Source organism: Bombina bombina, chromosome 1 (assembly GCF_027579735.1).
Source record: "Bombina bombina isolate aBomBom1 chromosome 1, aBomBom1.pri, whole genome shotgun sequence".
NCBI lineage: Eukaryota > Metazoa > Chordata > Amphibia > Anura > Bombinatoridae > Bombina > Bombina bombina.
The window spans coordinates 294,994,255-295,066,343 of record NC_069499.1 but is presented as its reverse complement, the minus strand read 5'-3'; the positions used below and the strand labels follow the sequence as shown (position 1 = coordinate 295,066,343).

Below are 72,089 nucleotides of genomic sequence, written 5' to 3'. Positions count from 1 at the left end.
ACAATTCCAGTAGAGGTGTGACTGAGAGAAAGAGAGGTGCTAAAATGTTCATTTAAATTGTTTTCACTAGGGACCTGATGTGTAAAGGATCACTATGTCCCCTATACAAATGTTAATTCATGTCTCACAAAGCTCCTGGCAGGTTCTAAAAAAGCGAGTTGTACAGATGATTGGCAATGTGGCTTTCATAGAAAAGTATAGGGTTTGCTACATTTGAACATCCTGAGCACATCGCTAATCAACAGGAATCTCAGCACTGTGGAGAATAAGTAGGTTGCTGTGTGTGAGGGGAAGGGGGCTGAGAGTGTCAGGAGAGGCTCTTTGGGAGGGAGGGTGTGTTTATGAGGGAGCTGAAAGGGTGAGGGTGATGCATGAGGGAGAGAGGGCTGAGAGGGTGAGAAGGGGATGTGTGAGGGATAGGTAGGCTGAGAATGTGAGAAGGGGCTATATGAGGGATAGGTAGGCTGAGAGGTTGAGAAGGGGCTGTGTGAGGGATAGGTAGGCTGAGAGGTTGAGAAAGGGCTGTGTGAGGTATAGGTAGGCTGAGAGGTTGAGAAAGGGCTGTGTGAGGGATAGGTAGGCTGAGAGGTTGAGATGGGGCTGTGTGAGGGATAGGTAGGCTGAGAATGTGAGAAGGGGCTGTGTGAGGGATAGGTAGGCTGAGAGGTTGATAAGGGGCTGTGTGAGGGAGAGGTAGGCTGAGAGAGTTGGGAAGGGGCTGTGTGAGGGATAGGGGGCTGAGAGGGTGAGAAGGGGCTGTGTGAGGGATAGGTAGGCTGAGAGGGTGAGAAGGGGCTGTGTGAGGGAGAGGTAGGCTAAGAGGGTGAGAAGGGGCTGTGTGAGGGATAGGTAGGCTGAGAGGGTGAGAAGGGACTGTGTGAGGGAGAGGTAGGGTGATAATGTGAGAAGGGGCTGTGTGAGGGATAGGTAGGCAGAGACTGTGAGAAGGGGCTGTGTGAGGGATAGGTAGGCTCAGAGGGTGAGGAGGGGCTGTATGAGGGATAGGTAGGCTGAGAGGCTGATAAGGGGCTGTATGTGGGATAACTAGGGTGAGAAGGGGCTGTGTGAGGGAAAGGTAGGCTGAGAGGTTGAGAAGGGGCTGTGTGAGAGATAGGTAGGCTGAGAGGTTGAGAAGGGGCTGTGTGAGGGATAGGTAGGCTGAGAATGTGAGAAGGGGCTGTGTTAGGGATAGGTTGGCTGAGAAGGTGAGAAGGGGCTGTGTGAGGGATAGGTTGGCTGAGAGGGTGAGAAGGGGATGTGTGAGGGATAGGTAGGCTGAGAATGTGAGAAGGGGCTGTGTGAGGGATAGGTTGGCTGAGAGGGTGAGAAGGGGCTATATGAGGGATAGGTTGGCTGAGAGGGTGAGAAGGGGCTGTGTGAGGGATAGGTAGGCTGAGAGGGTGATAAGGGGCTGTATGAGGGATAGGTAGGCTGAGAGGGTGATAAGGGGCTGTATTAGGGATAGCTAGGCTGAGAGGGTGAGAAGGGGCTGTGTGAGGGAGAAGTAGGCTGAGAGAGTTGGGAAGGGGCTGTGTGAGGGATAGGTTGGCTGAGAGGGTGTGAAGGGGCTGTGTGAGGGATAGGTAGGCTAAGAGGGTGAGAAGGGGCTGTGTGAGGGATAGGTAGGCTGAGAGGGTGAGAAGGGGCTGTGTGAGGGAGAGGTAGGCTGAGAGGGTGAGAAGGGGCTGTGTGAGGGATAGGCAGGGTGAGAGAGTGAGAAGGGGCTGTGTAAACGAGAGGTAGGCTGAGAGGGTGAGAAGGGGCTGTGTGAGGGATAGGTAGGGTCAGAGGGTAAGGAGGGACTGTGTGAGGGAGAGGTAGGCTGAGAGGGTGAGAAGGGGCTGTGTGAGGGATAGGTAGGGTGAGAGGGTAAGGAGTGACTGTGTGAGGGAGAGGTAGGCTGAGAATGTGAGAAGGGGCTGTGTGAGGGATAGGTAGGCTGAGAGGGTGAGAAGGGGCTGTGTATGGGATAGGTAGGCTGAGAGGGTGAGAAGGGGCTGTGTGAGGGATAGGTAGGCTAAGAGGGTGAGAAGGGGCTGTGTGAGGGACAGGTAGGCTGAGAAGGTGAGAAGGGGCTGTGTGAGGGATAAGTAGGGTGAGAGGGTGAGAAGGGGCTGTGTGAGCGAGAGGTAGGCTGAGAGGGTGAGAAGGGGCTGTGTGAGAGATAGGTAGGTAGGTAGGGTCAGAGGGTAAGGAGGGACTGTGTGAGGGAGAGGTAGGCTGAGAGGGTGAGAAGGGGCTGTGTGAGGGATAGGTAGGGTGAGAGGGTAAGGAGGGACGGTGTGAGGGAGAGGTAGGCTGAATGTGAGAAGGGGCTGTGTGAGGGATAGGTTGGCTGAGAGGGTGAGAAGGGGCTGTGTATGGGATAGGTAGGCTGAGAGGGTGAGAAGGGGCTGTGTGAGGGATAGGTAGCATGAGAATGTGAGAAGGGGCTGTGTGAGGGATAGGTAGGGTGAGAGGGTAAGGAGGGACTGTGTGAGGGAGAGGTAGGCTGAGAATGTGAGAAGGGGCTGTGTGAGGGATAGGTTGGCTGAGAGGGTGAGAAGGGGCTGTGTATGGGATAGGTAGGCTGAGAGGGTGAGAAGGGGCTGTGTGAGGGATAGGTAGCATGAGAATGTGAGAAGGGGCTGTGTGAGGGATAGGTAGGATGAGAATGTGAGTAGGGTCTGTGTGAGGGATAGGTAGGATGAGAATGTGAGAAGGGGTTGTGCAAGGGAGAGGTAGGCTGAGAGAATAAGTAGGTGGCTGCGTGTGAGGGGAAGGGGGCTGAGAAGTTTAGGAGGGGGCTGAGAAGGTAAGGAAAAGCTCTTTGTGACTGACTGAAGGAGGTGTGAGTATAAGGGAGAGGGGAGCTGATACAGTAAGGAGGAGGCTGTTTAAAGGTATGGGGGCTGAGGAAGGTGCTGTGTGCAGGAGAATTGAGCTCAGTGTGTGAGGTGGAGTCTGTTGTCAGACTCGGCTCCAGAACGAATGAAATGGGGGGGCATTTTTTTTTCATGAGGGGGCACGCATTTTTTACAAAGCATGTATGAGAGTCAAAACAAGATCAGAGGGAGGGGACATCCCTTACAAGAGAAATAAAATAATTATACACTGCAATTACCACTCAGAGTGACATCTGCGTTTCTACTCAAATACACTCGCAACAGAAGCATCTGACAGAAGCACTTTTAATCCATACTGCTTTGAGACTATAGTGAATATATCAAGCAAATGCATATAGAGAGTAAACTACTGGTTAATGTAATCAGCTGGTAATGTTAGTAAACAACATAAAATGTGTGACGTGAAGATATATTAGCATTAGGAAACCACACGCTTTGCCTGTACAAGGTTGTGAGTGACCCGCTATGCCAGTCACAGGCTCAGAGGGAATGCTGCCCGCCTGGTGGGTATATAATGTGGGCACAGAGCAGGGTCAAAGCTCGGTTAACACTGTATAATATGGTAAATAGAAAAGCTTGGGACTTACTGTGATACAGTAACCGGTGTGCGCCTCTGAGGGCCGTCATGTTTATGTAAAGTGGAAGCATTCCCTTAGTTAGTGTGCTGCTGCTGTCAGATGAGAAGGGCTCCTTCCCCTACTGCTTGTTTTGCTGGCCCAGTGCAGGCATTGGACTGTAACTTGAGCACGGCACGCATATGGGCTGGACAAGAGGTTGGCATTCTATAAGGAACCACCCACTGTGTGTGACTGGTAAAGATAGACACGCTATGCTGGGAACACCTACTGCGTGTGACTGCTATATATACACTATAACGGGAACACCCACACCATGATTGATATGTACACAATTTTCTGAGTGGTTGCTGGTATCATTTGTGAACTGTTCCCATTGAGTGACTGGTTTACAAAGATTTTTGAGAACGTTTACAGTTCGGGGCTGTTGTCATAGCTACCCTAGGTGAAGGCGCATTGCGTGTAAGAGATTTATTCTATACAGTCTCCCAATAAGAGTCTGGTTTGCACACATTGTGCAGGGAACAGTTTCTGTGTGTTGCTTGTAAAAGGTCAGCATCATTCCACTGAGAAAGTGATACACTCCCAATATGCTGTGTGAATATCCACTTGGTGTGACTGGTATCATAACTAGGGTTACCACCTTTCCAGAATTAAGACACACTTATTTATACAATAACAGACCCTGGGCTGTCTAGGGGAGGTGAGGGAGTGAGGAAGGAGTTGTGTGTATGGATGGGTGTGTGTGTTTGAGAAAGAGAGAGAGATGGGGCTGAGAGTGTGAGGAGGAAGGCTGAGAGGGTAAGAAGAAGCTGTTTGTGATTGATAAAAAGAGGGTGAGGAAGGGGTATTTATGAGGGGGAGGGGCTTGAGAGGGGGAGGAGGGGGCTGTGTGTGAGGGAGATGGGTGCTGAGAGGGTGAGGAGGGGGCTGTGTGTGAGGGAGATGGGTGCTGAGTGGGTGAGGAGGGCGCTATGTGTGAGGGAGATGGGTGCTGAGTTGGTGAGGAGGGGGCTGTGTGTGAGGGAGATGGGTGCTGAGAGGGTGAGAACAGGATTGTGGGATGTAGCTAATGGGAGCACATGGTTGTGGGGGGTTAATAATGTAAGAAGGGGTCTTTATAAGGTAGAGGGGAGTTGAGAGGGTGGGGAGCGGGTTGTGTGTGAGTGAGCGGAGAGCTGAGAGGGTAAGGAGGGGGCTGAGTGAGGGCATTGAGGCTAAGAGGGTAAGGAGGGGCTGTGTAAAGGATATGGGGCTAAGAGGGTGAGGGGGCTCAGAAGTTGAGGATGAGGTTGTTTTTTTTTGGTGGGGGCCCTTCATGGATTCTTGCACCGGGGCTCTGAGGTTTCTAGTAATGCCTCTGCAAACACCCCCAAACCTATTAACCCCTAAACTGCCACAATCTTCCAACACAAACTAGCCCTACACTACTTATCTACCTAACAGCTAACCCTCACAAGACCCCTAACCTAACACCCCCCTAAGTTACACAAAATAATAAACACTAACATTACACAAAATAAAAAAAAACACATTACAAAAAAAGCACTACCAAAAATACCCCCCCCCCCCCAGTTATGCCTATACTAGAAGTAAAGTCCCCTTTAAAAAAAATCCTACTGGTTTGAGAGGGTGCAGCACATCACATGGACCTGTGAAGAGAAAAACTGAGTAAACCTACTCAGGTTTTTTAGTTAGGGCAGCAGATTCTTGAGAAAAAGTGCTCAAAAGCCACCACTGCCCTACTGAAGAGACTGATGTGGACTAGGCTAGACCCCAGAAAAGAACAGAGTAAGCTTACTCTGCTAAAAAAATTCTTGATTGAAGAAAACTTCTCATCAGACACCTAAACTTCACCTCATCCTTGCACTACAGGCAAAGAGAATGGCTGGGGGATTGTGGGTAGGGGAGTGATATTTAACAACGTTGCTGTGGTGCTCTTTGCCTCCTCCTGCTGGCCAGGAGTGATATTCCCAACAGTAATTGATGATGATCCATGGACTCACCATGTCATTAGAAAGAAAAAACCCTATACTGACACTAAAAGTCACTAAAGCAGTAGCCCTTAGCAGGATAAGTTGGCTGTGAGAGTGAGAAGGGGCTGTGTGAGGGATTGGTAGGCTGAGAGGGTGAGAAGGGGATGTGTGAGGGAGAGGTAGGCTGAGAGGGTGAGAAGGGGCTGTGTAAGGGATAGGTAGGCTGAGAGGGTGAGAAGGGGCTGTGTGAGGGATAGGTAGGCTGAGAGGGTGAGAAGGGGCTATGTGACGGATAGGTAGGCTGAGAATGTGAGAAGGGGCTGTGTGAGGGATAGGTAGGCTGAGAGGGTGAGAAGGGGCTGTGTGAGGGATAGGTAGGCTGAGAACGTGAGTAGGGGCTGTCTGAGGGATAGGTTGGCTGAGAGGGTGAGAAAGGGCTGTGTGAGGAATAGGTAGGCTGAGAATGTGAGAAGGGGCTGTGTGAGGGAGTGGTAGGCTGAGAGGTTGAGAAGGGGCTGTGTGAGGGATAGGTAGGCTGAGAGGGTGAGAAGGGGCTGTGTGAGGGATAGGTAGGCTGAGAGGGTGAGAAGGGGCTGTTTGAGGGAGTGGTAGGCTGAGAGGTTGAGAAGGGGCTGTGTGAGGGATAAGTAGGCTGAGAGGGTGAGAAGGGGCTGTGTGAGGGATAGGTAGGCTGAGAGGGTGAGAAGGGGCTGTGTGAGGGATAGGTAGGCTGAGAACGTGAGTAGGGGCTGTCTGAGGGATAGGTTGGCTGAGAGGGTGAGAAGGGGCTGTGTGAGGAATAGGTAGGCTGAGAGGGTGAGAAGGGGCTGTGTGAGGGATAGGTAGGCTGAGAGGGTGAGAGGGGGCTGTGTGAGGGATAGGTAGGCTGAGAGGGTGAGAAGGGGCTGTGTGAGGGATAGGTAGGCTGAGAGGGTGAGAAGGGGCTGTGTGAGGGATAGGTAGGCTGAGAGGGTGAGAGGGGGCTGTGTGAGGGATAGGTAGGCTGAGAGGTTGAGAAAGGGCTGTGTGAGGGATAGGTAGGCTTAGAGGTTGAGATGGGGCTTTGTGAAGGATAGGTAGGCTGAGAATGTGAGAAGGGGCTGTGTGAGGGATAGGTAGGCTGAGAGGGTGATAAGGGGCTGTGTGAGGGATAGGGGGCTGAGAGGTTGAGAAGGGGCTGTGTGAGGGATAGGTAGGCTGAGAGGATGAGAAGGGGCTGTGTGAGGGAGAGGTAGGCTAAGAGGGTGAGAAGGGGCTGTGTGAGGGATAGGTAGGCTGAGAGGGTGAGAAGGGACTGTGTGAGGGAGAGGTTGGCTGAGAGGGTGAGAAGGGGCTGTGTGAGGGATAGGTAGGCTGAGAGGGTGAGAAGGGACTGTGTGAGGGAGAGGTAGGGTGATAATGGGAGAAGGGGCTGTGTGAGGGATAGATAGGCAGAGAATGTGAGAAGGGGCTGTGTGAGGGATAGGTAGGCTCAGAGGGTGAGGAGAGGCTGTATGGGGGGTAGGTAGGCTGAGAGGCTGATAAGGGGCTGTTTGAGGGATAACTAGGGTGAGAAGGGGCTGTGTGAGGGAGAGATAGGCTGAGAGGTTGAGAAGGGGCTGTGTGAGGGATAGGTAGGCTGAGAGGTTGAGAAGGGGCTGTGTGAGGGATAGGTAGGCTGAGAATGTGAGAAGGGGCTGTGTGAGGGATAGGTTGGCTGAGAGGGTGAGAAGGGGCTGTGTGAGGGAGAGGTAGGCTGAGAGGGTGAGAAGGGGCTGTGTGAGGGATAGGCAGGGTGAGAGAGTGAGAAGGGGCTGTGTAAACGAGAGGTAGGCTGAGAGGGTGAGAAGGGGCTGTGTGAGGGATAGGTAGGGTCAGAGGGTAAGGAGGGACTGTGTGAGGGAGAGGTAGGCTGAGAGGGTGAGAAGGGGCTGTGTGAGGGATAGGTAGGGTGAGAGGGTAAGGAGTGACTGTGTGAGGGAGAGGTAGGCTGAGAATGTGAGAAGGGGCTGTGTGAGGGATAGGTAGGCTGAGAGGGTGAGAAGGGGCTGTGTATGGGATAGGTAGGCTGAGAGGGTGAGAAGGGGCTGTGTGAGGGATAGGTAGGCTAAGAGGGTGAGAAGGGGCTGTGTGAGGGATAGGTTGGCTGAGAGGGTAAGAAGGGGCTGTGTGAGGGATAGGTAGGCTGAGAGGGTGATAAGGGGCTGTATGAGGGATAGGTAGGCTGAGAGGGTGATAAGGGGCTGTATGAGGGATAGCTAGGCTGAGAGGGTGAGAAGGGGCTGTGTGAGGGAGAGGTAGGCTGAGAGAGTTGGGAAGGGGCTGTGTGAGGGATAGGTTGGCTGAGAGGGTGAGAAGGGGCTGTGTGAGGGATAGGTAGGCTAAGAGGGTGAGAAGGGGCTGTGTGAGGGATAGGTAGGCTGAGAGGGTGAGAAGGGGCTGTGTGAGGGATAGGCAGGGTGAGAGAGTGAGAAGGGGCTGTGTAAACGAGAGGTAGGCTGAGAGGGTGAGAAGGGGCTGTGTGAGGGATAGGTAGGGTCAGAGGGTAAGGAGGGACTGTGTGAGGGAGAGGTAGGCTGAGAGGGTGAGAAGGGGCTGTGTGAGGGATAGGTAGGGTGAGAGGGTAAGGAGTGACTGTGTGAGGGAGAGGTAGGCTGAGAATGTGAGAAGGGGCTGTGTGAGGGATAGGTAGGCTGAGAGGGTGAGAAGGGGCTGTGTATGGGATAGGTAGGCTGAGAGGGTGAGAAGGGGCTGTGTGAGGGATAGGTAGGCTAAGAGGGTGAGAAGGGGCTGTGTGAGGGATAGGTTGGCTGAGAGGGTAAGAAGGGGCTGTGTGAGGGATAGGTAGGCTGAGAGGGTGATAAGGGGCTGTATGAGGGATAGGTAGGCTGAGAGGGTGATAAGGGGCTGTATGAGGGATAGCTAGGCTGAGAGGGTGAGAAGGGGCTGTGTGAGGGAGAGGTAGGCTGAGAGAGTTGGGAAGGGGCTGTGTGAGGGATAGGTTGGCTGAGAGGGTGAGAAGGGGCTGTGTGAGGGATAGGTAGGCTAAGAGGGTGAGAAGGGGCTGTGTGAGGGATAGGTAGGCTGAGAGGGTGAGAAGGGGCTGTGTGAGGATAGGTAGGCTGAGAGGGTGAGAAGGGGCTGTGTGAGGGAGAGGTAGGCTGAGAGGGTGAGAAGGGGCTGTGTGAGGGATAGGTAGGGTGAGAGGGTACGGAGGGCCTGTGTGAGGGAGAGGTAGGCTGAGAATGTGAGAAGGGGCTGTGTGAGGGATAGGTAGGCTGAGAGGGTGAGAAGGGGCTGTGTGTAGGATAGGTAGGCTAAGAGGGTGAGAAGGGGCTGTGTGAGGGATAGGTAGGATGAGAATGTGAGAAGGGGCTGTGTGAGGGATAGGTAGGATGAGAATGTGAGAAGGGGTTGTGCAAGGGAGATGTAGGCTGAGAGAATAAGTAGGTGGCTGTGTGTGAGGGAAAGGGGGCTGAGAAGTTTAGGAGGGGGCTGAGAAGGAGTCTCTTTGTGACTGACTGAAAGAGGTGTGAGTACAAGGGAGAGGGGAGCTGATACAGTAAGGAGGAGGCTGTTTAAAGTTATGGGGGCTGAGGAAGGTGCTGTGTGAAGGAGAAGTGAGCTCAGTGTGTGAGGTGGAGTCTGTGTCAGACTCGGCTCCAGAACGAATGAAATGGGGGGCATTTTTTTTCATGAGGGGGCACGCATTTTTTACAAAGCATGTATGAGAGTCAAAACAAGATCAGAGGGAGGGGACATCCCTTACAAGAGAAATAAAATAATGCTACACTGCAATTACCACTCAGAGTGACATCTGCGTTTCTACTCAAATACACTCGCAACAGAAGCATCTGACAGAAGCACTTTTAATCCATACTGCTTTGAGACTATAGTGGATATATCAAGCAAATGCATATAGAGAGTAAACTACTGGTTAATGTAATCAGCTGGTAATGTTAGTAAACAACATAAAATATGCGTGACGTAAAGATATATTAGCATCAGGAAACCACATGCTTTGCCTGTACAAGGTTGTGAGTGACCCGCTATGCCAATCACAGGCTCAGAGCGAATGGTGCGAATGGGTATATAATGTGGGCACAGAGCAGGGTCAAAGCTCGGTTAACACTTTATAATATGGTAAATAGAAAAGCTTGGGACTTACTGTGATACAGCAACCGGTGTGCACCTCTGAGGGTCGCCATGTTTATGTAAAGTGGAAGCATTCCCTTAGTTAGTGTGCTGATGCTGTCAGATGAGAAGGGCTCCTTCCCCCTACTGCTTGTTTTGCTGGCCCAGTGCAGGCATTGGACTGTAACTTGAGCACGGCACGCATATGGGCTGGACAAGAGGTTGGCATTCTATAAGGAACCACCCACTGTGTGTGACTGGTATAGATAGACACGCTATGCTGGGAACACCTACTGCGTGTGACTGCTATATACACACTATAATGGGAACACCCACACCATGATTGATATGTACACAATTTTCTGAGTGATTACTGGTATCATTTGTGAACTGTTCCCATTGAGTGACTGGTTTACAAAGATTTTTGAGAACGTTTACAGTTCGGGGCTCGTGTCATAGCTACCCTAGGTGAAGGCGCATTGCGTGTAAGAGATTTATTCTATACAGTCTCCCAATAAGAGTCTGGTTTGCACACATTGTGCAGGGAACAGTTTCTGTGTGTTGCTTGTAAAAGGTCAGCATCATTCCACTGAGAAAGTGATACACTCCCAATATGCTGTGTGAATATCCACTTGGTGTGACTGGTATCATAACTAGGGTTACCACCTTTCCAAAATTAAGACACACTTATTTATACAATAACAGACCCTGGGCTGTCTAGGGGAGGTGAGGGAGTGAGGAAGGAGTTGTGTGTATGGATGTGTGTGTGTGTTTGAGAAAGAGAGAGAGATGGGGCTGAGAGTGTGAGGAGGAAGGCTGAGAGGGTAAGAAGAAGCTGTTTGTGATTGATAAAAAGAGGGTGAGAAAGGGGTATTTATGAGGGGGAGGAGCTTGAGAGGGGGAGGAGGGGGCTGTGTGTGAGGGAGATGGGTGCTGAGAGGGTGAGGAGGGGGCTGTGTTTGAGGGAGATGGGTGCTGAGTGGGTGAGGAGGGCGCTATGTGTGAGGGAGATGGGTGCTGAGTGAGTGAGGAGGGGGCTGTGTGTGAGGGAGATGGGTGCTGAGAGGGTGAGAACAGGATTGTGGGATGTAGCTAATGGGAGCACATGGTTGTGGGGGGTTAATAATGTAAGAAGGGGGCTTTGTAAGGTAGAGGGGAGTTGAGAGGGTGGGGAGCGGGTTGTGTGTGAGTGAGCGGAGAGCTGAGAGGGTAAGGAGGGGGCTGAGTGAGGGCATTGAGGCTAAGAGGGTAAGGAGGGGCTGTGTAAAGGAGATGGGGCTAAGAGGGTGAGGGGGCTCAGAAGTTGAGGATGAGGTTGTTTTTTTTTGGTGGGGGCCCTTCATGGATTCTTGCACCGGGGCTCTGAGGTTTCTAGTAATGCCTCTGCAAACACCCCCAAACCTATTAACCCCTAAACTGCCACAATCTTCCAACACAAACTAGCCCTACACTACTTATCTACCTAAAAGCTAACCCTCTCAAGACCCCTAACCTAACACCCCCCCTAAGTTACACAAAATAATAAACACTAACATTACACAAAATAAAAAAACACATTACAAAAAAAGCACTACCAAAAATAACCCCCCCCCCCCAGTTATGCCTATACTAGAAGTAAAGTCCCCTTTAAAAAAAATCCTACTGGTTTGAGAGGGTGCAGCACCTCACATGGACCTGTGAAGAGAAAAACTGAGTAGTTAGGGCAGCAGATTCTTGAGAAAACGCAGTGAGAATTGTACCTCAAGTGCTCAAAAGCCACCACTGCCCTACTAAAGAGACTGATTTGGACTAGGCTAGACCCAAGAAAAGAACAGATTAAGCTTACTCTGCTAAAAAAATCTTGATTGAAGAAAACTTCTCATCAGACACCTAAACTTCACCTCATCCTTGCACTACAGGCAAAGAGAATGACTGGGGGATTGTGGGTAGGGTGCTCTTTGCTGTGGTGCTCTTTGCCTCCTCCTGCTGGCCAGGAGTGATATTCCCAACAGTAATTGATGATGATCCATGGACTCACCATGTCATTAGAAAGAAAAAACCCTATACTGACACTAAAAGTTACTAAAGCAGTAGCCCTTAAAATGACTTTTTGTACGGCATTGCCCTAATGTGATTAAGCTCTTTTTCTAAAAAAACAACCCTATTCTACAATAACATTAACCCCCCGAACCCCCTAAAAAAACTAAAAAAAACTTCCCTGAAAATGGCATTTGACAGGGTATTGTCCTAAAGTTATTTCAGCTCTTTTGTCCATTAAAAAAACCCAACCTATTCTTAAAAAAACTATCCTGCAAAAAGCTAAGTTCAAAAAAACCCTAGCCTAAAAAAGATTGCCCTGAAAAAAGCATTTGATAGGGCAGTGCCCTAAAGTGAACATAGCTCTTGTGCCTAATAAAAAAAACCTATAAAAAAAAAATCCTAAAATTAAAAAAAAAAGTTTAAAAAATAACCTTATCCTAATTTTTATTTTTCTTCTGAAAAGGGCCTGTAGTTGGGCCTTGCCCTTAGAAGTGCATTTGGTAGGAGACTGCCCTAAAGTGAACATAGTTATTTTGCCCAATAAAAACCCCTATACTAAAAACAAATCCTAAGTTAAATATACAGCAACCCTATACTAAAACCTGAGAAGGGCATTTTGTTGGGCATTGCGTAGAAAAGAGTAGAAACGTTGGGGTTTAGAGTTAGGATTTCTTTTTAAAGAAGAGGTTTTTTATATCACAAAAAAAGCTAAAATAAATTTAAGACAATGGGGGATATTTATCAAAGCCTCAAATATGCTGCATTGCGCCGGCACCAATACGCTCGCCTAACATCGCGGCCGCAGACCTGAATACTCTCTCCATATTTATTAAAAAAAGTCGTCAAAAAGCCGCGCACCAAGTACGGGGCGATGAGCATCGGACTGTTGTTAACTAACAGTCATCGATTTCGCTGCTATTCGGCTTTTTACCATCTTTATTTATACCGTCACTAAACGCCGCCACTATACTATAATGTTTAACCCCTATCCAGCCGCTCCCAGACCCCGCCACTACTAAATAAACATATTAACCCCTATCCTGCCGCTCCCGGGACCCCACCACCACTAAATAAACATATTTACCCCTATAACGCCGCTCTGGGACCCCACCGCCACTAAATAAACGTATTAACCCCTAAACCTCTGGCCTCCCACATCACTACAATTAACTAAACCTATTAACTCCTAAACCGCCAGCCCCCCACATCACCATAAACTAACTTAAGCTATTAACCCCTAAACCTAACAACCCGCTAACTTTACATTAAAATTACAACATCCCTATCTTATAATAAATTAAAACTTACCTTTAGAATTAAAACTATTATTAACCTAACTATTATACTAAAATTACATTAAACTAGAAATTAAATTAACTATATTACATATTAAAAAGCCCTAACCCTACTCAAATTATTTAAATCTACTATTACAAATTACTAAATTACAAGAAAAATTAAACGCTAAGTTACAAAAACAAACAAAACACAGTATCAAAAACAAAAACGAATTAAACCTAATCTAATAGCCCTATCAAAATAAAAAAGCCCCCCCCAAAATAACCCCCTCTAGCCTACAATAAACTACCATTGGTCCTTAAAAGGGCCTTTTATACGGGGCATTGCCCCAAAGAAATCAGCTCTTTTACCTGTTAAAAAAATACAAACACCCCCCAACAGTAAAACCCACCACCCCACAACAACCCCCCCAAATAAAAATCCTTACCAAAAAAACTAAGCTCCCCATTGCCCTGAAAAGGGCATTGTATGGGCATTGTCCTTAAAAGGGCATTTAGCTCTTTTACCTGCCCAGACCCTACTCTAAAAATAAAACCCACCCAAAAAACCCTAAAAAAACACTAACCCCCGACGATCCACTTACAGTTTTTGAAGTTCCGCTTGAAGGATCCATCCAGCTGGCAAGACGCCTTCATCCGGGTAGCCTCTTCTATCTTCATCCATCCTGCAAAGTCTTCATCCATGCAGCCTCTTCTATCTTCATCCATCTGGCGCGGAGCGGGTCCATCCTGAAGACATCCGGCGCAGAGCTCCTCTTCAATGCGGTCGCCACCGTAAACTGAAACTTGAATGCAAGTGATGTCATCCAAGATGGCGTCCCTTGCATTCCTATTGGCTGAAAGGTTCCAATCAGCCAATAGGATTAGAGCTGCTAAAATCCTATTGGCTGATTGGAACAGTCAATAGGATGAGAGCTCAATCTGATGTCTATGGGGGAAATCGTGCACAAGCACGTCTCAGCAGCACTCTGATTGTGTGCGGTATGGAGCTCAATGCAACCATATCGCACGCAAAAGGAGTATGTTTGAAACTTGTAATGGCAGCGCTATAGGAAAATAAATAACGTAACTTTTGTTGCGTTCGTTAATTTCTCTATAGCCCTTAAAACTCGTAATCTAGGTGAGAGCATATCATTTTAACATTTTAAATAAATGTAGCAACATAGCTCCTTTAGTTTTTTTTGTATATTTTATTAGTAAGGTAGATTGCAGACATGACATAGGTGAAGGCGTTCTGTGGGAGTTAGCTGGGCATTTTAGGGGGCTTATAGGGAAAACATCATGTAGGTATAGGCGAACTGTGGGAGTTAGCTGGGCGTTTCCACTGGAGTGTTGCTAAGACATGACGTAGGTGTAGACGGTATTATGGAGTTAGCTGGGCGTTCCAGGGGAGTAACCTGCACTTTGATTGGGATACATTTCTAGCAGTGTGATATATAGTAGAGGTTATGAGTAGGGTGTCAGTGTGAGGCAGGTAATATAGGTGCAGTTACAGTAAGGTCACACAGGCATTATTTGAAGTGTTCTTATACAGAAACCGTGTTTGGTTTCAGTGAGCACACTATCTGCGCTGTGTAGAACACTTCAAATACAAACCCCTCCCCCACCCGCAGAAAGTGCCAACAAGTGGCGATGTCGGCTGACTTTTGCAGAAACTACGATTCCTATTATTTCCATATGAAGGGGAGGAGAGTCCACGGCTTCATTCATTACTTTTGGGAAATAAGAACCTGGCCACCAGGAGGGGGCAAAGACACCCCAGTCAAAGGCTTAAATACCTCCCCCACTTCCCTCATCCTCCAGTCATTCTTTGCCTTTCGTCACAGAAGGATAGCAAAGAAGTGCAGAAGATTCGGAGAAGTCTCTTATAGAGGGTAGTACTTTTCGCATTGGGACTGGAGTTTTAAATAGTCCTGTCAGCCTCTCAGTGACAGCCTGGGCGAAAGTTAGAGTCCGGAGATGCAGGGAGAGTCTTTGAGGCCGATTTACCAAATGTCTGTTGGACCTGATCCAACAGTGCGGATCAGGTCCAACAGACATCGCTGAATGCGGAGAGCAATAAGCTCTCCGTATTCAGCATTGCACCAGCAGCTCACAAGAGCTGCTGGTGCAACGCCGCCCCCTGCAGACTCGCGGCCAATGGGCCTCCAGCAGGGAGGTGTCAATCAACCCGATCGTACTCGATCGGGTTGAATTGTGGCGATTCCTGTCCGCCTCATCAGAGCAGACGGACAGGGTTATGGAGCAGCAGTCTTTAGACCGCTGCTCCATAACTTTTGTTTCTGGCGAGTCTGAAGACTCGCCAGAAACACGGACCCTCAAGCTCCAGAGCTTGATAAATGGGCCTCTTTCTGTGAAACCATCCCGACTCATATTAAAAGCTTCACAAGAAATCAGCATTGACGAGTTTTACTGCCTGCTTTCTGTACTCAAGTCCATGTCAGGAGCGAGGCTACTAACCTGTCACACTTGAAGGGCCATTTTTCTGTTCCACGGCGTAGATTCTGGTATGATCATTTCATTTTTTATTATATAATGATAACAAAGAAGACAGGGTCACAGTGTGATGCCTTTTATCTTTATAGAATCAAGGGTTAATATTCCTGGAAAGGGTATTATTGAACAGGGGGGTTTATACTTGATATTGTTTATTGTGTCATTGCGTTATGTGCGAGATGAGGCTTTGGCAATGTGTGGAACTTTTTTGGCACGTTTTTCTCCTTAGTGCAGGGGCGATCCTGCCAGGCATTCCATGTGACTGGATGTGGCTGTCTCTCTTCCTCTGTGGATCAGCGGCGCAGGAGACAAAATGGTTTCTGTAGTCCGGGTCATAGGAGGTGGTGAGTGCCCCGGCCATTGGAGGTTATAAAGGTGCCTATTTATTAAGTTAATCTAGTCTGTAATACAGGCACAAGCTATGGAGGACTTTAACAGGTTAGAGGGTTCTCCCTCTTTAACAAGGTCTCATTCCTGTGTTTATTGTGAGGAGGTTCTGGTAGATCAGCCTGCTCAACTATGTTTCACATGCCTTGATAAAGTCACGACATCTAAAAAATCTAAATCTAGAAATCTCAGAGGCGTTATACGATGATGAGGCCCACTCTGACTCTTCGGAGGAGGCCCCTTCTGGGTTGGAGTCCGTGTCATCTAAACTTCTGGCTGCGGAGGAGCCTGACTTTAGGTTTAGGATAGAGAATTTGCGCTTTTTGCTGAAGCAAGTGCTTGCTACTCTGTAGGTTCCAGAACCAAAGCTTCTGAGGAACCTGCGATTCCTAAGCTTGATAAGGTATACGAGGACAGGGTGGTGCCTCAGACCTTCCCGGTTCATGTTAAGATGGCTAATATTATTAAGAATGAATGGGAGCGATTAGGTTCTTCCTTTTCCCCTTCTTCTTCCTTTAAGGAACTGTTCCCCATTCCAGACTCTCAGCTTGAGCTGTGGAGTACTGTCCCTAAGGTGGATGGTGCTATCTCCACACTCGCAATGCGGACAACTATTCCCCTCGAGGATAGTTCATCATTTAAAGAGCCCATAGATAAAAAAAATTGGAAAACATGTTAAGGAAGATGTTTCAGCACACAGGGTTTGTTTTTCAGCCGGCAGCGTCTGTAGCCGCGGTAGCCGGAGCTGCGACATATTGGTGTGAATCCCTGTGTGAAATGGTTAAGGGGAGACTTCCATCAAAGAGATACAGGATAAGATTAAGGTGCTGAAGGTCGCAATTCGCCAATTGTTTCATCTGTGATGCCAATATGCAAATTATTTGCCTGAATGCTAAGGTGTCAGGTTTTTCCGTTTTAGCTCGCAGGGCTCTGTGGCTAAAGTCTTGGTCTGTGGACATGACCTCTAAGTCAAGGCTGTTGTCCCTGCCTTTTCAAGGAAAGATTCTGTTCGGTCCAGGATTGGATTCGATCATATCCATGGTTACGGGAGGCAAGGGAGCTTTCCTACCGCAGGATAAGAAGGCTAAGCCTAAAAGATCTACGCCAGCAGCCCGCTGCGAAAGTGGACCAGTCCAAGGGAACTTGGAAGCTGGCTCAATCTTGGAACAAGTCCAAGCAGAGCAAGAAGCCCGCCGAGACAAAATCAGCATGAAGGGGCGGCCCCCGATGGGCAGATTAACTCTCTTCTCAGAAGCCTGGTTCCAGGATGTTCAGGACCCTTGGGTTCTGGAAGTTGTCGCCCAGGATTACAGGATAGGGTTCAGTTCTCATCAGCCCAGGGGCAGATTCCTCCTGTCAAACCTGTCTTCAAGACCAGAAAAGAGAAAGGCCTTTCTAGAGTGTGTGAGGGATCTCTCCTCTATCCAGTACCCCAAGCAGAAAGGGGTCTAGGGTACTATTCAAGTCTTTTTGTGGTTCCAAAGAAGGAGGGCATGTTCCGCCTGATTCTGGACCTAAAGTGTTTAAACAGGTTTCTGGCTGTTCCATCATTCAAAATGGAAACGATCAGATCTATTCTGCCCCTAGTTCAAGAGGGACAGTTCATGACGACTATAGACTTGAAGGACGCTTACCTTCATGTACCAATTCACAGGGAGCACTTCAAGTTCCTAAGATTTACGTTACTGGACCAACACTTCCAGTTTGTGGCATTTCCCTTTGGTCTGGCGACGGCCCGAGAGCCTTCACAAAGGTTCTGGGGGCTCTACTTACAGTGGCCAGATCTGGACAACATCCTAGTCCAGTCACCATCGCTCAGTCTCGCAGAGGATCATTTGAGGGCCCTTCTTCTTTTGCTCCAATCTCACTGTTGGAAGATCAACTCAGGAAAGAGTTCCCTAGTTCCCAGCAACAGGGAAGAGTTCCTGAGCACGATAATAGACTCTATGTCCGTGAAAATATTTTTCACAGATCATCGACGCAGGCAGATTGTGTCTGCCTGTCTTGCCCTTCAGTCCTCCTCAAGCCCCTCGGTGGCTCAGTGTATGGAGGTGATCAGGCTCATGGTTTCCAGCATAGACGTCATCCCATTCGCCAGGTTCCATCTCAGACCTCTTCAATTGTGCATATTGAGACAGTGGAACAGCGATCATTCAGATCTATCACAGCAGATATCCATGGATGCTCGGACTCGGAACTCCTTCTCTTGGTGGATACATCTGGAGCAACTGTCCATGGGGACATCCTTCTTGAGACTGTCCTGGGAAATTGTGACGCGAGTCTGGCAGGATGGGGAGCTGTTTGGGGTGCCAGGATGGCACAAGGAAAATGGTCTCAGGAGGAGTCTCTCCTCCCGATTATCTGATGAAGCATGGCCCCCTCTGGGGTCGTTCAGCTTCATCAGATAACGAGGAGCTCCCTAGCAATGAGGGAGGTGTCTCGGATTTTGGAGTGGGCGGAGTCCCACAACTGCTCGCTCTCAGCGATTCACATTCCAGGTGTGGACAACTGGGAAGTGGACTTTCTCAGCAGGCAATCCTTCTATCCTGGGGAATAGTCTCTTCACCCCTGAAATGTTTGCAGAGATTTGTCTCAGATGGGGAACGCCGGAGATAGATCTCATGGCATCCAGACTCAATTGCAAGCTACCCCGATACGGGTTGAGGTCCATGGATCCCCAGGTGGAACTGATAGATGCCTTAGAGGTGCCTTGTGGGTTCAGCCTAGGTTACATTTTTCCACCGTTACTACTTCTACCTCATGTAGTGGCACGCATAAAACAGGAGTGAACTTCTGCCATTCTGATTGCTCCATCGTGGCCGTGGAGGACGTGGTTTGTGGATCTGGTGGGGATGTCACCCTCTCCTCCGTGGAGGTTACCCTGTCGCAGGGATCTGCTGAAACAGGGTCCCTTTCAACTGAATGCGTGGAGATTGAACGCCTAGTCTTGGCCAAGAGAGGCTTTTCTGAGAGTGTGATTGAGAGTGTGATTGATACTTTGGTTCAGGCAAGGAAGCCAGTCACTCGTCGCATCTACCATAAGGTGGGGAGGACTTACTTGTCCTGGTGTGAGAAGCATGGATATTCTTGGCACAAGGTGAAGGTATCTAGGATTCTGTCTTTTCTCCAAGACGGTTTGGAGAAGGGTCTTGCCACCAGTTCCTTAAAGGGACAGATTTCGGCATTATCAGTTTTGTTACATAGGAGACTCTCTGAGCTCCCTGACATTCAATCTTTTGTTCAGGCTCTGTCTAGAATCAGACAGTCTGCTCCCCCATGGAACTTAAACTTAAGGTATTGCAGAGGGTTCTGTTTGAGCCTATGCATTCCATTGACATTAAGATTTTGTCCTGGAAGGTTCTCTTCCTGTTGGCTATTGCATCGGCACACAGAGTATCTGAACTGGCTGCCTTGCAATGTGAGCCTCCTTCTCTGTTTTTTCATGTGGATAAGGCTGTTCTTTGCACTGGTTTGGGGTTTCTTCCCAAGGTGGTGTCTAACCGTAGCATTAATCAGGAAGTTGTTGTTCCTGCTTTGTGTCCTAACCCTTCTTCATCTAAGGAGAGGTTACTTCCTAACCTGGATGTGGTTCATGCCTTAAAGTTCTATCTTCAGGCTACAAAGGATTTCAGACAGTCTACATCTCTTTTTGTGGTGTATTCGGGGAAGCGCAAGGGGCAGAGGGCCTCTTCTACTTCTTTGTCCTTTTGTTTGAAGAGCTTGATTCGTTTGGCCTATGAGATAGCGGGACATAAGCCTCCTCAGAGGATCATGGCTCATTCAACTAGAGCTGTGGCTTCATCTTGGGCCTTCAAGAATGAGGCCTCTATGGAGCAGATTTGTAAGGCGGCTACCTGGTCCTCCTTACACACTTTTACAAAGTTTTACAAATTTGACGTTTTTTCTTCTGCGGAAGCTATGTTTAGGAGAAAGGTTTTGCAGGCTGTGGTGCCCTCAGATTAGGGTCTGCCTTTTTACCCTCCCGGTTTCATTCAGTGTCCTCTAGAGCTTGGGTATATGTTTCCCAAAAGTAATGAATGAAGCCGTGGACTCACCTCCCCTTTAGATGGAAAACATAAATTATGCTTATCTGATCATTTTATTTCCATTGTGGGGAGGAGGGTCCACGGCTCCCGCCCGTAACTCCGGTGGGCGGCCCTAAATTTAATTCATCTTATGGCACCATTTATACCCTGATATTTCTCCTACTGTTCCTTGTTCCCTCAGCAGAATGACTGGGGGATGAGGGAAGTTGGGGAGGTATTTAAGCATTTGGCTGGGGTGTCTTTGCCTCCTCCTGGAGGCCAGGTTCTTATTTCCCAAAAGTAATGAATGAAGCCGTGGACTCTCCTCCCCAGGATGGAAATAAAATTATCAGGTAAGCATAATTTATGTTTTCCTATGGGAGGCACTTTGTCACTCGTCAGCACTTTGTGGGTTCAACAGACCAACAGACTGCGAGGCCAACGAGGCTAGAAAGGCAGTTTCTCGTTCTTTTGATGCTTTTAATATCGGGGGCCTCTATTTGTACATGATTGTTTTGCTCTCTCTAAAGCTAGTGATTTTGTGTGTGTTGGTATCTCTTTCTCTGGGGTCATCTTGAGACCAAAGATTTTAGATCTTATTTTTCTTTCTTTCTGGCTTTTGTGAGTAATACTGAATAATTATAGTCTATGTCTGCAGTATGGTTATTTGATGTTTTTCTCATTTCCGAAATTTTCCATGACTAAATTTGGATCTTCTGTCACTTAAGGAATAATTTAGGGTTGGCTTGTTTGCAGTTGGTGACTGAACTATATATTATCTTGGTATTTTAGTGGGTTGAACCACATACATTTTTGGTGTTGTCAGCTATCTTATCTAGAATTTTGTTTCAAACACTAATAAACACAAAGAACTTTATTACATTATAAAATGTATATGCTAAATATTTAATATACTATAAAATGTACATGCAGTCGATATTGCGTTGTTAGATATTGCGTTGTTAGATATTGCGTTGTTAGATATTGCGTTGTTAGATATTACATTGTTATATATTGCGTTGTTAAATATTGCGTTGTTAGAAATGGCATTGTTAGATATTGCATTGTTAGATATTGCATTGTTAGATATTGCGCTGTTAGATATTGCGTTGTTAGATATTGCGTTGTTAGATATTGCATTGGTAGATATTGCGTTGTTAGATATTGCATTGCTAGATATTGCGTTGTTAGATATTGCATTGTTAGATATTGCGTTGTAAGATATTGCGCTGTTAGATATTGTGTTGTTAGATATTGCGTTGTTAGATATTGCATTGTTAGAGCATTTTATTTCTGCTCTTATGCTTCCATAGAACTATCTATCGGCTAGATTACGAGTTTTGCGGTAAGGTGAAAAAGCAGCGTTATCAGGTTATAACGCTGCTTTTTCACTACCGCTGGTATTACGGGTCTTGCAGATTTAGGAGCACCGCACACTTTTTGGGCCTTAACGCAAATCAACTTACGCAAATTGCGTATAGTCTTTTTTCTATGGGACTTCTATAGCGCCGGTATTACAAGCTTGTCCTGGGAGGCCAAAAAGTGAGCGGTACACCCTATCCCGACAAGATTCGTAACGCATTCTAAAGTCAGTAGTTATGAGTTTTACACTACAAAGCTGTAGCATAAAACTCATAACTAAAGTGCTAAAAAGTACACTAACACCCATAAACTACCTATTAACCCCTAAACCGAGGCCCTCCCGCATCGCAAATACTAAAATAAAATTATTAACCCCTAATCTGCCGCTCTTGACATCGCCACCACTAGAATAAACATATTAACCCCTAAACCGCCACACTCCCGCCTCTCAAACATTAGTTAAATATTATTAACACCTAATCTGCTGTCCCTAACATCGCCGCCAGCTATCTACATTTATTAACCCATAATCTGCCGCCCCCAACGTCGCCGCCACTATACTATATTTATTAACCCCTAAACCTAAGTCTAACCCTAACTTAAATATAATTAAAATAAATCTAAATCAAACCTACTATTAATAACTAAATAATTCCTATTTAAAAATACCTATAAAATAAACCCTAAGATAGCTACAATATAACTAATATTTACATTGTAGCTAGCTTAGGGTTTATTTTTATTTCACAGGCAAACTTGTATTTATTTTAACTAGGTAGAATAGTTATTAAATAGTTATTAACTATTTACTAACTACCTAGTTAAAATAAATACAAATTTACCTGTAAAATAAAACCTAACCTAAGTTACACTAACACCTAACACTACACTACAATTAAATAAATTCCCTAAATTAAATGCAATTAAATAAATTAAATTAAAATAGCAAAAAAACAAACAAACACTAAATTACACAAAATAAAAAACAAATTACAAGATATTTAAACTAATTACACCTAATCTAATAGCCCTATCAAAATAAAAAAAGCCCCCCCAATATAAAAAAAAATCCTAGCCTAAACTAAACTACCAATAGCCCTTAAAAGGGCCTTTTGCGGGGCATTGCCCCAAAGAAATCAGCTCTTTTACCTGGAAAAAAAATACAAACACCCCCCAACAGTAAAACCCACCACCCACACAAATAACCTCCCAAATAAAAGCCTAACTAAAAAAAACTAAGCTCCCCATTGCCCTGAAAAGGGCATTTGGATGGGCATTGCCCTTAAAAGGGCATTTAGCTCTATTGCGGCACAAAGCCCTAACCTAAAAATAAAACCCACCCAATAAACCCTTAAAAAAACCTAACACTAACCCCTGAAGATCCACTTACAGTTTTGAAGATCCGACATCCATCCTCAACGAAGCCGGGAGAAGTCCTCATCGAAGCAGCAAGAAGTCCTCAACGAAGCCGGGAGAAGTCTTCATCCAAACCGGGAGAAGTGGTCCTCCAGACAGGCAGAAGTCTTCATCCAGACGGCATCTTCTATCTTCATCCATCCGGCGCGGAGCTGGTCCATCTTCAAGACATCCGGCGCGGAGCATCCTCTTCCAACGAAGTCTTCTTCCAGAATGAATGTCTCTTTAAGTGACGTCATCATTGGAACAACCAATAGAATGCAAGCTAAATCCTATTGGCTGATTGGATCAGCCAATAGGATTGAAGTTCAATCCTATTGGCTGATTGCATCAGCCAATAGGATTTTTTCAACCTTAATTATGATTGGCTGATAGAATTCTAAGGGACGCCATCTTAGATGACGTCACTTAAAGAGACATTCATTCTGGAAGAAGACTTTGTTGGACGAGGATGCGCCGCGCCGGATATCTTGAAGATGGACCCGCTACGCGCCGGATGGATGAAGATAGAAGGTGCCGTATGGATGAAGACCTGCCCATCTGGAGGACCACTACTCCCGGCTTGGATGAAGACTTCTCCCGGCTTCGTTTAGAACTTCTTGCCGCTTCGATGAGGACTTCTCCCGGCTTCGTTGAGGATGGATGTCGGATCTTCAATGGGGAGCTTAGGTTTTTTTAGTTAGGTTTTTATTTGGGGGGTTGGTTGTGTGGGTGGTGGGTTTTACTGTTGGGGGGGTGTTTGTATTTTTTTTCCAGGTAAAAGAGCTGATTTCTTTGGGGCAATGCCCCGCAAAAGGCCCTTTTAAGGGCTATTGGTAGTTTAGTTTAGGCTATGGGTTTTGTTTTATTTTGATAGGGCTATTAGATTAGGTGTAATTAGTTTAAATATCTTGTAATTTGTTTTTTATTTTGTGTAATTTAGTGTTTTTTGTTGTTGTAATTTAGGTAATTGTATTTAATTGATTTAATTGTGTTTAATTTAGGTAATTTATTTAATTGTAGTGTAGTGTTAGGTGTTAGTGTAACTTAGGTTCGGTTTTATTTTACAGGTAAATTTGTATTTATTTTAACTAGGTAGTTAGTAAATAGTTAATAACTATTTAGTAACTATTCTACCTAGTTAAAATAAATACAAATTTGCCTGTAAAATAAAAATAAACCCTAAGCTAGCTACAATGTAACTATTAGTTATATTGTAGCTAGCTTATGGTTTATTTTACAGGTAAGTATTTAGTTTTAAATTGGAATTATTTAGTTATTAATAGTAGGTTTTATTTAGATTTATTTTAATTATATTTAAGTTTGGGGATGTTAGGGTTAGACTTAGATTTAGGGGTTAATAAATTTAGAATAGTGGCGGCGACGTTGGGGGCGGCAGATTAGGGGTTAATAAATGTAGGTAGATGGCAGTGATGTTAGGGGCGGCAGATTAGGGGTTAATAATATTTAACTAGTGTTTGCAAGGCGGGAGTGTGGCGGTTTAGGGGTTAATATGTTTATTATAGTTCCGGCGATGTCCGGAGCAGCAGATTAGGGGTTAATAAGTATAATGTAGGTGTCAGCGATGTTGGGGGCGGCAGATTAGGGGTTAATAAGTGTAAGATTAGGGGTGTTAGGGTGTTAGGTGTAAACATAAAATGTGTTCCCCATAGGAATCAATGGGGCTGCGTTACTGAGATAAACGCTGATTTTTTGATGTCTATGGGGAAATCATGCACGAGCATGTACAACCAGATCACCGCTTACTTAAGCAGCAATGGTATTAGAGTGCGGTATGGAGCTCAATTTTGCTCTACGCTCACTTCTTGCCTAATAACGCTGGGTTTCTGAAAACCTATAATACCAGCGCTGTAGGTGAGCGGTGAGAATAAAGTGCAAGTTAGTAACACACCCCTCTTACAGCAAAACTCGTAATCTAGCCATATATAACCCCTGTAAACCCCTTAGCATTCACATTCTATTTCCTAAATATAGGACTTCCAGTGTTTTCAGCCTATCTATGTCTACGTTCTTATCCAACAGATGTTAGCCATTCTGCCTCTTTTCTTAAAACTATGTTAGTATAGCTGCAGTTGTTTTCCTGGTTTGCTGTATTCTCGAAAAAGAAAGATATGCACTTATTACTTTTTCAGTAAAAAACATTACTTAAAGTGACAGTAAAGTCAAAATTAAACTTTCATGATTCAAATAGATCATGCATTTTTAAACAACCAATTTACTTGTATTATTGAATTTACTTCAAAGCATACCTAGGTATGCTGAGGAGTAGCTATGCACTACTGGGAGCTAGATGCTGATTGGTGGCTGCACTTATATGCCTATTGTCACTGGCTCACTTGATGTGTCCAGCTAGCTCCCAGTAGTGCATAGCTGCTCCTTCAACAAAGAAAACAAAGAGAACAAAGGGAATTTGATAACAAAAATAAAAAAGTGTTTTTAAAGTTGTATTCTCCATCTGAAAAAATAAATAAATAAAGTAAAAATGTAATTGAACTTTGTACAGTTTTTAAGGGCAATCTAAATGTTCTATTTTTAGTAACAAGATTAGCAGTAATAAAATGTAATAACTCTTGTCTGTGTACGTCACCTTTAGTGTTTCATGATATTATTATAGTACTGTATAATAAAGTGTAGTTGTCTCAGTATCATGAGACACAGTGTACAATTACCGATACAAACAACAGCAGTGATTTCATTTCACTGCATAATCTAGGAGTGCCGGACTTAAAGGGACACTTAACACCTGAAAGCTAATTTCCTTAAATCTAACTCCTTTTGATTAATGAAACTGAAGTAATCACAGATGTCTATGCCATCTTGGAAGCTGACCACAATTGTTTTAAAAAAACTGTTTTCAATTACAGTGCTGTACCTGTGCTTGATATTCTTATGTATGCTGCCATATTGTTACGTGCGTTGCACACTGGAAAGGCACACCAACAGGCAGCACATGCTGCTTAGAGGAATCTCGCTCAGTGTGATATGTGTGCTGCAGCATTTGTAAAGACATTTTCTATTTGTAAATGAATAGTATTTTTAACATCATAATATAGTTATTGTAAAAACCAAATTAGTTTTATAATGTTCCCTAAACAAATCTGATGAAGTCAGTGCACGGCTTGGGAACCATACTTGAAAATAGCAAGCTACTGGGAAAAAGGGGAGAGAAGAGTCCTGGGAACAGTGGATAAAGCTTTGCATAGTAAAATACAAGCTCCGTGGTGTGATGGTTATATATAATGGTTCCTGACCTTGCAGTACATAATACAGCACCTTGAGTTCTTTTCTCTTTCAGCCCTGTAATGTTAAAACCCTCCTGGGACTTGAAGCGCGACTCCTACTGTCGGCTTGACATAGGCCGCGTTCGGGCATCGCTCCCAGCGATGACGTGGCGCTAGGTGACGTCACAAGCAAGGGAGCTTAGAAAAAACGTTCGCATGTGCAAAGGGATCTGCTGCACAATAATGGACTGCGCATGCGAACGTTTTTACTAAGCTCCCTTGTATTGTTGCTGGGCTGCCAGTGCCTGCCGAGAATGAGTTCCCCAGTCTCTTCGCAAACAACGGAACTCTGACCCACCTCCATTCAGCTGCTCTCAGCTCAGCCCCTGTAGCTTATCCTGCACTGAATAGAGGTGGGTCAGAGTTGCGATGTTTGCGAAGAGAGACTGGGGAAATCATTCTGGCTCTGGGGATCAAAATCGGCAATTCCCAGATGCCCGCCCACGCATCTCTAACCCGATCGTGAAATACACATAAAATAAAAAGGAAATACACATTACACATAATGCTTGAACGTCATATATATAATATGATTTTTTGTGAGCTCTAGATAATTTAGCCCATTTCTTTTAACTTCATACGCTACGTATGAAGTGAAAAGAAATGGGCTAAATTCTCTAGAGCACACGAAAAATCATATTATATATGTATAAATAACATGGCAGCCAACACACAAACCCGTGTGGGGAGGCTGCCATGTTTCCAAGCGTCTGAGCTTGCTCTGAAAAGTCCCAGCTTTTCCAGCACACTGGAAGCGCTGGGACTTACGTCACTAGAGCGCTCAAAAAACGCCAGGCATCTCACTTGCAAGTGTGAGAAAAACGCTCCAAGCGAGTTCCAGTTCGCTTGGAGCGCTGCCCGAACACAGTTATAGACAGCCCTGCTCGTCACTGCCAGGGAGTGTGTGCAAACTCCACAACTGCAGCCTGTCACAGCCAGTGAGCATCTGGTAATCTTCAAACTACTGTCTATGTCAGTAGGAGTCGCGCTTCAAGTCCCAGGAGGGTTTTAACATTAGGGCTGAAAGAGAAAGAAACTCCCGGTGCTGTGTTATGTACTGCAAGGTCAGGAACCATTAGATATAACCATCACACCACGGAGCTTGTATTTTACTATGCAAAGCTTTATCCATTGTTCCTAGGACTGTTATCTCCCCTCCCCCTCTCTCCCAGTAACTTGCTATTTTCAAGTATGGTGCCTGGAGCCGTGCACTGACATCATAAGATTTGTTTAGGGAACATTATAAAATGTAATTTGGTTTTTACAATAACATTATATTATGATGTTAAAAATACTATTCATTTACAAATAAAAATGCCTCTACAAACGCTGCAGCACACACTCTGCGTGTATTCCTCTAAGCAGCATAGTGCATACATAATAGAGCAATGTGCTTTGTGTGTCACGTGACTGCTGTGCTCATGTAAGTTACAAAATGGCAGCATGCATAGGCTTACCAGAAGTCCCACTTTTACTGGGATTGTCCCGGTTTGGAGGCGCTGTCCCAGTGTCCCACCCAGTTGTTCATTCTGTCCCAGTAGGGTTGCCACCTCCAGGTTTCAAATCATGTGTCCGGGTTTCAGACCACCTGAAACCCGGACACATTATTCAAAATGACTGGACTGTGGCTCTCCAGCATAGTTGGATGCTGGTACTTTGTTACATACAGCCCTGCTTAGCTTAACGTTCGTGTCCTTCAAAGTTTACATTTAGTAGTACAGACTGAGTGAGCAGCGTAGGTTTTTTTTTAATTTTGTAGTACTACTTGGTTTATTTTTCTAAGAATTTAACACCCCCCCCCCCCGACCCTTGGTGTCATTGCCGGTAATACACCTTTAGGGGAATCATATGGGTATGACTAGGAAATACAGACAGGCCGGATTTTTGGCCTGGATCTTGCTTTACTTCATGCAGAATAGCATTTTGGCTATAATCTTCCTGCATTATGGTATAGCGTAGCCTCTTAAACAGCTTTACCAGGTACAGTACGTGTTTCTTTTTTACTTTCATTCAGTGTTGTATTTATGCCTTATCAGTATTTGGCTCTGTTCCTTAATTAGACACATAAAACACATATTACACTGCAGATATTAAATTGTGAAATTGATAATTATGAAAGTGATAATTATGCTTGATGTTTGGCAATATTTAGAATCTGAGATTTAGATTAATGATTTATTTGCAATGACAACGTAATGGTGCCTTTTTCACTAGGGGGTGGTGTTATGGTCTATTTAAACTGTGTGATTCACTTGTTTGACTGAGGAAGGGTAGAGTATCCAGAAGCAGCTGGCTTTGCTCTCACAGGGTTAGATACCTGTTATATTCCCTGTGGTAAAGGAATGGTGTGTGGGTTAAGCAGGAGTAAGAAGGTTGTATACACTCTGACCACGGGTAATGGTGACCTCTCTAACCTACCTCTGGTAATGATGATATCTAACCCCTGGTGATAATACTAGCATGCCTTCAGTTTTATACAATGAGCAGTGCTAATACCAGGGTAACGAACAGTGGCAGCCGCAGACTGCCAGCTAATGTGCTTGCCAACCACAGGACCCCATACAATGAATTACAGATACCCATATATGATGTAGTGTGTGTGTCTATCTGTATCCATAACTGTGTGTGTGTATCTGTTGGTATAAGTTTATGCTATGTAGTGTGTGTGTGTCTGCGTGTATAAATGTAAGCTATGTAGTGTGTGTATGTGTATCTGCATGTATAAGTGTGTATCTGCATGTATAAGTGTATGCTATGTAGTGTGTGTGTGTCTGCATGTATAAGTGTATACTATGTAGTGTCTGTGTATCTGCATGTATAAGTGTATGCTGCATGTATAAGTGTATGCTATGTAGTGTGTGTGTATCTGCATGTGTAAGTGTATGCTATGTAGTGTGTATGTATCTGCATGTATAAGTGTATGCTATGTAGTGTGTATGTATCTGCATGTATAAGTGTATGCTATGTAGTGTGTGTGTATCTGCATGTATAAGTGTATGCTATGTAGTGTGTGTGTAGTATCTGCATGTGTAAGTGTATGCTATGTAGTATGTATGTATCTGCATGTATAAGTTTATGCTATGTAGTGTGTGTGTGTCTGCGTGTATAAATGTAAGCTATGTAGTGTGTGTATGTGTATCTGCATGTATAAGTGTGTATCTGCATGTATAAGTGTATGCTATGTAGTGTGTGTGTGTCTGCATGTATAAGTGTATACTATGTAGTGTCTGTGTATCTGCATGTATAAGTGTATGCTGCATGTATAAGTGTATGCTATGTAGTGTGTGTGTATCTGCATGTGTAAGTGTATGCTATGTAGTGTGTATGTATCTGCATGTATAAGTGTATGCTATGTAGTGTGTGTGTATCTGCATGTATAAGTGTATGCTATGTAGTATGTGTATATCTGCCTGTATAAGTGTATGCTATGTAGTGTGTGTGTATCTGCATGTATAAGTGTATGCTAAGTAGTGTGTGTGTGTGTGTGTATCTGCATGTGTAAGTGTATGCTATGTAGCGTGCTACTGTGCATTTTTGCTGACTTTAAAGGCCAGAATCTAGAATATTAATGGGGAATGCAGAGAGCAGTTTTAAAGAATTTATTAATAAATGTGCAATTAAGATAAAAATATTTAGCACTGTCTCTGCAAATGCTAATTAAATACAGCGCTCACATAGCCATACCAGTGGTTTGAGCTTGTGTTTGATTTGCTGCCTAAGTGTATTAAAATATATGACTTTATTTAGAATTTTATTTTTATTACTTTGGTCTTATGATTTTTTTAAGCCCCGCCCACCACATTTCAATTTTTTTTCCGGGGGGGGGGGGGGAGGGGGTGTCCCTCTTTTGAATTTTCAAATGTTGGGAGGTATGGTAATTGTATACACTTTTTTTTTAACAATTTGGGGTAAGCTGGCAAGATTTCATAGAAATCAATGCTTACTTACATTTGTTTGATCAGAAGGAGTTAGATTTATGTTTTTTTAGCAGGTGTTTAATGTCCCTTTAAGTGCCTAAGTTAGGAGCATAGTTCATGGTTACTGGGATGTGAAACCCCCAAAATGATTTTGTGACTCAGGCAGAGCATACAATTTTTAAACAATCAGTTCCAGTTTACTTCTACTCTAAATTTGCTTTGTTCCCATGGTATTCTTTGTTGAAGAGATACCTAGGTAGGTCTCTGGAGTACTACATGGCAGGAAATAGTGCTGCCCTCTAGTTCTCTTGCAAATGGATTATATTCTTGCAAACTGCTGCCATATAGTGCTCCAGACACGTGCACACTCCCGAGCTTACATCCCTGCTTTAAAAATAAAAAAGATACCAAGAGAATGAAGAACATTTGATAATTTTCTCTGTCTGAATCATGAAAGAAAAATTGTTGGGTTTCATGTCCCTTTAAAGAATATTTATTTTCTTTACTCAAAAGAATTTTTAGAAATATATCAGACAGCTAACAGCAACTAACTCACACACTTTATTTCCTGCTTCCCGACTCTAACAACACTGTTCCCGCCCCTGCAACAATTATTTACATTTATAAATCAGAGCAAACTAGGAAGAAAACACTATGGGCTAGATTACAAGTGGAGCAATAATTTATAGCGCGCCCGCAAACAAGCAAATTTCTCTTGTGAGCGCAATGCTTCTGTGCAATGCGAGCGCGAGGTTGTGTTCGCATTGCACCTCACTTGTAATACCAGCGCACATTTGCATGCGCTAGTATTACTAAGTTTAGCGCAAATATCACTTTTTAGCGCTAAACTAATGTTGTAAGAATTGTAGGTGTCCACATAGTGTAACTGTGCAGATATCTGTGTGCAGTGGAACACAAACTGTTTATTGGACTGCAAGAGACGTAGTAACTAATACATACACACACTTAAATACACCTATAGATAGGTAGATAGATATATAGATAGATAGATAGATAGATAGATAGATAGATAGATAGATAGATAGATATATATAGAGAGAGAGATGATAGAACAATTGATAGATACAAGTAGCATTAACTGAAGTATAACATTTGATTTCCACAGCTTTATTGCCCCTGACACTAACATGAAGTCAAACTTTCAGATTTACTTATAAAACAAAAGAACGTAAAATTCATCCATGGTAGTAACAGAATATATCGTTTTCAGGCTGTGATAAAAGCTATACACCACCTCCCTACATGTAACAATAAAAACCCCTCATTTGTTCTCAAAATGTCCAGGTGACCCTCTGCGAAATTTAAGCACTTTGGGGCCCATTTATCAAGCTCCGTACGGAGCTTGTGGGCCCCTGTTTCTGGCGAGTCTTCAGACTCGCCAGAAACAGCAGTTATGAAGCAGCGGTCTAAAGGCCGCTGCTCCATAACGCTGTCCGCCTGCTCTGAGCAGGCGGACAGGAATCGCCACAATTCAACCCGATCGAGTATGATCGGGTTGATTGACACCCCCCTGCTGGCGGCCAGCAGCTTGCCGCGAGTCTGCAGGGGTTCGGCGTTGCACCAGTAGCTCTTGTGAGCTGCTGGTGCAATGGTAAATGCGGAGAGCGTATTGCTCTCCGCATTCAGCGCGGTCTTGTGGACTTGATCCGCGCTGTCGGATCAGGTCCGCAAGATCTTTAATAAATAGGCCCCTAACTCCCTTCTGTGTTACTCTTGTTGAACTAATACAATTGCTGTGTAGAACATCTCCCTGTACCTTCCTAGAAACTCCCCACTGTTACACATATTATTTACTACGTTGCTGTATTAACTTAAGCACCTTCAACACAAACTCACACAAAAATCTAAATAGATTCTTTAAAGTGTCATCTTTATATTGGATTATAAAATATACAGGGCTAAATTACAAGTGGAGCACAAATGTTTGCACCTGAGGGGTTTATTGTGAGGGTTTGCGTTCATCGGGCTCTTAAGTATTGGGAGCCCGCGAATGGGCAAATATGTCTGTTTCTGTACGATAATTAACCAGCCATTACACGAGCTTGTGGTAGCAATTAATGCTCAGAAAATTAACCAGAAATTCGATCTCTGGTTAATTTTCTAAAAGTGCCCCAAATGCTCTCAAAATAGAGAGCATTATAGTTTTTTATTTAAAGTAGCTTTTTTTAAATTAAAAAACAACTGCACTCGGCAGTATTGGGGCTTTAAAGTTTGTGGGAGTGGGGTGTTAGACGAAAAACGGCACTGAACATTGCAGTCTGTCAGAACTGTGCGTTTCCAGTTAATATATATATGTATATCAGCATATAATACCGTCCATACCACACAGGTTATACCCTCCAAAGGTCGTCTGCCTGGGTGCTATGATGCCTTAAATATTTCCTGTACAAATGACAGCACTCTCAGGTCTTTTTTCAAAATGAGATCAACAAAATTCTCTTTTTTAATGGAACGTTTTCGAGGAGCTTGTCCCCATCATCAGCATCCTGATGATGCTGATGATGGGGACAAGCTCCTCGAAAACGTTCCATTAAAAAAGAGAATTTTGTTGATCTCATTTTGAAAAAAGACCTGAGAGTGCTGTCATTTGTACAGGAAATATATCAGCATATACATATATATTTACAAATGCTGCAATCGCTGCGCTACTTACCCCTTCGCTGCACTTAGGTTCTAAGCAATGTGAATACAAGCTTGCGTTCGCATTGCTGTTAACTTGTAATACCAGTGCACATTAGCATGCGCTGGTATTACACAGTGGAGCCCAAATAATGCTTTCTTGAAAGCGATATTTAGCGCTCCACTTATCTGGTCCTAAATAAATGCTAGATAGAATGATGCATTCAAAGAAAAGATTAGTCTGAGAACAACATGTAGATGCATTTTTTAAAGTTTGATTAGTTGTTTAAATGTTTACAAAATAAGTGTTAAGTTTTAGGGTGCAATCACATATTTGGCGACACGAGCAAAAAAGTTGCGTGGGTATATTTTACACGTCACATGCATTTTTTTACTCCCATAAACTAACATAGAACTGGCTCTGCCAGTCGATATCACATATGCAGTGCAAGGACTTACACGCGCAGAATGGAGATATTTTACTCCATCTTTATCTTGCCACACATAGGCAGGCACAGCGAACCTTGCACATAGTACAAAAGCACCTTAAATCCCTGGAAGCCTTAACAAACACCTAACGCATACCCAATATCAATCCCTAAACTGCCATCCCCCCACATCGCGATCACTAATAGAATGTATTAACCTCTAAACCGCCATCCCCCCATATCTCAATGACTAATAAAATTTATTAACCCCTAAACCGCCATCCCCCCACATCACAAATACCTAATTAAACTATTAACACCTAAACGACCAACCACCCACAACGCAAACACCTAATTAAACTATCAACACCTAAACCGCCAACTCCCCACAACGCAAAGTATCTAATTCAACTATTAACTCCTAAACCGCCATACCCCCAGTAAAGTATTAAACTAAAAACTAAGCCCCCTAACCTAACACCTCCTGCTTACATCCTATTGGCTGATTTGACTTTGATCAAACCAGCCAATATGATGTAAGCAGCGTTCATTCTATTGGCTGATTTGAATTTTTCAGGCAATAGGAATGCAAGGGTACCCCTATATAAAAGGGGTACCTTACATTCAATCCTCAGTGTGTGGTGGAAGATCGCATGAAGAGGACCTCCGTGTTAAATGGATATCGTCATTGACAGATCCGCCTCCGCGCCACCGGGATGAAGATTTTGGGGTTAGTGTTATTTATTTTTTATTTTTTGTGGGGTGTTTTATTTTTTAAGATAAAGGGGCCTATTTATGTAAGTGCGAACGGACATGATACGATGTAGTGTATCAGGTCCGCTGCACATCGATAAATGCCGACAGCATACGCCAATCGGCTGCTAGCAGGGGGTGTCAATCAACCCGATCGTATTCGATCGGGTTGATTTCTGTCCGCGGCCTCAGAGCAGACGGACAAGTTATGGAGCAGCGGTCTTTGAACCGCTGCTTCATAACTTCTGTTTCCGGCGAGCCTGAAGGCTCGCGCGGAAACAGGGACATCAAGCTCCATATGGAGCTTGATAAATCGGCCCCTAGGGCTTTTTTATTTTAATTTGCAGAAAAAGAGCTGATTGCCCTTTTAAGGGCAATGCCCATACAAATGCCCTTTTCGGGGCAATGGTAGATTAGGGCTTTTTTTAGTTAGGCTTTTTTTATTTTGGGGGGTGGGGTGTTGTAATGTTAGGGGGTAATGTGTTTATTCTCTTTGCAAAAGAGCTGTTAACTTTAGGGCAATGCTCTACAAAAGGCCCTTCTAAGGGCTATTGGTAGTTTATTTATAGATTAGGTTTTTTTTATTTTGGGGTTGTTTTTTTGTTTTTTTTAAAATGGGGGTAGTAGAATAGGAATAACTTTTTTTGTTTTGGATGATTTTATTTGTTATTTTCTGTAATGTTAGGTTTGTTTTTTTTGTAAGGGTAGTTTTTTTTTATTTTTTGTAACTTTTTTATTTTTAATGTAGTTAGTATCTTTTAAATTTTATTTCAGTGTATTTTAATTGGGGTTAAGTTGGGGGGGTTGGGTTAGGGGGCTTAATTTTTAGTTTAATACTTTGCATTGTGAGGTGATGGTGATTTAGGGGTTAATAGGTTAATTAGGGGGTGGCAGTTTATGGGTTAATCGTTTTATTAGGTGATTGGGATGTGGGGGGTTGGCGGATTAGGGGATAAAAGGTTTTGCGTTGTGGGGGGTGGTGGTTTAGGGGTTAATAGGTTTATAGTATTTGCGATGTAGGGGGGATGGCAGTTTAGGGGTTAATAACTTTTATTAGCCATTGCGATTTGAGTGGATGGTGGATTAGGGGTTTTGAATGGCGTTTTAATTGTTACGTGTGAATTCAACTTTTATTTTTATTTTTAGTTACGTGTGCAATATGATATACTGGCGTACGTTACAGGCGACGCCAGAAATGTGTATTTGTGCACATTTCTGAACCTCAACAGTTTTTCCGACTTACGGCAATACATCATCTGGCGGTGCGTGTTATGTGATTCACCCGATGTGCGAGGTGAACTTACGGGCGACTTGGATTTCAGCAGTTGCGCTGAAACTTACGCCACATATGTAATCTAGCCCTTTGTCTCTATAAAACAATGGGAGCTGCCATGTTTTAACTTAGGTTACCTTTTCTGCTGTAGCCAATTAGGGACAGTTATTAATAATAGGTCACTAGAGTGTGCAGCCAATGGCTGTGTGGAATATAATAGTGTTCTACTGTTCTGCACTTCCATTTCTAATAGTAACTGAAAAGCTAAACATTGCAGCATGGAATTACAGGAAAAGGGGATAAAATAAATAATTAAAGTATATTGCAGAGTGTTTTTTATATATACAATGTATCATTTTATGTTATCATTTCAAAGTGTTTAAAGTGAAGGTAAACTTTGATGAATGAAAGCCCGGTTTGTAAAAATACTATTACAAACACGGGCACTTTCATTCATCAAAGTTTAGAAAGTAGCCGTTTTCTTCTCTTCACAGCCGGAGCAGCTTCCCCCGCATAGAGATCCTTTCTTTACACGTCAGCAATGACTACTCCTGCTTCCTCCAATCACGGCATGGCCTCAAGCAATGTTACCTCTTGGGGGGAAAGCCGTGATTGGAGGAAGCCGGATTTTCATTAATCAAAGTTTACCTTCACTTTAATGTCCCTTTAACTGGGGCCCGGAACATCAAAATGTGCACTGTACACTGAGACAAGTTATCAACTGAATGGAAAGTGAGGTAGGCAAACACTACAAGCTGTGATCATAAATACACAAAGAATACAGCACTATTAGGTGTAAAAAAAGGTTAAAAAAACATATATTGATATGCTTTAAAAAGTTCATAGCACAGCAGACATGGATGGCTTCCAAGTATGGATCTGTACTTGGAAGCCATCCATGTTTGCTGTACCATGAACTTTTTAAAGCATATCAATAAATGTTTGTTAACCTTTTTCTACACCTTGCAGTGCCGTATTTGTTCTGTGTACTTTGGTGAGTGTAGCAACTGGATCTATCTCTGTATGAGCACTCTGGACTGGAAGGAGGTATAAAAAACGACACTTAAAGGGACAGTCAACACCAGATTTTTTGTTGTTTAAAAAGAAAGATAATCCCTTTATTACCCAGTTTTGCATAACCAACACTGTTATAGAAATACACTTTTTACCTCTGTGATTACCTTGTGTATATATGCGTCTGCAAACTGCCCCCTTATTTCAGTTCTTTTGACAGACTTGCATTTTAGACAATCAGTGCTGACTCCAGGGTAACGTCACATGCATGATCTAAATGTTATCTATATGAAACACATGAACTAATGCCCGCTAGTGGTCAAAATGCCTTCAGATTAGAGGCAGTCTTCAAGGTCTAAGAAATTAGCATATGATCCTCCTAGGTTTAGCTTTTAACTAAGAATACCAATAGAACAAAGCAAAATTGGTGATAAAAGTAAATTGGAAAGTTGTTTAAAATTACATTCCCTATTTAAATCATGAAAGTTTTTTTTGGACTTGACTGTCCCTTTAAAGGCGTGTGTCCGCTTGGAACCACAGTGTGTACAGATGGGTTCATAAATACTGTAGGTCCACAGAAGGAATAATTTGTTGGGTGTACAAGTCTCCCAAAAGCATTAAAGGCACAGGAAACCCAATTTTGTTCTTTTATGATTCAGACAGAGCATACAGTTTTTAAGAAAATATCAAATAAACTCTATTATTGAAAATGTCATTGTATTCTTTGTTGAAGAGAATACCTAGGTAGGTAGTGTGCACATGTCTGGAGAACTATAAAGGCTGTGACCCACTGCAAGCGATGCGGTGTGAGACGAAGCAGCTGCTTTGCACAGCGTTGCATCGCTTCTGAAGTTCAAATATTTAATCTCTGAGCGCTCAGCTACACGACCTGACACAGCAGAGTGCTCAGAGATGAAAAGGCAGGACACTCTGAGCTCGCACAGCCGCATCTTCACGCTGCGTGCCGCTCCACTTGCAGTGTGTCCCAGCCTTTAGGCTCTAGATTTACAAGACTGCTTTTGAGAACTACATGACAGCAGTATTTTCACAATGTATTACATTGTTAAAAGCAATGCCCCAGGGCCAGACTGGGAATAAAAAGCAGCCCTGGAAAAATATGAAGACCAGCCTTATTTTCTGTTGAGTCGGTAGAATGCACAGGACCCATTTCTCTCAAGGAGGATTACTGGGATACTCCTTCCCCGATATTTTGTTCACAATTAAATTATATTAATTTGCATTAAATAAAAATGCCAGATTGATATTATATATGCACCCTAAAACCCAATTGCATCCATTAATCACCCATTTAAGTTGTAGCCTTCCAGCCCCAGCTGCTGCAGCCCACCGGGAAATTTCCTGGTATCCTGGTAGGCCAATCCAGCCCTGCAATGCCCTACAGTGCCCCAGACACATGCATGTTTCTGAGTCTACCTATTTACAATAATGGATACAAAAACAACTAGGTGGATTTGATATTAGAAGCAAATTGGAAACTTTCTTAGAGTTATTAGGGGGCATGTAAGTGCATTTTATTATGCTAAAGAAAGCAGGTGGAATGTTGATGGGTGTAGGGTTAATATTTTAGTATTTTATGCAATTCCCTTGACATCATGGGCTGTTCATTTTACCTGGCCGTTTTTAGCCTTACCTCCTGAAGCTAAGTATTTTAAAAATCGAAAATAAACTTTCATTTTCAGACAGGGAATGCAATTTTAAAAATTATCCAATTCACTTCTGCTTTCAACTTTACTTTATTTTCTTGGTATATTTTGTTGAAAGCATACCTAGGTAGGCATGTGTATTGTGCACTATATGGTAACAGTGTTTTTAACAATATATAATGTAACATATAATGTAAGACACTTGCATGTGAGTCTACATAGGCTTACTCTTCGACAAAGGATACTAACAAAATAAATTTAATAACAGTACTTTGGAAAGAACCTTAAATAAAACTCTAATTGCATTACATTTTTATAGTGTCTGTCTGGCTTACTATTCCTTTGCACATCTGACCCCAAAGTAGTTTAAGAAGTCTTAATACATTTTAAAGGGATGTGAAGTCAAAGTTAAACTTTGAAACTGCACAGTGTACAACTTGAAATAAAAAACGTAAAGATACAGTTAACATTTTAAGATTGTTATCTAAAATTCGTAATTATGCTGATTAGAACAGCCAATAGAATGCGAGCTCAATCCTATTGGCTGATTGGATCAGCCAATAGGATTGAAGCTCAATCCTATTGGCTGATTGCATCATCCAGTAGGAATTTTTCACCTTTAATTCCGATTGGCTGACAGAATTCTATCAGCCAATCAGAATCTAAGGGATGCCAGCTTGGATGATGTCCCTTAAAGGAACCTTCATTCTTCAGTAGCCATCGGAGGAAGAGGATGCTCTGTGCCGGATGTCTTGAAGATGGAGCCGCTCCGCGCCGGATGGATGAAGATAGAAGATGCCACCTGGATGAAGACTTCTGCCTGTCTGGAGGACCACATCTTGCTGCTTGGATGAAGACTTCTCCCGGCTTCGTTGCGGACTTCTGCCCGCTTTGATGAAGACTTCTGCTGCTTTGTTGAGGATGGATCTCGGGTCTTCAAAAACTGTAAGTGGATCTTTGGGGGTTAGTGTTAGTTTTTTTTTAAGGGTTTATTGGGTGGGTATTTATTTTTTGGGCGGAAAAGAGCTAAATGCCCTTTTAAGGGCAATGCCCATCCAAATGCCCTTTTAAGGGCAATAGGGAGCTTAGGTTTTTTTAGATAGGTTTTTATTTGGTTGTGTGGGTGGTGGGTTTTACTGTTGGGGGTGTTTGTATTTTTTTTTTACAGGTAAAAGAGCTTATTTCTTTGGGGCAATGCCCACAAAAGGCCCTTTTAAGGGCTATTGGCAGTTTAGTGTAGGCTAGGGTTTTTTTTTATTTTGGGGGGGCTTTTTTATTTTGATAGGGCTATTAGATTAGGTGTAATTAGTTTAAATATATGATAATTTCTTTTTTATTTATGATATTAACGTTTTAACATCTGCTTCTAGTTGAATATAATAGTGCTTTAGTATGAGTTATTAGATCAGGTACATTAATACTTTATAAAATCTGTATAGGAGTCCGAAGTGTATGTATATATGCATAGACTTAGGCTGATTTATTTTTCAAACAAACAAAAAATAAATTGTAACTTAGTTCGTGCCACACATCTAGTAATAAATGTCCATAAGTCAATTTTCTGTGTGTGGATATGGGTGTCCATATGGTTTAAGAAAAATAAACAAACATAAACAATCAATAAATAATAACAGTAATTAAACATGTCTTTGACGGATTTGGATGAACTATCGCTAGTACAAAACGATTTCCTTACATACAGTGAATAATCTTAATTTGGGTGTCTCCTTACATTCACTTAGTGTGTTAATGTAATGTTCCCATAGTGAGGTCAATTCTGCATAGATATGTAATGTATTCTGTGTTATATAGTACCCTTCTTCTAACATTATCAGTTCTGAAGTCTTTTGTATCCACATAGACTTGTAGGGGGGATCTTTACCTCTCCAATTTTTGGCTATTAAAAATTTGACACTATTCGTCATTATAGTGAACAGTTTCAGAGATGGTTTGTGTTTTAAAGGAGATGGTTTGTTCAAGGGCCAGATTAGGGGGTCTAATTGAAATTGAGTGTCTAGAATATTCTCGATTTCCGCAATAATTTGTCTCCAAAATGTTTGCATTGTCGAGCACCACCACCACATATGTGCCATATCACTTCCCACGTGACCACATTGATAATTTCTTTTTTATTTTGTGTAATTTAGTGTTTATTTTTTTTGTAATTTAGTTAATTGTAGTGTAAGGTTAGGTGTTAGTGTAACTCAGGTTAGGTTTTATTTTACAGGTAAATATGTATTTATTTTAGCTAGGTAGTTAGTAAATAGTTAATAACTATTTAGTAATTATTCTACCTAGTTAAAATAAATACAAACTTAGCTGTGAAATAAAAATAAAACCTAAGATAGCTACATTGTAACTATTAGTTATATTGTAGCTAGCTTAGGGTTTATTTTATAGGTAAGTATTAAGTTTTAAATAAGAATTATTTTGGTAATAATAGAAATTTTTATTTAGATTTATTTTAATTATATTTAAGTTAGGGGGTGTTAGGGTTAGACTTAGGCTTAGGAGTTAATAACTTTAGTATAGTGGCGGCGACGTTGGGGGCAGCAAATTAGGGTTAATAAGTGTAGGTAGGTGGCGGCGACATTAGGGGTGGCAGATTAGGGGTTAATAAGTGTAATGTAGGTGGCGGCGATGTTGGGGGTGGCAGATTAGGGGTGTTTATACTCAGGATTTATGTTAGGGTGTTAGGTGTAAACATAACTTTTTCTTTCCCCATAGGAATCAATGGGGATGCCTTACGGAGCTTTACGCTACTTTATTGCAGGTATTAGGCTTTTTTTCAACTGGCTTTCCCCATTGATTTCTATGGGGAAATCGTGCACAAGCACGTAAAACCAGCTCACTGCAGCGCTGGTATTGTAGTGCGGTATGGAGCTCAATTTTGCTTTACGCTGCAATATTGCCTGCTAACGCCGGGTTTTTGCAAACCTGTAATAGCAGCGCAATAGGGAGGTGAGAGGTGACAATAAAACTTGCAAGTTAGCACCAAGCAGCTCTTACTGCAAAACTCGTAATCTAGCCGTAAGTTAGTGAACCTAGCAGCTATAAACTGTTTGAACACAAATTAGTGGTGTGTATGTCTGGATAGGAGACATCTAATCAGTGTGTGCATATAGTAGTAACTGAAGGCAGACTTGTGGTTCTTACCTGTTGCCACTGCTTGTTGCAACCACCTGTAGGTTGTACAACATTGCTACACATACTGCTGCCATATAGTACTAACGTCATGCACAATCCAGAACTTACTTCTGTATACTACTGACTCGTATGTCCCTTTAAGAACTGGAAAGTCTAATTTGAATGGATGGAAAGATTGTCTGGCATTTCCCTATCGTCTTTGCATCTTAATACATTACAGATCAGAAAATAGTTCATTCAATTCATTGCATATGTTTATTGAGACAGTTGTAGGAGAACAAATGACAGAAAAATACAATTTGGGAAAAAAACCCTATTAAGATAAATAAATATAATACAATGTGAAACGGAAAAAAGGGCATTGTAAATGTTTCAATTTTGAGGTGCTATTCTGCACCTCCAATCCTATCTATTTGCACATTATTATAGAGAGGTTTATAGAAATCTCATTATGAAGATTATTCAGTGAATGTTAATAACTTAGTAAAAAAGGCATACAAGATAGATAAATGATCTAGTGGCTTAAACAGCATTTAATTTTTCTTGCCTCCCCCCTCCCCCTTGCTCATCAGGGAATTAGTTTCTATTCCAGTGAGTAGTACAAATAGGGATATCTTGTCAAACTTAATTTCACAGGCACCACGCTCCTTTATATGCAAACCCCCGCCCCTTTATATGCAGATCCCCGCCCACTCTCCTAATATTTCCACCCTATCCGCACACTCTTTTCCATATTTCACGCCCCTTTTATGGCTTATTCCCTTCTTTTAAGAACTTTTTAACATTTATTTTAATGTTATAATAATAATAAACAATATAATTTATTTTAAATTGTGTTGTGTTAATGTTTTATGTATTGTTTAACTGATATTTTGTAAGCAAAAGGCATTTGATACAGTGCCACATGAGAGATTAATGCACAAAATTAAGGGACTGGGAATAGCTGAAAATGTTAGCTCATGGATAAATAACTGGATAAAAGATAGGGAGCAACGAGTAGTAGTAAATGGATCATACTCAGATTGGACAAAGGTAATCAGTGGCGTCCCCCAGGGATCAGTACTGGGCCCTGTTCTTTTTAATATTTTTATAAATGACTTGGAGCAAGGATTAAATAGCGACATATCTATTTTTGCAGATGATACTAAGTTAAGTAAGGTCATAAGGTCAGAGCAGGACGAACTCTCTTTACAAAGGGATTTGCTAAAATTAGAACTATGGGCAAGTGAATGGAAAATGAGATTTAATACGGAAAAATGCAAGGTTCTACATTTTGGAAGTAAAAATAAGCAGGGTACGTATTTTTTAAATGGGACAAGACTTAGCCAAACACAGGAGGAAAGGGATTTGGGAGTAGTAATAGATAACAAGCTAAAGATGGGTGCACAATGCAGGGCAGCGGCTTCAAAGGCTAATAAGATACTAGCATGTATTAAAAGAGGCATTGATTCAAGGAAGGAAAGCATAATTCTGTCATTATATAAAGCCCTGGTAAGACCTCACCTTGAGTTTGGAGTGCAGTTCTGGGGACCAATTGCTAAAAAAGATATTGCAGAACTAGAAAAAGTTCAGAAAAGGGCCACAAAGATAATAAGGGGATTGGAGAAATTAACCTATGAGGAGAGGCTAGCCAAACTGGGTCTGTTTTCTTTAGAAAAAAGGCGCTTGAGAGGTGACATGATTACTTTATATAAATATATTCAAGGCCCATTTACAGAGATGGCAGAAGCTCTGTTTATTCCAAGAAAATTGTTTCTGACAAGAGGTCATAATTTAAGGTTGGAGGAAAGGAGTTTTAATCTCCTGCAACGGAAACGTTTTTTCACTGTAAGAGCAATAAAATTGTGGAACTCATTACCAAAGGAGGTAGTGAATGCCAATACCATAGATACATTTAAAAATAGTCTGGATAAATTTCTGTATATAAACAAAATTCATGGATATTATTGCTAGTATTAAATGGGTCACATTTTAATGGGGTTATTTAAGCTTAACTGGAGCTTTTTGTAAGTATTTTAGATTTGTATAGGTTGAACTCGATGGACTTCAGTCTTTTTTCAGCATTATCTACTATGTTACTATGTTGCTAATTCAATGCGATTAAATTAAATGCAGAATGTATTTTCTTCTTTAAAACTTTGAGTGGTAAAGCAGCAAAAAACAAACAAAAAACAGTTGATTAATTTTACAAAGTCAACCACGTTGAAAGATTAAAAAGTGATTATGGTCTTTTTTTTTTTTTATGTCAGTTAACCTTGCGGTGTAGTTAGTCCCATGGTGGGTGTTGAAGGTAATGGTAAAATATCATATTGCAGCAATGTCTCTGGTAAATGAGTAATATCCCTAATTTCCATTTTTAGATGTTCAAAATTATCCCTTTTTTCTAGCATTACCAACAACTGACGATGGAATATTCAGTTCAGCCATAGCTTTCATAAAAGTCTCCCAACCTTGCGGTGTTTTGCGCATGGTCACATTGCGACTTTGTGTAGCGCAACGTACTAAGTCTAAATTGGACCAATGATTGTTTGGTTTTTGTAAACAAACTCCCCATTATCATTCCAACTAGTTATATGTTTGGATTGTACCATCTTAGAAAGAAGCAATTCAGGAATACATTGAATTAAAATGAGTTCTGTTTTTTTAAGCATTTAATAGCATTGAAATCTTACAAAATATCAGTTAAACAATACATAAAACATTAACACAACACAATTTAAAATAAATTATATTGTTTATTATTATTGTAACATTAAAATAAATGTTAAAAAGTTCTTAAAAGAAGGGAATAAGCCATAAAAGACGCGTGAAATATGGAAAAGAGTGGGCGGATAGGGTGGAAATATTGGGAGGAGAGTGGATGGGGATCTGCATATAAAGGGGCATGGTACCTGTCAAATTAATTTTGACAAGATATCTCTATTTGTACTACTCCAGTGCATAAAACAGAACCATAAGAGCAATGTCTACTTAGCACTGATAACACGCTATCCGCTCAGTGTATTCATTCGAATTGTACATAGCTGCTATAAAATAACGCCATCATATTAATTTTTACAAGTTTCCTGCTAAACAGTCATGGCTTTGTGTAAACTTCCTTCAGGCACCAAATCTCATTAGTCTCTGTCCTTCTTTGACATTTCATACCAGGGGTCCTATAAGAAAAAAAAAAAAGTTTATAGTTGTTTTTTATTTTGTATTTCCCAAAGAAGTATTATCAATACTTGTCTTACATCATATTACATCATATTACAGCTGTACCTACCTCATCATAATCACGTTTGGGAGTTTTGCGGGAGTATTCGTCTGTGATTTCATATGGGTTGACCGCTCTGTTCACATGACCCTGATCTACTTTGGCATGCACTTTGGGAAACAGACCACCAGTGGCAGGGCCTCTTTCATTGATCTCCTTATTAATTAACTGAGTCCTCTCACTATCACTTTTATTTTTCTTCCTCCTGCATTTAGATTGAAAAAGAAAAGATTTGCAATTAGCTTAATCTTTCTAGGCACAAGCCAAAATATGTCACTGTGAAATTTGAAAGTTGTTATTCTCTCCTATCCAATCAGGGCTCATAATAAAACAGCTTTTCACTAAGTAAGACCATAATTGTCATACAACATATACTTGTGTAAAACACAATTACATTTATGCTTTTAGCTTAACACCATATTATCAATACAGGTAGCTGAGAAACAGCAAAAACAGAACAAACATAATGTCTACAAAACTGGTAAACATCTAAGTATAGCAGCCTTAGCTTAATAGTTTATTTCATTGCATCAAAATGGTCGCCAATCAGATACAGTGGTTCTGTAGGCTTTTTTGGTAGAAACAAATCCATGGATTATAGGGGTTATTTTGATTAAGTTATTGTAAAAATAATGTGTATATACATGTATGCTTATTTAATTTCTCGCCTGAATTTATAATCCAAACAAAGGAAAACTATGACATCAGTATGTATACAAACTTAATCCGAACTTTTGCTAAATGTGAGTTTTGTTGCTATAACAGCATATGATTAATAATTAAAGGACTATCATATACTGTAGAACTGCATAATTAACAAATGCATTAAATGAACAATAGATTTTTTTCAATTTTTAAAATTTACTTCAATTTGCTGGCCCCCTGTATCATGTGACAGCCATTAGCCAATCGCAGACTCATATATCTATATGCTGTGAACTCTTGCACAGGCTAAGTAGTAGCTGATGCCTCAGCAAGTGTGCATATACAAAAGACTATACACAATTTTATACTGAAAGTAAAATGAAAAGTCTATTAAAATGGCATGCTCTATATCTGAATCACAAAAGTTTTGGTTTTAGTGTCCCTAGTAGGATGCTAATTACCTGATTGAAAGTCCAATAATTGTTCCAATAGAAAAAAGAATTAATGTTCCACCCACTGCTGCAATGATTACCAGGATAAGCAAATAATCTAGGGATAAAAATGAAGACTTTATGACAGCACCACATTTTATGAGAACAATAACTTGGAATGTGCAATGATTTAATATAATGTTTTATATGTGAATTTCTTTTTAGTGTACATTCTGTATTTCAAAATAAGATTGATATTAAATGATTTGTTAAAAACGTTTACCCCATCTTATATAATAAATGGAATATTATTATCTATAGCCGTACAAGTTTATATTAAGCTATTTGAAGCGCCACAGATTTTAGTTTGGATTAGCTCTTTCTGTTAGAACTAATACTCTCTAATTATCTTTCCAATTACGTTTGTAAGGTGTGTTGGAGAAATCACCTGTATCTGTTGGCATTATAAACCACTTTGTGAGCGCAGATCATTCTTTGTTTAAAATAACCTCTAAGTGACAGCTTATGCTGTCGGCATTTAGCGATGCAGGGCGGACATGATTCGCTATAGCGAATCATGTCCACCCGGCGTATGATAAATAAACCCAATGATGTGGAAGAAAGGTAAGAGAGGATGACAGAGAGGCAATGACACAAGACCTTCCATTTGACAGTATGGAAAACATTAGTAATGGATAGGTAAGCAAAAACGTGGCCTAATGATAGCAGATAGGGTGACCCTGATCATGTGTGCAAGTCTCTCTCTGCCCTTCACACTCTCAAATTTGTATTTGCAGTAATGAGGGAATTTCCTGGGGATTTTAATTTTTTTTTTATTTTAATTTTTTATTGAGGTTGTTGAAATAGAAAACAGTGAACAAAAGTTCAGTAGCATATATACATTGGGTACATCAATAATTGCTTTGCAATTACATTCAGGTACAAACTATTGGATTACAATATACAAAACTGTGTATAATCAGAAGAACAATACAGTACTATCATTCAAAATAAAACTAAACCTTAATATTGGAACCCCATTTTATTATTTTTCGTAAGAAATAAATGTGCCTCCAGAACTTCAAAAGGCCACTCATGGACCTATGCAATCTAAATGATCAAGAGGAGGAACTCCAATGTTACATACGGTCACTATTGGACCTTGAGTTTTAATTACAAACAGAAAATGTAGTAATATAGTTGAAAGATTATATATATAGCAGTTACTGTTATACCACTTGTATTAATGTCTGGAGGCCTACAGTTGTCTAATGTCAGCTATTATCTAAGAAATATCTAATCCAGTATATATAATTTCCAGGTGTTGAAACAAAATATAAGATGAGCAAAAGGGGATCAGTATAGCATATAAGTGTTAATCTTAGTATGTGGGGGTTTATATGAGGGAAGTGTAAAGACAATATCATATTTGAATTAATAACCAGATTATCGTAATATTTGGGGAAACATTTTTGTGGGGTAACTTCAGAGATACCTGTGATCAAGATTGGTCAGTCAAGAGGAGGGGAGTCTTAAATCTGATAGGCCAATAGACCCAGAACACGGCAAAGGGAACAAGATTCAAATAAGCATACAAAAATCCCTGAGATAAATATCTTGCTCAGTCCCACGAACTCGGCCGCTGCCCGCAGGACAAGATCTGTAACATTAGCTTGGGTTTTGTTATATGTGCTCTTAGTTCTTAAAAGTTTTGAAAATATTAGCCAACTGGCAGTAAAGGGAACTGCTCCAGCATAAATGGGACTCCAATTTATTGTGCTAGCTATAGTTAAAATCTATAATTTGGTTAGTATTCACAGGTCTTCTATATTAGTATCCCCCTGAGTGTCAGAAGAGTTGGATTGAGCAACAATAAACATATAAAGAAACTTCAGAGACCTCACATATAGTGAAACTTAGCCACGTGGAACACTCCCACTATTTGTGAATACATTTGTAAGCTCACATCTTAGCAACATTCTGGCCTTATAAAATCTCAGCTATAGAATTATTGTTTATGTTGGCTATAGGAAGGGATGTTTTAGTATGTCATAGATAATTCTTTCCTTTTTCTGTGCAAAGTGAACTCATTGTATAAACTACTATAACTTTAAGATAAATCATGTAAAAAAAACAAAAACAAAGTGATCTAGTTGGTACAGAGCAGGCATGAGGAAAACTGCATACTATCTGTTATCAAGCTAATTGCTTTCATTATGTTTAGCTTTAGTTAGCTTCCCACCAAGCTATTAAAGACATCAGTGGGTAAATCAGCATTTGGTGTATAATGCAAGGTTACTGGCAGGTCTGCGAGTGTCCCTGGTGTAAAGTCACAGATCCACTGAGAAACAGCAGTAAATCAGCCTATACTCATGCGACATAAGCAGCAGCTACAAAGAGAGCATATCCTCTTTCCCTGCCTCTGGAGTTGAAGCCGTTGCGGCCAGACCGGGCTTGAATGTATGTCAGTTCCGTACCTTATTAACAACCATGGGTAAGTTGTAATTGCATTCAGAGATACCGGGTGTGGGGGCTCCTGTGAAAACGACCAGCCGGTGTTATTTCAGCTATTTTAGACACTCTAGGCTCCGGTTCATAAAGTGCCGTTAGAAGCAGAGTATAGGGTGAGCGGTTAAGGTCTGTCCCACACAATTCATCACTCAAATCCTCACCCAATCTTTTCAGGTCGCATATCTCCTTTTGTTCCAGCAGGTTTAATTCAGGGTTTAAGGGCTTCATTATGGTTCCAACTATGTGGCAGAGTTCCCGCTCAAACTCGGCAAAGTGATTATCGAGCATCTGCAGCGTGGCTGTCTCCCATCTATCCAGATGTGTCATAATTAGAAAAGTCATATCCTAGGTAAATCTATAAAGCCTCCAGTCTTATAGATAAGTCTCTCAGAATGAGTGGTCTGGAGAGGTAGAAAGTAACAGTTGTCAGTGACTGTTGTACCCAGCCTGATTGCTGGGGGGGTTCTGAGGTTTTGTATTAGGCCGCCACCTTAGGCCTCAAAAGTCTAGATCAGGGCTCTGCGGTCATAAAAACACCGGAGTTGAGGATTATAGCATCCACGCAGTTAGGGGTGATTAAGATCTCAGATCCTTTTCAATAGAAGTCCGATGTTCCGGCAGTAATTGGCGGATTAGCACAGCAAGAGCTCAAGATATTGCGACTGCTCATGGCTGCTGCCCGGACATGCCCCTGGAAATAGACTTCTTTATATTTAAGGGGCATTAAACATCATTTAATCCCCATAAGCTTTATTTATGCATATACAAAACTGTACTGTTTTCATTATTTATTTTGTCTACATATCCAGAAATGTAACCTTGATTATTGTTTTCACTTAACTGTCTCCAGAGAACCTGAAGCATTATAGTAAGTTGCTTGGTCAGTGCTGAAGAGTTTGCTAACAAAGTAATAATTGTGTTTAAATCATTTACTGTGCATGAAGATATTTTACAATGAAGAGCCAAATGGCTGCAATATACTTTGTTTATATTAAAATCATCTTAGTTTCCCAATCCCAACTAATTAATCAATTTGTTAAATGATGCTAGCTGTTATTTTTATACATTTATTGATGTTGCTAATAACTCTACAACAATGTGTGCGTATTGCTTACCTTTAAAAGGGACATGCAACTCCTGCATAGAGTGTTAAACAACACATGGTTAAAGTCAGCTCTGCACTGTTGATCCATGAGCTGGACACAGTTGGCAATTGTTGGCTACACACATATGCTTGCCACTGAGTGGCTCAGTAGCCGTGCTTAGATCCAGGCCACTACTACACATTGCTGACCCAGAACTGGCATTAATTATGTGTTTAACCTCTCTGCAAGGATTAAACATATAAGCCTTGATAACAATCTATCAACGGTTTGCTCCAGAAAAAACTTTTTGCTCTCTGGCCAAATTGGGACCCAAGTTTCTTGTAAACTGGAACAAGCATTTGGGACTGTTAGTTCAATAACGTATGAAAGCCCCCTATAGAAAGCAGTTCACGAAGGTGCAATCGCATTTAAGGGTCGCTAAGCGAGATGCAAAGCAGCAAGGCAGCTGGGTCATGAATTATAGTTTAAAAAAGTTAAAATCCTGTAAAAAGAAAAAAAGATATTATGGGGCTGATTCATCAAGCTCCATATGGAGCTTGATGCAGCTGTTTCCGCGCGAGCCTTAACTCGTCCGCCACCTCTGAGGCGGCGGACAACAATCCACCCGATCGCATAGGATCAGGTTGATTTACACCCCCTGCTAGCAGACGATTGCCCGCAAATCTGCAGGAGGTGTTATGTAGTTATTATGCAAATACTGTGACTCTGTATACATAAAACAGGAGGGAGCATTGCCCAAGCATTGCTTGTGCAATGATAAATGCGACAGCGTATGCTGTCAGCATTTATCAATGTCTGGCGGACATAATCCGCTACTGAGGATCATGTCTGCCAGACACATGATAAATCGTCCCCTATAAGTGTTTTGCATTGAAACTCATAGTCACCATCTTGTTTACGGTTCATGCCATAATGGGCCTTTAACAAACAGAAATAAATCATGTTTAAAAGAATCCTTGTGAAAGCAACAAAGTGACTTTATAGAGACAGAAAAATTGTGCCCATTGAGAAAACCTAAAAGTTGCATTTAGATGGGTTAGTAGTGATGTGGATGGAAAAGGATTGCACTATGAAAGCTGTGACTAAGCGATCTCCTGTAAAAACACTATTTTCATAATGGCAGTGCTGCTAGTGACAATCACGAGTGCAAATGTGTGACTTACAATAAAATATTAAAAATGAAATATAAAAAAATGTCCAATGCCATTTGCAGATGTTGTTGTCCTGAAGTGACTATTGAAGTTTATCCATCCTGCCAAGATAGATATAGGAAACAGCCTATAGGGTTCAGCCTGATGAAACAGTGTGTCCACTGTGAAACACGTCGCTGTCTATGTGTTTGATATAATAAACACAATTTTTATTCAAACACTCTTTGCACACTTTTTGGTCTTGGTAAGTATGAAGTTACACTAACTGGCATTACACCATTCCTTGGGATCCAGTTTTTACAGATCGCCTATGAGAAGGTGACCCACTATCCGGTTCCTGATACAGGAGGTGAGTTAGTCAGACTACTTTTGAATATCTGGCCTGCAAATATAGCACATGAAAGTGCTTCAAGAAGAGTGAATTTTCATTTACAATTGCCACATATGTCTCTTAATACTATACTACGCTATGGGCGCCTTCTTTGATTAGTTTTTTTTACAAGTAGGATACATATGGAGTATTTTGTGTGACCATAGCGGAATGTCACAAATTTAACTGAATATATTCTTTGCAGAGTGAACAAAGGGGTTACATGAATAGAGCTATAATGTAACCTTAAGAGGGGTGAATGGGCTATTTGTGTCAGATTCGGGAGAGCTCCCAGTTTCTATTTCGAAAAGACTTACTTGACACATTAAAAGTCATTTTCAGGAGCTTTTCTTGTTGAAAGCCCATTCACAGCGTGGCAGGTTTTTAACAAACAATATGATATAACATTGTGATCACAAGAAATTCGGCTCCCAAGTCCCAATTCAGACAAAAATAAAAAATTGCCAATAAATTTTGATCAGGGCCATTATCAGCTGTTTATTGCCAGAGTTGCTATGGGATTTATTTGTTCATGAAATATATGCAAAGTCATGTAATGAAATACAATAGAAAGTTAGATTTCCGAGTCATCTGATAAACCTAAAATGCCAGTGGTTAAAAATAGATTGTCAGTATAGAGACAAATTTGCCTAGCTGACGTTTTACTATTGAAATTGGTCAAATGTAGCCACTTGAGAGAAAGCTGACTTCTTTATCTGACTTTTACTGATTTGTAAACTGACTTGTCAAACTCTAAGTTGATTGGCTGCAAGTGGTTCTATGTTGGTTTATCAGTGAGTGCAATCAATACAGATAGATAAATAATTAGGGGGATAAATATGCTCTGCAAAAGTAGAATGAAAATACTCAGATACTCACTGTCACTACATTCCTCTCCTGAGAATCCAAATGAACATCTGTAGAACAGCAAATAATAACTGTCAATAGGTAGTAATGTAAAGAAAACATAACAAGTCTTTGTAATGTAGAATTAAAGGGACATGAGAGTTAATATTAAATGCCCATTATTCAGTATGCAATGTTATAAAAAAAACGTTTCAGTTTACTTCTATCTTTATATTGTATCTGAATCATGACAGTTTAATCTTAATATGTGTGCCCCTTTAATTACACAGAATAATAACTGAAGTATTTAACTATCTGAGACATTGATAATATTTAGGAGTACTGCAGAAAACATCCTTAATTGCTGGATGCTGTCACTTGTGGATTATGAGTCATGTCTTGTACGTTTATGTATAATGTGTGTGCAACACTTAGGTATTTTTTGTAATTTTACTTGGTTAGAACTTTTACAAGTAGCGGGTGTCCAATACTTTTGCATAATTTGTGTAACATGAGTTATTATTTATAATTGTAATGCACATTTTTTGTACAGGTATTAATTAGTTAGGGTTTTCTTGTCAACTTTGTCAGTGTAATCTGATTGTGCCTATCTTTTGCACTGAATGAAAGGGATGTAAAAATGTTTTGTAACATTCAAAAAAATTAAACAAATTTTAACACATTCGTTTGTTCGTTTTAAATTTCAAAAGTTTGTACAACATTCTAACATTTGTTAATGTAATAGTATTTCTTATGCTATCTTTAAAAGTAATATTTGAATTATGCAAACATCGAAATAGAAACATTTGAATCAAAATATTTATATCTATTATGTATCATTTTACTAAATTCCCTACCTCATGAACTATTGAACGTCTAAAAAGTATTTGTTGAATCGAATGTTACATTCAAAATTTCGAATGTGGATATTTGATCTAATTATGAACATTAGAAAATGAAAGCAATCTTCAAAAATCAGAAATGTCCGCTCGACCTCGCTATATGGCAACAGCATATGCTGTTGGCATTTAACATTGCACAAGCATTTCTTGTGAAATGCTTGTGCAATGCCAGCCCCAGGACACTTACAGCCAATCGGCCGCTAGCAGGGGTGTCAATCATCCCGATCTTGGCAGAGAGTTAAGGAGCAGCGGTTTTATATATTTAAATGTTTTTATTGAGGATAAGTAATACATTTTTAACAATCATAGGTTGCAAATTACAGTCATCAAAGTACATATACATTGCATTTTAAGAAATTAAGATGCACCTGAGATAGATCAACTTTTCTCCTCATTTTCTCCCCTTGTATTAACTTAATAGATCACTCTTGGATCCTGGGTATGTCAACAATACTTTGTAGGGGATTTAAAAATAACCAACCAAAACAATAAAAGAAAATGCATCTCTAAGAATATATTGCTGTAAAGACATTCTTGTCTCCAATTAACAAAATGAAAGATGCATGAACCTGAATTGGGAACTCCTTTATGATATAGATAACAAACACAACTGAGATTAAATTCATGTCCTAGATATTGGATATCAGTAGAGATAAATATCCAAATATACTTCTTTTGCCGCTGAGATGGTTTTTAGTGTCAGCATAATTTTAAAGTAGCACATTACATTGCATTACTCCGCTGTCTAAGCGCTCTATAGGGCTGTGTGTTAGGTGATATTCTCATTATGCTATATATCAGTAGATTATCTTAAATATATGGGGTAGAGAGATAATTAAACATTTTATTACTTGTGGACAGTGCAACCCGCTAAATCCAGACGTCCCCATTTAAATTATATATAGTAGAATGTCTCCCCAGGGGCCCCCCCTAAACCCCCAGAAAACATACAAATGTGATTAAGGACATTATAGAGACAGCGAAACCCACTGTGTGATTTTGGAAATAAACATATATACAGTGCGCTATTCACATTATAAGCGTAAAAAAAAAAGTAAAACATTGAAACTGGAACCTTCTTAGTCAAAACCTCTTGTAGTCCACTTTAACCCCCCACCTCGGCTCCGGCCGTAAGCCTCAGGGAGCAGGTCGGGTAGATAATAAAGTTATACTTCAAAGGTATCACTCCGGTATAACAATATATGTAACTATGCTGAATTGCGTTCTATCACTAAAAATGTGCCATAGTAAAATGAAACATACGTGCAACCTCTACATGAACAGTTCAGTAACATTCGTATCTCTCCCACAGCCCGTAGTAAGCTGTGTGCGCCATATGGGAATTTAAGTACCAGTTCCTGGTTCCAGCACACAGTCCTCAGAAGAAAAAGTCATCTCGCTGTCCAAGTCTTGATCGCCCAGGCCATAGATGTAGCGTCGGTTTGAGTAGGATATTATAGGGTTAACACCCGCTTCCATTTTTTCAAGTTGGAGCATTTCAGCGGCGTCCCGCTGATTAGACAGGAGCCCTGCGTTCTTAGATTTGGGAGGGCACTCCGGAGTAAAGATCATCTTGAAGCATACGGCTACTCGGGGTTCTGCCCTGGGCCCCCGCAACTGCTTAGCCTTTATCAAGATCCCATCCAGCGCCTGAAGTTTTGGGGCTATAACGCCTGCTATTTGCTCTGCTGCAGGTACGTTGTTGATTGCTGGGGTTGCAGGCAGCTTTTTAGCTGGATTGTCAGCATCTCCAACCTGCCACGAGCTATCCTCTTTATAGGCTCCTGCCATGCGGCTTGTCAGTTGTGATGAGAAGAGCGTTAGTCTCTTTGTACGTATAGGTAATAGTGAAGGTCCAACAGATTCAGATACGTCCTGGGTATGATTTATATTGGTAGTGGTAATAGATTGATTGAGCTGTTGCTGCTTATGATAAGCCTGCGTAAAGAAGTCCCATGGGGCCCTTGCAAGCAGGGTTTGAAAGCAGCGTTCTAGTCTCTCCATACTATGGTCAAAACGTGCTTGCAGGCCTGTCTCCTGTATGGCGGCCATTTTTACCCCGTAAGGATTAAAAAGAAACAAAGATATTTTCTTTTCTTACGGCGCTTTTTTGCTGGTATAGCGCTCCAGAAAGTTGTGTAAATCAGGCAGATTTTTGGAGTCCCAATCCAGGCAAAAACCCTCAATACCTCGAGGGGGGTAGCGCTGCCTATATATGAGCCGCCGCTCTAGGCCTTTTACGTCCAATGCCGAGCTCAAACTTCATAAATTACAGCGCAAATTCCACCAAGATTCAACTGCTGACATGTAGGTTTGCTCATGTACACGTATGGTTGTAATTTAGCTGCAAAGTCTTTTTTTACCGGCGGGTATCAAATTTTCCGTGAGAGCACAGGGAAAGTGCGACTGTATGTAGTCGCTGTTCGGACACGCCCCCAAGGAGCAGCGGTTTTAAGACTGTTGCTTCTTAACTTCCGTTTCAGGCAAACCTGAAACGATGGGCATACAATGCAGCACCCGTTGCATAATAAATCTACCCCCATAACTGTAGTGCTGAATGTACACGTGTAAAAAATGTATATATTGGTATAGCGTACTTGAGGCCAAATTATTACTACTGGTTGCTGTGAAACAAGAAAATCAAAGAAAATGTGGAGAGATATCTACTGTTAGACCCTGATCTACCTTAGGATGTACTTAATGTAGGTCATCCTCATGAGTAATTTGTGCGCTTATGCGTAAGTTGTATGCTTTTGTGCAGTTTATACTTGCGTGTATATGCAATAGCTGTATGTAGTTTGTGCACACGTTTAATTTGCATGTTCATACCTCGTACAACACATTTGCAGTAGATTGTTACTTACACTTTACAGGTATTAGAGTCAAGTTTGTATCCTGGCTGGCACTTACACTCTGGGATACTACTGGGAAGTGCCTGAACACAGTGCTTGTCTGCACCAATGCAGTTGGGGTCACAAGCTACAACACAAAGGAGAGCAACAATAAATTCCACACTATTATTTAAAAAAAAAAAAAAAAAAGTTTAATCCAAATCCATTATGTTTTCTGGTTCACATAAAGTTGTGGTTCTAGGGGATGGCGAAGGTTATATAAAGCTCTTAAAGTTGTCAACAGTCATATATATAAAAGTTTGATTTTTTTCATGCATAGAATTAAAGAACAGGATGAAACAGAGTTTATCTCATACATGTAATAGATAAAGTTTATGAAGAGGCGCAAACTATGGAGTAAAGTGAATTGTTAAAATATAGATTTCGGGATAGAGATTATAATCGACCAACATTTATTACAGAAAAGATTCAGTTAAATACTTAACCAATCAGGGTTTAAAAAAAAAAAAAATCCTTTTAAAAATAGAGAGAATTCAGAATAGGCCCAAACCATTAAGGAAAATGTTGAAAAATGATATTGCTCGAACATAGATTTGCATAAGTAATTATACAGGACTAATTACAAAGCAAAGCAGCTAGGATTGATTTTTACATGATCATTGGTTTATAATTATATTAAAACAGACTTATAAGAAGTTTAACCATGAAAGCATCTTTATATTTAATCTTCACTTCCAACTTTAACTGTAAAAATACCAGCTGGGTGGCAACCATAGGTCTAACGTGGATTTTCCAGTAATATATAGGTGTATTTTTTAGGAGGTCACTTAGGTGCTAGAAGGAGTCTTGGGAGCTGGAGAAAGGCATTTGGTGTGAGGAGAGGTTACATTGGAGATGATATATTTGGTTCCTCATGTGATAGGGATATCATATAAGTATATGTGTATTGAAGTGGGAGGGGATCCAAGTGTTATAGGGTAGTACTGTAGGGTGTTTGGCTGCTTTAGGGGAATGAGGTGGGAGTCTGGTGTACGTAGGATTGTTAACAATAGGAATTCAGGGATAAGTGTTATGGAAAGAGATTTTCATTAGCATTTATTGTGGCAGGGGTAAGGCTATCATGGGATGATAATGTCCTATGCGGCCTAGACAGCAGCACAGGGGTTGGCAGCTGAAATTTACACTGGTTGCACTAATCCCTGACACATTTCCTTAGCTGTCTAACTTGTCAGGGAGCAGTGCAAGCAGTATAAGTTTCTGCTTAGGAAAATAGTGAGCTGTATGAGCAATAAATAATAAAGTAGCATCGCACAGCTCATAACAGAAATAAAAACACAAACAAAACATTGTGGGGGTTAAACACATAGAATTGAAAGTCACTTGTTAAGGCCCATTTATGGTCATTCCTTTCTGAAATATCATACTTTATTTTCTGACTACAGTGTCCCTTTATCTGAGTAGAGTGGTTAATTTATATTTGATCCGTTCATGTTGATTTGAAATCTTGCTTGTGGTTGGTGTAAAGTCTTTGGTCTAAAGTCCTTGATAAATCAGCCCCTTTACATCAACTCAAGGAAACCTTTGTGAGGAATAGATTGTGACGGGCACAACACGTTTTGACTTTAGTTTGATTGTGAGCCAGCTCTCTGTGGGAATCTAAACTTGGAATGTTGGTGTCATGTTTGTGTGGGTGAAGTCAATATAATGGCACCAAACTGTAGACTAGATTTAATGCTGGAAGTGAGGAAGATAATATTGGCAAGGAGATGGTTGAGCCTAAGAGGCCAATTTAACAAATGTCTTGCGGACCTGATCTGACAGTGTGGATCAGGTCCGCAAGACATTGCTGAATGCGGAGAGCAATACGCTCTCCGTATTCAGCATTGCACTAGCAGGGGGTGTCAATCAACCAGATCGTACTCAATTGGGTTGAAACAGAGCAGGCGGACAGGGTTATGGAGCAGCGGTCTTTGTGACCGCTGCTCCATAACTTGTGTTTCTGGCGAGTCTGAAGAGCTTGATCGATAGGCCCCATTTGGAGCTTGATAGATAGACCACAATATGTGAAGGTAATGAAGAGGAGAAGGAGACTTGAGATGAAGGGTGTGTGTTGATAAATAAGCAACCCTTGATCTGAGGATATTTGTGTATAAGGGTATCCAGTCCCAGTGTGGGAGGTGTATAAATAAAGGTATTTTGTTCTCACCTCTGCAGGAAGTATAGGTCGCTGTATAAGAATATCGTCCTTCCTTGCACGTACACTTAGGGGGGTTCACATTGTTAATGGCTTTACAAGTTGTTGTCTCCGTATCACAGTAAAAACCATCACAGACAGTCTTTCCTGTTAATGAGACACAATTAATTTATGTGGACAATAACTTTCCTTTAAACTAAACATGTTTGATGTACTGCAATGAAATCACTAATTTCTCTGTTTATTCCTAAATTTTTCTGGCTTGAGTACAATGAAAAATAAAAACTATCTGCAGGGGACACAAACATCTGAGATCTTTTACATCTCTTATAATCTTTTTAATATTCTTAAAACAGCTGTTTAGACTCGAAGATTTATTATTGCTATTCAGTACTGAATTATCATATTTAGAGAAAATCCAACCTAAATGGACATTAATTAATGGCCAGATTATGAGTGGAACGCTAACAGTTACGCGCGATCAACATGAGGTTTATCTCGGGTTTTTGTGCGTCAGGTTTTTTGCTGATATTACAAGTTGAAAATAAATGCGATCTCTTGAGCGCAATTCAAGTTAACGTACGTCAGGTTAGCGCATCCTAAGAGCTCTGATTAACTGTTTTGCAAAATAAAAAAGTCTCACAAAACACATCAAAAATACATTACAAAGTACAGTCATACTTATAATAACAACATCTAATAAAAAACATAAAAAAAATATTGCACAAAACAGTTGTAAGGGCTCAAAGATATGAGTTTTCAGGTGTTATGGGAGAAAAAGTATGTCTATAGATGTAAGTATGTATTTACAGATATATATATATTTATATATACACATGGAAACACATACATACATATCTACACATATATAGACATATATATATATATATATATATATATATATATATATATATATATATATATATATATATATATACTGTAAGTGCATTGGAGCCCTTTGCAGTTAAAGGGACATTAAACCCAATTTTTTTTCTTTTATGATTAAGAAAGAACATGCAATTTAAAACAACTTTCTAATTTACTTCTATTAGCTAATTTGCTTCATTCTCTTGATATCCTTTGCTGGAAATCATATCTAGATAGGCTCAGAAGCTGCTGATTGGTAACTGCAGATAGATGCCTTGTGTGATTGGCTCACCCATGTGCATTGCTATTTCTTCAACAAAGAATATCTAAAGGATGAAGCAAATTAGATAATAGAAGTAAATTGGAATGTTGTTTAAAATTGTATTCTCTATCTGACTAATGAAAGTAAAAATTTGGGTTTAATGTCCCTTTAAGTAGTGCAATATTCATATTTTATAAAGTGTTATACTGTGTATTTACTGTAAATATTTGACATTCCAATGTTCTGCACATAGCAGTCTGTCCTGGGATGGTTATGAATCACTGCACTAACCCTAGCTGAGCTTATAAGCTGTGTGAACAGCGATGCTTTGGTGTAAAGGAAATCTGCTGAAAAGCAGACGAAGTAAAAAAGTGTGTCATTGTGAACCTCATTTGCATATCTTACCCAGAATCCTTTGCTGTATTGGAAATGTAATTCAGAGGTTTTCTGTGGGAAAAACAAGCCTTCTGGCCTGTCTAGATTTGTTAATGGACTACATAATTAATTATTTTCTCTATATTTTGTGGGTAGTGGAGGATTTTAAACTCACTTTTTACCTCCCCTTAATTTTAAATGTTGCTGTATTTTGTCCAGAAATCAACTTCACCAAGCAGTGATTCAAACCTTCTCCCAGCTGATGAGTGGCAAAACCACCCTTTAAGTAGATGAAAACATGTAGAATCATATGTATGCAATATTCATATTTTATAAAGTGTTATACTGTGTATTTACTGTAAATATTTGACATTCCAATGTTCTGCACATAGCAGGCTGTCCTGGGATGGTTATGCATCACTGCACTAGCTAAGCTTATAAGCTGTGTGTGAACAGCAATGCTTTGGCGTAAAGGGAATCTGCTGAAAAGCAGACAAAGTAAAAAAGTGTGTCATTGTGAACCTCGTTTGCATATATTACCCAGAATCCTTTGCTACATAGGAAACAATGTAATTCAGAGGTTTTCTGTGGGAAAAACAAGCCTTCTGGTCTGTCTAGATTTGTTAATGGACTACACAATGAGTTACTTTCTCTATATTTTGTGCATAGTGGAGGATTTTAAACTCACTTTTTACCTCCCCCTAATTTTAAATGTTGTTATATTTATCAACATATACATCTCTAAATATGTATATGTATGTATATATACAATTGAATGCTTTAATTGGTTTTCCCAAGTTTAACTGAAAATGCAACTTTTAATGAATTCTGCAGTCTCAAAATTATTCAACCCCCTGAATAGAATCCCTCACAACAGCACAATTATACAAAACAGGTGTTGTCTCAAGCACACCTGATGCAACTAATCAAGGGCTTCATTAGTTGCACCAGGTGTGCTTGAGCTAGAACACATGAAATACCTGAACTGGCTAGGGCTTTGTTGAGGGTCACGTTTGACTGCTTGTTAGAAATATGGCAAAGTCAAAAGAATGGTCCAAAAAGTTAAGAGAAAAGATCATCGTCCTTCACAAACAAGGAACAGGATAGAAAAATATAGTGAAGACACTGAATGTTCCTAAAGACAACATTAGCAAGTTCAAGGTTAAAGGAACAGTGGTTACACTATCTGGACTGGGCAGAAAAAGGAAGCTAACCATGGCTGTAACCAGATTTCTGAGATGGCAGGTTGAGAAAAACCATTGAGTGACTGCAAAAGACCTATTGTTGGTGGCAACAGACACTGAGATTTAAGTTTACACAGTAAGGCTCTTACTGACCCAAAAGCACAAGAAAAGTCAGTTTGCTCAAAATCATATAAATAAGCCACAGAAGTTTTTGGATTCTGTTCTGTAGAGCAATGAAACAAAACTGCAACATTTCAGCCTGATGGATGAGAGGTATTTCTGGAGGAAGAAGAATTAAGCATACGCTGAAGAGAACATTCTGCCTACAGTTAAGAATGGTGGTGGCTCTGTGATGCTCTGGGGCTGCTTTGCATCCTCTGGCACTGGAAACCTGCAGCATGTGGAAGGCAAGATGGATTTATTGAAGTATCCGGAAATTCTAGGAGAAAACGTCTGTGAGGAAGCTGAAGCTTGGGGGTCATTGGACCTTCCAACAGGAAGCATACCTCAAATTCCACTAAGGCTTGGTTGCAGAAGTAGTCCTGGAAGATTCTACAGTGGCCATTACAGTCACCTGACTTGAACCCCATAGAAAATCTCTGGTGGAATTTGATGAAGGCGGTTGCAGTACGCAAACCCAAGAATATTACTGAGCTGGAGGCCATTGCTCATGAGGAATGGGCTAAGATTCCTCAGGAACGCTGCCAGAAGCTGGTGTCTGGCCATGCATCTCATTTGCAGCAGGTCATAACAGCAAAAGGGCGCTCTACTAAGTACTAAAGATGCTTGCCATGAAGGGGTTGAATATTTTGGAGACTGCAGAATTCATTAAAAGTTACATTTCCAGTTGAATTTGGGGAAACCTCTTGAAGCTTTCGTTGTGTTGAACTATTTCAATTGCTTTTATTTGGTTTGTTCATTGCAAACAGCTGAAAGTCTGTACATTTTTACAATAAACCTGATTTCCAATGGGGGTTGAATAATTTTGATTACAGCTGTATATGTCTTTATATGTGTACCTTTGTATTTGTGTATTAAATGTGTATAAATGTATTTACAGACATATACACACATGGAAACACATACATACATATGTACACATATATAGATATATATATATAAGTGCATTGGAGCCCTTTGCTGTTAAGTAGATGAAAACATGTATAAAAGCATATTTATGCAATATTCATATTTAATAAAGTGTTATACTGTTTTACTGTAAATATTTGACATTCCAGTGTTCTGCACATAGCAGAATATGTTCTAAGTATTTCTAAATATATATATATATATATATATATATGTATATATCTTTGTATATAAATATATATGTATATAAATAGGTATTATTTTTTTATTTATAAAGCGCCAACAAATTTCACAGGGCTGTTCATGGGTATAAAAGATAAAAGTACAACAATAATAGAATATTTTTAAGACACAGGACAAAATTTATCAAACAAATACAGGAGGAATTGAGGGATCGTTTCCTGCAGTCTAGCATGGGAGGAGGTGATAGAAGATGCAAGGAGCAGGCCATTGTTGGATTTTAGGGAACGATATATACTGTATGTATAGATATATATTGTACCAAAAACATCAGATATATGTAGAAATATGTATTTATGAGTAAATAGAACATATTATTCTATGTGTAGAACATTGGAACGTGAAATATTTATATTTTTTTGTCAGGGTAGCGCACTTGAGAATATGTGATCGGGTTTGCCCACTAGTAGGGTTTTAGGTTTTTTTCTCCATTAACTTCTATGGGGAATAGGTTATCATATTGCAATATTCTAAGTTCGCGTTTTTACGAGCGTCAGGTTAGCGTTGCAACCCGATGCGCGCAAAACACTTACTGCTAGCGCAGTTAAAGCTTGAGCGTAAGTGTTAAATAACACTCCACTTGTACTCTGGCCCAAAATTAGTATAAACTTCATGGAAAGCATTTGTAAAATTTGTTTTTGCAAAGTGATGTATAACATTTGTGCTATTGTTAAGTCATGTATCAGTACAACCCATAGGGTGATTTGGACACAAAACATTTATAAATTTCAACAACCCATCACTTACTTTCATATGCTCCTATTTGACCTTCAATGCCATTTGCAGATATTATTTTAATTACTTCTTCCTCCTTTACTGAATTTGGTTCAAATAAATTAACTAGGCTGACTACCAATTGTACATTTCGATTGCTTGTTGTACTGAAAAATATAACAACAAATTAGAACATTAATATTATTATTATCATCATGAATCTGTATTGCGCCACAAAATTCTGTAGAGCTAGGTAAAAAACTAGAATTATACAATGACAAACATTTGTAGTAAGATACAAGTACATAACAGACTAAACATAACTCGTACAGGAAGAACTTACAGTCTAAAGGTTGAGGGTGCAGAGACATAAGCGCCCAGATTACGAGTTTTGCACAAAACAGGGTGCGGAAAAATAACGGCAAAAAAATTTCACTCTCCATAGCGCTGCCATTAGGAGTTACTGAAAAGCCTCCTTGTGCTGTGCGTTATGGTGCGTTAAGCTCCATACCGCACAAAAGCCAAGGGCTAATTTGGCGTGCTCGTGCACACTTTCCCCCATAGACATCAATGGGGGGAAAGTGTTAGAAAAAAAACTAACACCTGAAGTGCAGAATGGAGATCGCCGTAACGCAACCCCTTTGATGTCTATGGGGAAAAGAAAGTTACATTTAAACATAGGACCCTAACATAAACCCCTAGTCTAAAACCTCTAATCTGCCACCCCTGACATCAGCGACACTAATAAAAGTTATTAACGCCTAATCCTCCGCTCCCTGACATGGCCGACACTAAATAAAAGCTATTAACTCCTAACCCGCCACTCCCCGACATCGCCGACACTAATAAAAGCTATTAACCACTAATCCTCCACTTCCTGACATCAATAAAAATTATTCATCCCTATTCCGCCGCTACCCGACATTGCGGCCACTAAATAGTTATTAACCCCTAATTCGCCGCTCCATGACATCGTCAACACCTAAATAAACCTATTAACCCCTAAACTGCTGGCTCCCACATCGCAAAACACTAAATTAAACTAATAACCCCTAAACCTAGCACCCCCTAACTTTAAATTAAAATTACAATATAACTAGCTTAAAATAAATAGAAACTTACCTGTGAAATAAAAAAAACTAAGTTTAAACTATAAATTTACCTAACATTACTATTCTAATAAAACAAAAAAAAACTACCAATTAAAAAATCTAAATTACACATTTAAAAAACCTAACACTACTAAAAAAATTTAAAAATCTATAATTACAAAAAATAATAAGCACTAAATTACGAAAAATAAAAAACACTAAGATTACAAAAAATAATAAAATGATCAAAAATAAAAACAATTACACTAATCTAATAGCCCTTTAAAAATAAAAGCCCCCCATAATAAAAATACCCATTAACCTACAATAAACTACCAATAGCCCTTAAAAGTGCCTTTTGTAGGGCATTGCCCTAAGGTAAACAGCTCTTTTACCTGTAAAAAAGTCCCCCCAACAGTAAAACCCACCACCCAAACAACCCCCAAAAGAAAAAACCTAACTCTAAAAAAAACCTAAGCTACCCGTTGCCCCTAAAGGGACATTTGTATGGGCATTGCCCTTAAAAGGGCTTTCAGCTCTTTTTCACTTCCCTTAAAAGGGCATTCAGCTCTTTTATACTTTGCACAATCCCCTAATCTGAAAAAACACCCCCCAAAATAAAAAAAATACCTAACACTAACTCCAGAATATCTACTCTATTTATTTCTGAAGTCCGGAAATCCATCTCCATCCAGGCGACGAGAAGTCTCCATCCAAGCGTTGAGAAGTCTCCATCCAGGTGGCAAGAAGACTTCACCCAGGCAGCGAGAAGTCTTCATCCAGGCGGCGACAACTTAATCCATCGTGGGGGCGTCTTCTATCTTTATCCTGGCGGGGCGGAGCTATCCTGGATCGGCGATGACATCCTGCGTGGCGCGTCCTCTTCATGCGGTCACCATATACTGAAGTTGAATGCAAGGTACCCGTTTCAAAATGGCATACCTTGCATTCCTATTGGCTGATTTGATTCTTCAAATTCAAATCAGCCAATAGGATGAGAGCTTCTGAAATCCTGTTGGCTGTTCAAAACTACTGAAATCCTATTGGCTAATTTGAACAACCAATTGGATTTTAGTAGCTCTCATCCTATTAACTGTTTTGAACAGCCAATAGGATTTCAGAAGCTCTCACCCTATTGGCTGATTTGAATTTGAAGAATCAAATGAGCCAATAGGAATGCAAGGTACTCCATTTTGAAACGGGTACCTTGCATTCAACTTCAGTGTAAGGTGGTGACCGTTTGAAGAGGACGATCCGCGCAGGATGTCATCGCCGGTCCAGGATAGCTCTGCTCTGTGCCACTGGGATGAAGATAGAAAATGCCCCCACGATAGATGAAGATGGCACCGTCTGGATGAAGACTTCTTGCCGCCTAAATGGAGATGGATGTCCGGACTTCAGGAACAGTGAGTAGATATTCTGGGGTTAGTGTTAGGTATTTATTTTTTTTGGGGTGTTATTTTCAGATTAGGGCTTTGGGCAAAGTGTAAAAGAGCTGAATACCCTTTTAAGGGCAATGCCCATGTTTTTATTTTAGGGGACTTTTATTTTTATAGGGCTATTAGATTACTTGCAATTGTTTTTTATTTTTGATAATTTTGTTTATTATTTCTTGTAATCTTAGTGTTTTTTTTATTTTTCGTAATTTAGTGTTTATTATTTTTTGTAATTTTAGATTTTTTTAAATTTTCAGTAGTGTTAGGTTTTTTTAAATTTGTAATTTAGATTTTTTAATTGGTAGTTTTTTTATTTTATTAGAATAGTAATGTTAGGTTAATTTATAGTTTAAACTTAGCTTTTTTTTATTTCACAGGTAAGTTTTTATTTATTTTAAGATAGTTATATTGTAATTTTTAATTAAAGTTAGGGGGTGTTAGGTTTAGGGGTTAATAGTTTAATTTAGTGTTTTGGAATGTGGGTGGCCGGCAGTTTAGGGGTTAATAGGTTTAGTTTAGTAGTTACGATGTAGGGGGCGGGTGGTTTAGGGGTTAATAGGTTTATTTAGTGGCGACGATATGGGGGACCGGAGGTTTAGGGGTTAATAGGTTTATTTAGTGTCAGCTGTGTCGGGGAGCAGCGGAATAGGGGTTAATAATTTTATTTAGTGTCAGCGATGTCGGGGAGCGGCGGATTAGGGGTTAATAGGTTTATTTAATAGTCACGATGTGGGTGGGCGGCAGATTAGGGGTTAATGTGTTTTATATAGTATTTACTGCTCTCAGATCACGGTATTTATCATGTTGGTATAGGCTGTAACGCAAGCATTTTAGCCTGAATGCACAACCTGTAATACCGGCGCTATGAAAATCCCACACTCAAACATCATTTTTTTGAGTGAGGAATAGACGTTGCGCTACAGGCTAAAATGCTTTTTGGTATAGCTATACCGCCGCAACTCGTAATATGTGTTCCTGGCCATTCCACGCACAATGGCCAATTTTTCAGTGGCATAGCTGTACTACAAAACTCGTAATCTAGGTGAAGGTTTAGGGTATCTTTAGTTGCAACATTTAGTCAAGGCAGTTTAAGTTTTATTTTGGTTAGGATAAAAAGTAGAGGATTGATGTTAAGCTTCTCTAAACAGGTGCGTTTTCAGAGGTGGTTTGGATGACACAAATTAAGTAATTGCTTATATAAAATGAATTGAGGGTGCACAGAGCATGCACAGCATATGTGAGTATGTCTCTGAAACAGTAAACACTCAAAAGGACATTCCAGACAAATTTGGAGCCCACATAAATGCATTTCAGTTTTGAATAGAAGCATTTTTGTAATATAAATGTATTAGCAACAATTATTCTAATAAAAGCTATAGCTGTTTCAAAAGTGTATTAAAGTATGCACCGTGCACCAGCATTTTAAACAAAGAACTTGCTCAGAGAGCCGAAGGTTCTTGTATCATCTAGTTGTGATTCAATTTGTTAATTACTGACATGATACAAACTCGACTATCACATACGCAAAACCGTGTTACATTTCAAATTTTTGGGAAGTACAGATAATAATTTGAAAAGCACTGTCTAAAGGGTTTATTAAAGGTACAGTCTACTACAGAATTTTTATTGTTTGAAAAGATAAATAAATAAGAAATCTGGAGGGTTGTGGGTATATTGTACATGTGCATGTAGAGTTATATATATTTCAATTATACTGTAAAATACTCTTGGTTATATTACGAATCGTGCATTATGAGTGAAAAAGCAGCATTATGGCTCTTTTTCACTACCACTGCTATTACGAGTCTTGTAGGTATAGCTGTACCGCACACCTTTTTGGCCGTAACACAACGTAACTAACGCACATTTCAAAAAGTCCTTTTTCAATGGGACTTCCATAGCGCCGGTATAATGAGTTTGCCTGTCCGGCCAAAAAGTGAGCGGTACAGCCCATAACCACAAGATCTGTACCGCCACCTTAAAGTCAGTAGTTATGAGATTTACGCTACAAAGCTGTAGCATAAAACTCATAACTAAAGTGTTACGAAGTACACTAACACCCATAAACTACCTTTTAATCCCTAAACCGAGGCCCTCCCGCATCGCAAACACTAAAATACAATTATTAACCCCTAATCTGCCGCCCCAGACATCGCTGCCACTATAATAAACATATTAACCCCTAAACCGCGGTACTCCCGCATCACAAACACTAGTTAAATATTATTAAACCCTAATCTGCTGTCCCTAACATCGTCGCAACCTACATTACTATTATTAACCCCTAATCTGCTGCCCCCAATGTTGCCGCCACTATACTAAAGTTATTAACCCCTAAACCTAACCCTAAGTCTAACCCTGACCCAACGTAACCCTAACACACTAACTTTAACCTAATTAAAATAATTCCAAATAAAAATTACAATTAATACCTAAATTATTCCTATTTAAAAATAAACAAATACTTACCTGTAAAATAAAACCTAAGCTAGCTACACTATAACTAATAGTTACATTGTAGTTAGCTTAGGTGTTATTTTTATTTCACAAGTAAATTTGAATTTATTTTAACTAGGTTGATTAGTTAGTAAATATTTATTAACTTCTGCCCGCTTGGATAAAGACTTCTCCCGGCTTTGTTGAGGACTTCTGCCCGCTTGGATGAAGACTTCTCCTGGCTGGATGAAGATGGATGTCCGGTCTTCAAAAACTGTAAATGGATCTTCGGGGGCTAGTGTTAGGTTTTATTAAGGGTTTATTGGGTGGGTTTTATTTTTTAGCTTAGGGTTTTGGGCACTGTAAAAGAGCTAAATGCCCTTCAGGGCAATGGGGAGCTTAAGTTTTTTAGATATGATTTTATTTGGGGGGGGGGTTGGTTGTGTGGGTGGTGGGTTTTACTGTTGGGGGGTTGTTTGTATTTTTTTTTACAGGTAAAACAGCTGATTTCTTTGGGGCAATGCCCCGCAAAAGGTCCTTTTAAGGCCTATTGACAGTTTAGTGTAGGCTAGGTTTTTTTTTATTTTGGGGGGCTTTTTTTATTTTGATAGGGCTATTAGATTAGGTGTAATTAGTTTAAATATTTGAGATTTTTTTTTATTTTGTATAATTTAGTGTTTAATTTTTTTTCTAATTTAGTTTATTGAATTTAATTAATGTAATTTATTTAATTTTAATGTAATGTTAGGTGTTAGTGTAACTCAGGTTAGGTTTTATTTTACAGCTAAATTTGTATTTATTTTAACTAGGTAGCTAGTAAATAGTTAATAACTATCTACTAACTAGTCTACCTAGTTAAAATAAATACAAACTTAGCTGTGAAATAAAAACAAAACCTAAGATAGCTACAATGCAACTATTAGTTATATTGTAGCTAGCCTAGGTTTTATTTTACAGATAAGTATTTAGTTTTAAAAAGGAATTATTTAGATAATGATAGTAAGTTTTATTTAGATATATTTTAATTATATTAAAGTTAGGGTTAGACTTAGGGTTAGGTTTAGGGGTTAATATATTTATTTAGTGTTAGTGATGTGGGAGGCGAGAGGTTTAGGGGTTAATAACTTTAGTATAATGGCGGCGACATTGGGAGCGGCAGATTAGGGGTTAATAAATTTATGTAGGTGACGGCGACATTGGGGGTGGCAGATTAGGGGTTAATAAGTGCAATGAAGGTGGTGGCGACGTTGGGGGCAGCAGATTAGGGGTTAATAAGTGTAGGTAGGTGGTGGCGACATTGGGGGCGGCAGATTAGGTTAATAAGTGTAATGTAGGTGTCGGCAATGTGGGGGGCGGCAGATATGGGGTGTTTAGACTCTGGGTTTATGTTAAGGTGTTAGGTGTAAACATACATTTTGTTTCCCCATAGACATCAATGGGGCTGTGTTGCAGAGCTTTACGCTCCGTTATTGCAGGTGTTAGGCTTTTTTTTAGCTGGCTCTCCCCATTAATGTGTATTGGGAAATCGTGCATGAGCACGTAACAGCAGCTCAAAGCAGTGCTGGTATTTGTGTGCAGTATTGAGCAATGCAGCCATATCGACGGGTTTTTGCAAACCTGTAATAGGTGAGCGGTGACAATAACTTGCAAGTTATTACCGAGCCAATCATAACGCAAAACTCATAATCTAGCTGTCAATTTTGTATTTAAAGAAATTTCTTTTTTTAAACTTCTGGTGTGTGCTTTTCATTTTTAGGAAGAAAATTGCATGTACAGGATATTAATAGCATATAGAAGACAGTAGCCACTCCTTTTTTTTGCTTTAAAATTTGCACTATGTACATGTTCTTTTGGAATTCTATATATATTGTATTTGTATAGCCTCAATAAGTTCTCACTGTACTGTATGTGTTTTAGTTCTATTGCAAATGTGTTCTATATTAATACCATGTTTGTTACAGTGTGGTTGCATATTAAACGTAAAGCCATTTAGTAATGTGTAAATTTGTTTTGATACATTTCTAGTATTGCGATCACACTATACCCAACGCGTTCTGTTTTAAAAACATATCTATGGCGAGATTACAAGTGAGGCGCAATAATAGATTTGGAATTGCGATTGCGCAAGTGCAATAGTCTTTTCCGCTTCAATCCATACTGCGATCTACAAACTCTGGTTAACTGTTTTCCTAAACTAAAAAATTGCACAAAAAACAAAAATACCTTACAAAGTACATTTACTAAACTGCCACCCCCCATATTGCCAACGCTAAACAAAACTATTAACCCCTAAACCACCACCCCCACATTGCAAACCATCTAAATAAAACTATTAACCCCTAAACTACCATCCCCCACATAGCAAACACTAAATACCAATATTAACCCCTAAACCACCATCCCCCCACAAAGCAAACTATCTAAATAAACTATTTACCCCTAAACCACCATCCCCCCACAACGCAAAATAATAAACTAACATCTTAACCCCTTAATCTAACACCCCCTAACTTAACCCCAATTAAAATACCCATAAATTAAATTAAAAATATCCTAACTACCTTTAAAAAAAGAAAAATTAACCTGTAAAATTAAAGTGAAACCTAAGCATTTTCACAAAAAAACAAACAAACCTACCATTACAAAAAATAACAAAAACCTACCCTTACAAAAAATAACAAAAGAAATTACAAAAAATAAAAAAAAATCCTATTCTAATACCCCTAAAAAAACCCACCCAAAAATAAAAAAAAAACCTATTCTACAAACTACCAATAGCCCTTAAAGGGGCCTTTTGTAGGGCATTGCCCTAAAGCAAACAGCTCTTTTGCATAAAAAAATAATTACCCCCTAACATTACAACCCCCAAATAAAATAAAAAACTAAACTACCCATTGTCCCAAAAAGTGCATTTGGATGGGCATTGTTCTTAAAAGGGCATTCACCTATTTTCTACCCAAATAAAGTTAAAAAAAACCTTATCTAAAAAAAAATCCCACCCCAAATAATAAAAAAACCCTTAAGTCTAACCCTAAAATTTGTACTCACCGATAATGATGGGAGGCGCTTTATGTATAATAATACATATAAATAAAGTGCATACACATGTACTATATACCCACAATCCCCCAAATAAGATAGGTTTATTATTTATGTACTTGTTTCCCTATTGTATTGTAACAAAAGAGGTTGAGTTTGGGATGACACATGTAAATTGTATTGCCATTGAATACCGTGTAAAGGGATCACTGGGCTTACACCTTCACTGCAGGGGACGATGCTGCTTTGAACATTCTACCAGCATCACCTCCCACAGAGTATAGTAAAACTGCCCTTGGCAGCCTTTTATAAACAACACTGATGTCAGCCTTTATAATATTTTACAGCCAATCCTGAACACAAGACCTAGTAGTAAAAAAAAAAGTCCACTGTACTTGTCTCTATCTGCTCCAATAAAGGTGTTACTGAAACTGACTTTTGTTATATTTTTAGCACAGAAATGTTTACTTCTGTTACACAACACTGCCCTAATTTTACAATGCTAACAACTGAAATTGTGTTTCTATTTAATGGTTACAAAATCTCTACTAAAAACACAAAAAAATATTTAAAAGTATCTTAATTTTTCTTTTGAACTCACCTTATTTTATTAATGACTGTTCCTAAATAGCCTTGTGTTTCGCTAAAGCATTTCTTAAACTACATAGAGAAAAAAAAACAGTTTTCAGTCCTGGTTAAAGGGATGTTTTATAGACAATATCACAGTGCATACTAGCAAACGGATGGATAGCTTTCAATAACTGCAGCTTGGTTCTTCATTTTGGGTGGCTGATGCTGTGTTTATTTTCATGGGCCTTTGGTTCTAAGTGCTTGGTTACTGTAGAATGTGACAATGTTATTCTTTATGTTATATGTTTGCTGAGTACTTGATAATGGGTGTCAGTGATTGGTGATTCATTTTGGCTTGCTGTCTCCAATTGGTTAGTTTTAAATAATGTTCTACAGGCTAAATGACGAGTGGTTAGTGAAGGGTAGTTGATTCTGAGTGGCTGGTGTAGGAATGTTGTTGAATGTTTATTGAGAGGTTGTCTATGCAGGGTAGATGTATTGTGGCCAATTTACTGTATACCATGTGATGAGTGGTTGGCTCAGAGTGTCTGTAGATGGATGATGGTGCATCATTTGCTGATGTATGATTGGATAGTGCTGCTGTGATATGTGGTTGGTGCTAAAGGATTCATGGGTAGGGAATCTGGATTTTTAGTTTTTGGTGGCTGTTGCTAAATTTTTTGGTGCTGGGTTTTCAAATATGTACAGTTAATTCTATGTAGTTAATTTTGATGGATGTGGCTATTTATGCCTAGTGGCTGGTGATAAAAATGAATTGTAATGGACTATTGTATATCAATGGTTGGTGATGACTTAATGGTACTTGGTAGCTGTTGGAAGATTTTGTTTTCAATTTCTTTTTAACAAATATTTTATACCAAAAATAAATATTTGATTTGAAATGCTTTAATAATTATTATAAACTTACATGTTCTTGTACTTTCATAAATATAGTTGTATAGGCTTGTGATGTTTTTTCTGCGTCAAACGCTTGCCCAGAAAGTGTTATACTACCATAGAAACTGTCTCCTGAAATCAAATATAAAATAGTTTTACTTTAATAATATTAGGTACATTCACATATATAAGGGTCGGTTACACATTAGCTGCTGTAGCCACCGCACCAGAGGGGTCATGTCATAGCTACTCATAGGTAAATGGGGCAGATAACCTGAGTGAGAGCGAAGGCAAAAGATAAACTCACTTTATTTAATTTTTAAAAGCTCAACTAAACAAACTTTAAAGACATTAAAAATAAATAAATAAACAGCTTTTTATGTTTGTTGTGAATTTAGGTAAATTCCCACTAAATAAACAATGATACATTTTGCTATATTAGTAATTTAAGGGACATACAACTTACATTTTTTCTTTCATTTCTATAATCTTTTATTGAGGTTTTGCACAAAAATACCACATACAATAAAATCTTTTGCATAAATGGCAAAATGTCCATGGCATACAATACAATGATACATGTTGAGAGTAAAATGTTTGACAAAATATGAGCTTTAGAAACCTCAATTCTTTAAATACGTTAAGCTTTCATAAGTGGCTGATTAGCTGGTCACTTATGGACTCTTTGATATAGGTAATACTGGTGGAGCAAGTTAGCCATATCAGGGACCTTATTAGGTCCAATGTCACGTAATAGTTGTGAGAATATAATCCTGATAAGAATAATAAAGTGTAAACAATATAACAATAGTGGGAATAGTATATAAACTTACATAGAAGTTGGTTTGTCAGCGGGTAAGCACCGCTTGGAATTGGGGTAAGGGGGGGGGGCGGATTGATGAACGTATGCTATGGGAGTAATAATAACAAAACATAATATATGCTGGAATATAGTG

At 40.4% G+C, this 72,089-nt stretch overlaps 1 protein-coding gene across 1 annotated transcript; it reads right to left on the bottom strand.

The window, feature by feature from the left end:
- Positions 1 to 43,750: 43,750 nt before the first annotated feature.
- Positions 43,751 to 71,261, bottom strand: MUC13 (mucin 13, cell surface associated). The gene is made up of 9 exons (XM_053689790.1): positions 71,165 to 71,261; positions 70,268 to 70,326; positions 61,698 to 61,831; positions 56,946 to 57,080; positions 54,752 to 54,866; positions 51,019 to 51,056; positions 45,032 to 45,119; positions 43,935 to 44,130; positions 43,751 to 43,824 (listed from the first exon to the last, which is right to left on the bottom strand). The coding sequence occupies exons 1-9, from the start codon at positions 71,180 to 71,182 to the stop codon at positions 43,786 to 43,788; spliced, it is 822 nt and encodes a 273-aa protein (XP_053545765.1). The 5' UTR covers positions 71,183 to 71,261; the 3' UTR covers positions 43,751 to 43,785.
- Positions 71,262 to 72,089: the final 828 nt, after the last annotated feature.

Coding starts and splice junctions, on each gene's coding strand:
- MUC13 (XM_053689790.1), bottom strand. Junction 61,832..70,267: donor ACAGTCATTAATAAAATAAG/GTGAGTTCAAAA, acceptor TATATTTTTCAG/TACAACAAGCAATCGAAATG. Junction 43,825..43,934: donor CCAAACGTGATTATGATGAG/GTAGGTACAGCT, acceptor TTTTTCTTATAG/GACCCCTGGTATGAAATGTC.